At 46.4% G+C, this 71,914-nt stretch overlaps 3 protein-coding genes across 3 annotated transcripts; all 3 read right to left on the bottom strand.

The window, feature by feature from the left end:
- Positions 1–40,690: 40,690 nt before the first annotated feature.
- LOC100284649 (zinc finger, C3HC4 type family protein) lies at positions 40,691–41,466 on the bottom strand. The gene has a single exon (NM_001157544.2). The coding sequence runs from the start codon at positions 41,386–41,388 to the stop codon at positions 40,843–40,845; it is 546 nt and encodes a 181-aa protein (NP_001151016.2). The 5' UTR covers positions 41,389–41,466; the 3' UTR covers positions 40,691–40,842.
- A 2,496-nt stretch (positions 41,467–43,962) lies between these two features.
- LOC100501142 (uncharacterized) lies at positions 43,963–46,222 on the bottom strand. Its single transcript, NM_001365475.1, has 4 exons — positions 45,925–46,222; positions 45,571–45,818; positions 44,796–45,117; positions 43,963–44,687 (listed from the first exon to the last, which is right to left on the bottom strand). Exons 1-4 carry the CDS (start codon positions 46,150–46,152, stop codon positions 44,430–44,432), a joined length of 1,056 nt encoding a protein of 351 aa, NP_001352404.1. The 5' UTR covers positions 46,153–46,222; the 3' UTR covers positions 43,963–44,429.
- A 3,199-nt stretch (positions 46,223–49,421) lies between these two features.
- On the bottom strand, positions 49,422–50,590 carry LOC100276647 (uncharacterized). Its single transcript, NM_001150384.2, has 3 exons — positions 50,271–50,590; positions 50,052–50,098; positions 49,422–49,764 (listed from the first exon to the last, which is right to left on the bottom strand). The coding sequence occupies exons 1-3, from the start codon at positions 50,494–50,496 to the stop codon at positions 49,738–49,740; spliced, it is 300 nt and encodes a 99-aa protein (NP_001143856.2). The 5' UTR covers positions 50,497–50,590; the 3' UTR covers positions 49,422–49,737.
- Between the last annotated feature and the right edge of the window lie 21,324 nt (positions 50,591–71,914).

The following is a 71,914-nucleotide window of genomic DNA, read 5'->3' as shown; positions in this document are numbered from 1 at the left end:
AATTTGGCCATTGCTTGTAACTTTATATTAAAATGTGAATATGTGATCTGTTCTTCTGCAATTATGACTTGGCATGCCTTCTGTAACCAGTGTACAAGAATTACTAATATTTTTCATTATGCTTTTAAGATCTTGGACTAATACTTGTCATCACATACTAAAAAGAATTGAATGTTCGCTGTATGATTTCCTATTTAACTAATTTCATACTGACTCATATATGAAATATGTACATATATCATATTTTACTGGCTGAGCGAATTTCATCTATTGAACTATTTGCTAGCCTCAACTTGATTTTATAAGACATCAGTATATAAGTATTGATCTATATAGATCTACCAAGTGATTATCCCTCAAACAAGCCAATTTGGAATTTAAGCACTGCAGGATATTGTTTACTCTACGCTTTCCAAACTATATTTGAACATTATTAAGTCGCTCATACTTGAATTGTGCTGCACTTTATATATATATATATATATATATATATATATATATATATATATATATATATATATATATATATATATTTGTGACTGTCATGTATCCTCAAGATGCCTCTGTGTCCACACTTGACTCCGTTTAACACAAACTTTGATGAAAAATAATAGTTACTCAACCATGCAAACATTGTTTTGATATATTTATGTGTATCTCTTGGTCAAAAAATAAAGTGCATCTTTCAGCTAAAAACCTTGCAATATGACGTGTAAAGGATAACTGGAAAGTTAGTTTTTCTCTACCTAGGTTTTGACAGGCTGTAGTGTAGCTTGACCTTAGATGCATACTATCTGACCTTAAATGCAGCTATCTAACCTTAGATACATTTAAAATTTCTCTATACACTGATAGGCTACTTATGATAATCCAATGTTGTAAGTGTAGGAGCATGCGAACATCAGCTACCCTATATGGTGTTGCAAAGAATTTGAATCTCAAGTTCTTTAAGGTAAAGTGTTAAGACCTTGGTTTGCAAGAATTTTGAATACCAAATAAATCTTACATAAAATACATGTTTCAGGTGCTCCAAATTTTAAACTGGTTACTTGTTCCAAATTCTAAATCTCAATATTATGATTTACCTTTTGGGCACTGTCATGTTTTATCTGTCATGTTTTATCGAGAAAGGACCTAATATGTTCTCAGCATACATTTTTTTATTCGATATGTTCTCAATATTATACATTTTTATCTGTCGTTGTTATCCCTATAGATTGGGTAAGGAATCCCCTTCTAAGGGTTGTTCATGTTTCTCTTCCTACTGCGATTCATCCGTTCTTCCCCTACGATTCATCCGTTCTTCATGCTGCACTCTAAATTAGCATCCATGTTGCTCTCCCCCGATGGTTTGTCTCCTCGCCATCTCGTCGGCATAGCCCGAGTGCCGGTCCACGCCCCCGCAAATCCGGCACACATTGCTCAACTTCTGATTGCAATGCCTCATTGTCTTGGTGAAGAAGTAAAATTTCGATATCCTTGCAAGAACATTGTTCAATCAGTCTTGTGATTATCTTCTCCAGTTCTCCTTCCACCACTTTAGCACCTTTAGTTGCAACCTGAAAGAAATATTGCTACTCCACAGAGTTCCTGGGTCTTTTCTTGCAATAGTTGAACTTTCTCTTCTGCTTCCATTAGCTCACCATCCTTCTGCACCAGATGTGTCATGCAATTCTCAAGTTTAACAACCAACTCCTGGCAGACACTTTGATTGGTGTCCAAATCAATCTTTGAAAGGACTAATCGAGTTCTGAGAATCTCTACCATGCTCGCCCGCCTCCAATCCAGCCGCGAACAACCTTATCGTCCACAGATTCTGTCGCTGGTTCCATCGCCGGAGCAAAGTCTCCACCTGCAACCAGTCATTCCTCACTCGCGAGGGGGAAGCAAACGACGGCTCGCCCAATATCGAGGTCATCGAGGACCCAGATCTTCTCGGCCTCCACGCGATCCGCGTGCCCAAGCACAAGATGTCGCTGCCCATCGAGAGCCACAAGAAGGTGAGCGACTGACTGGACTCTGCCTTCAATTACTGTAGTAGTAGTACGGTGTTCTCGTCTTGCGTTGGTGATACCTTTATTCTGATTTCTCAGCTTATGAAATAATCGTATATATATGATCCTACTTACAGTAGTAGTAGTAGTACGATGCTCTCGTCTTGCGTTGTCAAACTTCAGTTACTAGCTGTATAATATTGGTAATTGCTGGCAATCGTGCGTGTTATACTGATCCTAGGGAACTCTTCTCTAAGTTGTCAACTTGTGTTTTTGATTATCTGACCAGCTGACCAGGGCACCGGCTGCGATAGGCTTCAGACTTGATCTGCACCTGTACCTCCAGTTTCTCTTTGCATGTTATTGTTAATGGAACAAACTAGCTCAATGAGAAAAGGTATTGCCCTTGCGTGCGTTCCTATTGAATTTAGCTGACCGTGTCTTTAGTGAAAAGGTCAATTTTTAGTTGGTTGGTCATGTCCCAGGGAGAAGATCCTAGCTTTATAAACTTGTAGTTGTAGATGCACTTCTCAAAGTTTACCATTGTCGGCTCAATAGATCGCACTTTGCATTCGTCTGGAATCACCACCTCATCGGCTTCAACCTCCTCCTGTGGAACTGCTTCCTCTTTTATTTTGTTTCAGTTTGGACTTATTGAATATGATCTCTTAGTTGCCTTGTGTTTCAATACGCTGCAATTCATCGATTCACAACATTCTTTCTTTTTCTGACGCATATCATACTGATTTGCATACTGTAGAGTGTACTGTAAAAGTTTGAATTTCGTTATGGGGAGATGTTCTTCTTACTAGATCTCATGGTTTCATGCCACATTCTGTTTCAATGTTAACTATTATGAATACATATTGTACAATGCACAAACTGTTAAACCATAGCAGCTTGATTATATGCTGTCATAGGGTATCTCATTTCTCGTATTGTGGAAAAGACAATTTATAGTCATATAAACTACTACCCGGAATCTCATTTCTCGTATTGTACACCGGATTAAATGGGAAGAAAAGGGGGCAGTGCACTACATATTGTTCAACTCATTATACATCAGGAGCGGCCTGTTGAACTGCTGCGCCTGGAAATTTTTCGCCTGCAAGAAAACTAGGGAATGCAACATTAGTCCCCTACAAAGGTTGGCCAGTCGGTATGCCGCCAAAGTTGTTGTCATTCCCACCGCATATCAACGGTGCAGCAGCTGGTTGGACTATGCCACCAGGAGACATTGGTGACATTGAAGATGTATCAGCCAATAATTGTTGAGCTGTGAGAGCAGGAATAGGTGGTGCTGCTGGTCCAGGTACGAGCACAGGTGCAGGTCCAGCACCTCCAGTTGCAGGAGGCTGCACATCAAAACCAGATCTTGCCCGAGGCCTGCGCTCTGGTGCTGCACCATTGTCACGACTCTTGCGTCTGCTGCGACTCCAACTACTGCTTCGGCTCTGATTACAGCTCCAGCTCCTGTTGCGGCTTCTGCTGCGTGACCACCATAACATGGTTGGGCTTTCTCGGACACCAAATCCACCTGAGCCCTCACGACCACCAAAACCTCTAGGACCCTCCCTAACACCACCATAACCAACAGAGCCACCAGCACCAGGTTCAAAACGACTACCACCAGGCCCATCCCAACGACGCATCCCAACAGCCTGGTTTCTTGGACCTCTAGAAGCACTGCGTGCAGCCATGTCACACAGCTGTGGAGGGACATGCTGATTGGCACCCTGCAAGAGTTTCACCAAATCACCAACATGTTTCCAATCTTGTTCAGAGAAAAAGGTGTACGAGACTCTAGTAGTGCTAGCTCTTCCTGTACGCCCTATGCGATGCACATAGTCCTCTATCCCAGTTGGGAAGTCATAATTAATTACCACTCTGAAATAACACATTGTGCAGTACAAATGAGCAACATAAATTTGGTAGTGTTCAGTAAGGTAATATTGGACAGTTGGACACTAAAATACTTTAAGGATTTAATATCTCACAATCAAATAAGCCTCATCTGATATCTTTGATATCAAGTCCACGAGCAGCAACATCTGTGGCTACTAATATTGGAGCCCTGCCAGTTCGAAACTGATTGAGAACATTATCTCTTTCGGCCTATGATTTATCACCATGGATGCTTAAAGCATTAAAATTGCGACCAATGCCACAAGCAAGCTGGTCGCACATTTTCTTAGTTGAGCAAAATATGATGATTTTTTAGCCCCTTTCTTGATTTCTAAGGGTGTGTTTGGTTGCCTCCATATGGTCTGGCCAGGCTCACGAGATGCAGCTTTCTTCTGTTTGGTTGCCTGATCGGCCTCTTTAGCCTGGCTCGCGGGATGCAAAGATTCCTCTTGAGCCTGGCTCCCGAGATACATAGGAATTGGCCGTTTCTCCGGAGCCAGGCTCTGCCGGTGCAACCATTAGTCTTTCCTAACGACAAATTAACATGTAATTAGTGTCTATTAAATAAATTTAATTTATTTAAAAGTGGATTAAGGCTTTGTATGACATATTATAGACTATTGCAACATCATTACATGAAAATATAATAAAACTTTATAGCATTTAAGCTCATGTATCAAGCATTTATGCAAGCAACCAAACATCATCTCGCATGGGCCAAACTAAGCTCATACAGTCAACCAAACGTAGGGATATTGTATGCTCTTAGCCAGGCTACCAAGAGCCAGACTACCAAGATACGAGCCAGGCCCACCCATCCAGACAACCAAACAGGCCTTAAGAATCTGCTCTAGACGTTGCTGCTTGTCCATAGGCAGAACCACCTCTACATACTGCATACATACAGGAGCACAAGGGTAACACATGCTCAGGTATTAACATGTTTGGCTTCCGAGTAAACTTTCTCCAGACCCCTAAGGAAATATAAGATTCGATCAGATATGTGTCAATGCTCATCCCAGCGTACTCCCGTTGCAACGCACGGGCACACACCTAGTAGTAATTATGTTATTAATGTACTCCCCCCATTTTTTTATTTATCGCATTTTAGTTTAAAAATAAACCAGCGAACGATAAATATTTGATAACGGTTGTAGTACATATCTATAGTTGTTCATAGAAGCACGGGTGTTAGCGAGCGGGCTTAGGCTAGTTCGACCGGAAAGGCAGGGCTATGCTTAGTAGGAGTAACAAATGGGCTTTAAATTTTACATTATAAAATTTAAAAATCAGAATGAATTATGATTGAGTCTAATTGATAGTCGCCTAGAGGGGGAGTGAATAGGGCGAAACTGAAATTTACAAATATAAACACAACTACAAGCCGGGTTAGCGTTAGAAATAATAACGAGTCCGAGAGAGAGGGTGCAAAACAAATCGCAAGCAAGTGAAGAGTGTGACAAGCAGATTTGTTTTACCGAGGTTCGGTTCTCGCAAACCTACTCCCCATTGAGGAGGCCACAAAGGCCGGGTCTCTTTCAACCCTTACCCTCTCTCAAACGGTCCCTCGGACCGAGTGAGCTTCTCTTCCCAAATCAAAACCGGGAACAAAACTTCCCCGCAAGGGCCACCACACAATTGGTGCCTCTTGCCTTGATTACAATGGAGTTTTGATCACAAGAACAAGTGAGAAAGAAAAGAAGCGATCCAAGCGCAAGAGCTCAAAAGAACACGACAAATCTCTCTCGCTAATCACTAAAGTCTTATGTGGAATTGGAGAGGATTTGATCTCTTTGGTGTGTCTAGAATTGAATGCCTAGCTCTTGTAAGCGGTTGAGAAGTGGAAAACTTGGATGCAATGAATGGTGGGTGGTTGGGGGTATTTATAGCCCCAACCACCAAACTAGCCGTTTGGTGGGGCTGTCTGTCGCATGGTGCACCGGACAGTCCGGTGCACACCGGACATGTCCGGTGCGCCAGCCACGTCACCAATGCCGTTGGGTTCTGACCGTTGGAGCTCTGACTTCTGGGCCCGCCTGGATGTCCGGTGGCGCACCGGACATGTACTGTAGAGTGTTCGGTGCGCCAGTATGGGCGTGCCTGACTTCTGCGCGCGCTGGCGCGCATTCAATGCGCTGCAGGTAGCCGTTGGCGCGGAAATATCCGTTGCACCGTTGTCACACCGGACAGTCCGGTGCACACCGGACATGTCCGGTGAATTATAGTGGACTAGCCGTTGGAGATTCCCGAAGCTGGCGAGTTCCTGAGGCCGCCCTTCCTTGGAGCACCGGACAGTGTCTGGTGCACAACGGACAGTCCGGTGAATTATAGCGGAGCGCCTCTGGATTTTCCCGAAGGTGGCGAGTTTGAGTTGGAGTCCTCTGGTGCACCGGACACTGTCCGGTGCGCCAGACCAGAGGTGCCTTCGGTTGTCCCTTTACTCTTTTGTTGAGCCCAATACTTGGTCTTTTTATTGGCTAAGTGTGAACCTTTGGCACCTGTATAACTTATACACTAGAGCAAACTAGTTAGTCCAATTATTTGTGTTGGGCAATTCAACCACCAAAATTATTTAGGAAATAGGTGTAAGCCTAATTCCCTTTCAATCTCCCCCTTTTTGGTGATTGATGCCAACACAAACCAAAGCAAATATGGAGGTACATAATTGAACTAGCTTGCATAATGTAAGTGCAAAGGTTGCTTGGAAATGAGCCAATATAAATACTTACAAGATATGCATGGATTGTTTCTTTGTTTTTAACATTTTGGACCACGCTTGCACCACATGTTTTGTTTTTGCAAATTCTTTTGTAAATCCTTTTCAAGGTTATTTTGCAAATAGTCAAAGGTAAATGAATAAGATTTTGCAAAGCATTTTCAAGATTTGAAATTTTCTCCCCCTGTTTCAAATGCTTTTCCTTTGACTAAACAAAACTCCCCCTAAATGAGATCCTCCTCTTAGTGTTCAAGAGGGTTTTGATATATCATTTTTGAAATACTACTTTCTCCCTCTTTTGAACACAATAAGATACCAATTTAAAATTTACCAATTGAAAATCTCTCCAATTTTAAAATTTAAAACTAGGTGGTGGTGCGGTCCTTTTGCTTTGGGCTAATATTTTCTCCCCCTTTGGCATGAATCGCCAAAAACGGATACTTTGAGTGAAATAAAAGCCCTTTTGTAGTACTCTCTCCCTCTTTGGTCATAAATAAATGAGTGAGGATTATACCAAAGACGAAGTCCTTTTGCTTTGAGCTCTCCCCTAAAAGATGGAGAGATGCGCGGAGCGACGTCGAATGATGAGTTACGGAGTGGAAGCCTTTGTCTTTGCCGAAGACTCCAATTCCCTTTCAATATACTTATGACTTGGTTTGAAATGGACTTGAAAACACATTAGTCATAGCACATGAAAGAGACATGATCAAAGGTATATAAACTAGCTATGTGGGCAAATTAGCAAAAGAAGTTCCTAGAATCAAGAATATTTAGCTCATGCCTAAGTTTGTTAAAAGTTTGTTCATCAAGAGGCTTGGTAAAGATATCGGCTAATTGATCTTTAGTGTTAATATAAGAAATCTCAATATCTCCCTTTTGTTGGTGATCCCTTAAAAAGTGATACCGAATGGCTATGTGTTTAGTGCGGCTATGCTCGACGGGATTATCCGCCATCTTGATTGCACTCTCATTATCACATAGCAAAGAGACTTTGGTTAATTTGTAACCGTAGTCCCGCAGGGTTTGCCTCATCCAAAGCAGTTGCGCGCAACAATGGCCTGCGGCAATGTACTCGGCTTCGGCGGTAGAAAGAGCTACGGAATTTTGCTTCTTTGAAGCCCAAGACACCAAGGATCTTCCCAAGAACTGGCAAGTCCCCGATGTGCTCTTTCTATTAATTTTACACCCCGCCCAATCGACATTCGAATAACCAATCAAATCAAATGTGGATCCCCTAGGATACCAAAGCCCAAACTTAGGAGTATAAACTAAATATCTCAAGATTCATTTTACGGCCGTAAGGTGAGCTTCCTTAGGGTCGGCTTGGAATCTTGCACACATGCATACGGAAAGCATAATATCCGGTCGAGATGCACATAAGTATAGCAAAGAACCTATCATCGACCGGTATACCTTTTGATCGACGGATTTACCTCCCGTGTCGAGGTCGAGATGCCAATTTGTTCCCATGGGTGTCTTGATGGGCTTGGCATCCTTCATTCCAAACTTAGTTAGAATGTCTTGAGTATACTTTGTTTGGCTAATGAAGGTGCCCTCTTGGAGTTGCTTGACTTGGAATCCTAGAAAATACTTCAACTCCCCCATCATAGACATCTCGAATTTTTGTGTCATGATCCTACTAAATTCTTCACAAGTAGATTCGTTAGTAGACCCAAATATAATATCATCAACATAAATTTGGCATACAAACAAATCATTGTCAAGAGTTTTAGTGAATAAAGTAGGATCGGCCTTTCCGACTTTGAATCCATTAGTGATAAGGAAATCCCTAAGGCATTCATACCATGCTCTTGGGGCTTGCTTGAGCCCATAAAGCGCCTTAGAGAGTTTATAGACATGGTTAGGGTACTCACTATCTTCAAAGCCGGGAGGTTGCTCAACATAGACCTCTTCCTTAATTGGTCCGTTGAGGAAGGCACTTTTCACGTCCATTTGATAAAGCTTAAAGCCATGGTAAGTAGCATAGGCTAATAATATACGAATTGACTCAAGTTTAGCTACGGGTGCATAGGTTTCACCAAAATCCAAACCTTCGACTTGGGAGTATCCCTTGGCCACAAGTCGAGCTTTGTTCCTTGTCACCACACCATGCTCATCTTGCTTGTTGCGGAAGACCCATTTGGTTCCTACAACATTTTGATTAGGACGTCAAACTAAATGCCATACCTCATTCCTAGTGAAGTTGTTGAGCTCCTCTTGCATCGCCACCACCCAATCCGAATCTTGGAGTGCTTCCTCTACCCTGTGTGGCTCAATAGAGGAAACAAAAGAGTAATGCTCACAAAAATGTGCAACACGAGATCTAGTGGTTACCCCCTTATGAATGTCGCCGAGGATGGTGTCGACGGGGTGATCTCGTTGGATTGCTTGGTGGACTCTTGGGTGTGGCGGCCTTTGTTCTTCATCCTCCTTATCTTGATCATTTGCATCTCCCCCTTGATCATTGCCGTCATCTTGAGGTGGCTCATTTGCTTGATCTTCTACTTCATCAACTTGAGCTTCATCCTCATTTTGAGTTGGTGGAGATGCTTGCGTGGAGGAAGATGGTTGATCTTGTGCATTTGGAGGCCCTTCGGTTTCCTTAGGACATACATCCCCAATGGACATGTTCCTTAGCGCGATGCATGGAGCCTCTTCATTACCTATCTCATCAAGATCAACTTGCTCTACTTGAGAGCCATTAGTCTCATCAAACACAACGTCACAAGAAACTTCAACTAGTCCTGAGGATTTGTTAAAGACTCTATATGCCCTTGTGTTTGAATCATATCCTAGTAAAAAGCCTTCTACAGTCTTAGGAGCAAATTTGAATTTTCTACCTCTTTTAACAAGAATAAAGCATTTGCTACCAAAGACTCTAAAATATGAAATGTTGGGCTTTTTACCGGTTAGGAGTTCATAGGATGTCTTCTTGAGGATTCGGTGTAAATACAACCGGTTGATGGCGTAGCAAGCGGTGTTGACCGCCTCCGCCCAAAACCGATCCGAGGTCTTGTACTCATCAAGCATGGTTCTAGCCATGTCCAATAGAGTTCGATTCTTCCTCTCCACTACACCATTTTGTTGAGGGGTGTAGGGAGAAGAGAACTCATGCTTGATGCCCTCCTCCTCAAGGAAGCCTTCTATTTGAGAGTTCTTGAACTTCGTCCCGTTGTCGCTTCTAATTTTCTTGATCCTTAAGCCGAACTCATTTTGAGCCCGTCTCAAGAATCCCTTTAAGGTTTCTTGGGTTTGAGATTTTTCCTGTAAAAAGAACACTCAAGTGAAGCGAGAATAATCATCCACAATTACTAGACAGTACTTACTCCCGCCGATGCTTATGTAAGCGATCGGGCCGAATAGATCCATGTGGAGTAGCTCAAGCGGCCTGTCGGTCGTCATGATGTTTTTGTGTGGATGATGGGCACCAACTTGCTTTCCTGCTTGGCATGCGCTACAAATCCTGTCTTTCTCAAAATGAACATTTGTTAATCCTAAAATGTGCTCTCCCTTTAGAAGCTTGTGATGATTCTTCATCCCAACATGTGCTAGTCGGCGGTGCCAGAGGCAGCCCATGTTAGTATTAGCAATTAAGCAAGTGTCGAGTTCAGCTCTATCAAAATCTACCAAGTATAGCTGACCCTCCAACACTCCCTTAAATGCTATTGAATCATTACTTCTTCTAAAGACAGTGACACCTACATCAGTGAAAAGACAGTTGTAGCCCATTTTGCATAATTGAGATACGGAAAGCAAATTGTAATCTAATGAATCTACAAGAAAAACATTGGAAATAGAATGATCAGGAAATATAGCAATTTTACCCAATTCTTTGACCAAACCTTGGTTTCCATCCCCGAATGTGATTGCTCGTTGGGGATCTTGGTTTTTCTCGTAGGAGGAGAACATTTTCTTCTCCCCAGTCATGTGGTTTGTGCACCCGCTATCGATGATCCAACTTGAGCCCCCGGATGCATAAACCTACAAAACAAGTTTAGTTCTTGACTTTAGGTACCCAAACGGTTTTGGGTCCTTTGGCATTAGAAACAAGAACTTTGGGTACCCAAACACAAGTCTTGGAGCCCTTGTGTTTGCCCCCAACAAACTTGGCAACTACCTTGCCGGATTTGTTAGTTAAAACATATGATGCATCAAAAGTTTTGAATGAAATGTCATGATCATTTGATGCATTAGGAGTTCTCCTTTTAGGCAACTTAGCACGGGTTGGTTGCCTAGAACTAGATGTCTCACCCTTATATATAAAAGCATGATTTGGGCCAGAGTGAGACTTCCTAGAGTGAATCCTCCTAATTTTGCTCTCGGGATAACCGGCAGGGTATAAAATGTAACCCTCGTTATCCTGAGGCATGGGAGCCTTGCCCTTAACAAAGTTTGACAATCTTTTAGGAGGGGCACTAAGTTTGACATTGTCTCCCCTTTGGAAGCCAATGCCATCCTTGATGCCAGGGCGTCTCCCATTATAGAGCATACTTCTAGCAAATTTAAACTTTTCATTTTCTAAGTTATGCTCGGCGATTTTAGCATCTAATTTTGCTATATGATCATTTTGTTGTTTAATTAAAGCCATGTGATCATGAATAGCATTAACATCAACATCTCTACATCTAGTACAAATGGAAGTGTGCTCAATGGTAGATGTAGAGGTTTTGCAAGATTTTAATTCTACAACCTTAGCATGCAATATATCATTTTTAGTTTTAAGGTCGGAAATAATAGCATTGCAAACATCAAAATCTTTAGCCTTAGCAAGCAATTTTTCATTCTCAGTTCTAAGGCTAGTAAGAGAAACATTCAACTCATCAATCCTAGCAAGTAAATCAACATTATCATCTCTAGGATTGGAAGTTGAAACATTGCAAATATGAGAATCAACCTTAGCAATTAATTTGGCATTTTCATTTCTAAGGTTGGTAATAGTGTCATGGCATGTGCTTAGCTCACTAGATAATTTCTCACATTTTTCTATCTCTAGAGCATAAGCATTTTTAACCTTAACATGTTTCTTATTTTCCTTAATTAGGAAGTCCTCTTGGGAATCCAAAAGGTCATCCTTTTCATGAATAGCGCTAATTAATTCATTTAATTTTTCCTTTTGTTCCATGTTAAGGTTGGCAAAAAGGGTACGCAAGTTATCCTCCTCATCACTAGCATTATCATCACTAGAAGACTCATATCTAGTGGAGGATTTAGATTTAACCTTCTTCTTCTTGCCGTCCTTTGCCATGAGGCACTTGTGGCCGACGTTGGGGAAGAGGAGTCCTTTGGTGACGGTGATGTTGGCGGCGTCCTCGTCGTCAGAGGAGTCGATGGAGCTCTCGTCGGAGTCCCATTCGCGGCACACGTGGGCATCGCCGCCATTCTTCTTGTGGCACCTCTTCTTTTCTCTCCTCTTGCCCTTCTTGTCGTTGTCCCTGTCACTGTCACTTGATAATGGACATTTAGCAATAAAGTGACCGGGCTTACCACACTTGTAGCAAACCTTCTTGGAACGGGATTTGTAATCCTTCCCCTTCCGTTGCTTGAGGATTTGGCGAAAGCTTTTGATGATTAAAGTCATCTCCTCGTTGTCGAGCTTTGAAGCGTCGATTGGTTGTCTACTTGGTGTAGACTCCTCCTTCTTCTCCTCCGTCGCCTTGAAAGCCACCGGTTGTGCTTCTGATGTGGAGGGATCATCAAGCTCGTTGATCTTCTTTGAGCCCTTGATCATACATTCAAAGCTCACAAAATTCCCGATAACTTCCTCGGGAGTCATTAGTGTATATCTTGGATTGCCACGAATTAATTGTACTTGATTAGGGTTAAGGAAAATAAGAGATCTTAGAATAACCTTAACCACCTCGTGGTCATCCCACTTTTTGCTCCCGAGGTTGCGCACTTGGTTCACCAAGGTTTTGAGCCGGTTGTACATGTCTTGTGGCTCCTCCCCTTGGCGTAGACGGAAGCGACCGAGCTCCCCCTCGATCGTTTCCCGCTTGGTAATCTTGGTGAGTTCATCACCCTCGTGCGCGGTCTTGAGTAGATCCCAAATCTCCTTCGCATTCTTCAACCCTTGCACCTTGTTGTATTCCTCTCTACTTAGAGAGGCAAGGAGTATGGTTGTGGCTTGGGAGTTGAAGTGCTCGATTTGGGCTACTTCATCCTCATCATAGTTTTCATCCCCTACGGATGGTACCTGTGCACCAAACTCAACAACATCCCATATACTTTTGTGGAGCGAGGTTAGATGAAATCGCATTAAATCACTCCACCTAGCTTAATCTACACCATCAAAAGTTGGTGGTTTGCCTAATGGGACGGAAAGTAAAGGTGTATGTTTAGAAATGCGAGGGTAGCGTAGAGGAATCTTACTATACTTCTTACGCTCTTGGCGCTTAGAAGTGACGGACGCCGCGTCGGAGCCGGAGGTGGATGCCGATGAAGAATCGGTCTCGTAGTAGACCACCTTCCTCATCCTCTTTTTCTTGTCCCCACTCCGATGCGGCTTGTGGGAAGAGGATTTCTCCTTCTTCTCTTTGTGGTGTGAAGAAGATCTCTTCTCCTTCCCTTTGGAGGAGTCCTTCTTCTTCTCCTTCCTCTTGGTGCGGGACTCTTCCGATGAAGTGCTCCCGTGGCTTGTAGTGGGCTTTTCGCCGGTCTCCATCTCCTTCTTGGCGTGATCTCCCGACATCACTTCGAGCGGTTAGGCTCTAATGAAGCACCGGGCTCTGATACCAATTGATAGTCGCCTAGAGGGGGGGGGGGGTGAATAGGGCGAAACTGAAATTTACAAATATAAACACAACTACAAGCCAGGTTAGCGTTAGAAATAATAACAAGTCCGAGAGAGAGGGTGCAAAACAAATCGCAAGCAAGTGAAGAGTGTGACACGCGGATTTGTTTTACCGAGGTTCGGTTCTCGCAAACCTACTCCCCGTTGAGGAAGCCACAAAGGCCGGGTCTCTTTCAACCCTTACCCTCTCTCAAACGGTCCCTCGGACCGAGTGAGCTTCTCTTCCCAAATCAAAACCGGGAACAAAACTTCCCCGCAAGGGCCACCACACAATTGGTGCCTCTTACCTTGATTACAATGGAGTTTTGATCACAAGAACAAGTGAGAAAGAAAAGAAGCGATCCAAGCACAAGAGCTCAAAAGAACACGACAAATCTCTCTCACTAATCACTAAAGTCTTATGTGGAATTGGAGAGGATTTGATCTATTTGGTGTGTCTAGAATTGAATGCCTAGCTCTTGTAAGTGGTTGAGAAGTGGAAAACTTGGATGCAATGAATGGTGGGTGGTTGGGGGTATTTATAGCCCCAACCACTGAAAGGGAATTAGGCTTACACCTAGTTCCTATATAATTTTGGTGGTTGAATTGCCCAACACAAATCTTTGGACTAACTAGTTTGTTCTAGTGTATAAGTTTGACAGGTGCAAAAGGTTCACACTTAGCCAATAAAAAGACCAAATGTTGGGTTCGACAAAAGAGCAAAGGAGCTACCGAAGGCTCCTCTGGTCTGGCGCACCGGACTGTCCGGTGTGCCACCGGACAGTGTCCGGTGCACCACCGGACAGTGTCCGGTGCACCAGAGGAATCCAACTTCAACTCGTCACCTTCGGGAAAATCCAGAGTCGGCGCGCTATAATTCACCGGACTGTCCGGTGTACACCGGACAGTGTCCGGTGCTCCAACGGGACGCGGCTCTGGAACTCGCCAGCCTCGGGATTTTACGAAGGCTGCTCCGCTATAATTCCCGGACATGTCCGGTGTGCACCGGACTGTCCGGTGCATCCTCGGAGCAACGGCTACTTCGCGCCAACGGCTACCTGCAACGCATTAAATGCGCGCGCAGCGCGCGCAGAAGGCAGGCGCGCCCATACCGGCGCACCGGACACTGAACAGTTCATGTCCGGTGCGCCACCGGACATCGAGGCGGGCCCAGAAGTCAGAACTCCAACGGTCAGATTCCAACGGCACTGGTGACGTGGCTGGGGCACCGGACATGTCCGGTGTGCACCGGACTGTCCGGTGCGCCATCGAACAGACAGCCGCCACCAACGGTCATGTTTGGTGGTTGGGGCTATAAATACCCCAACCACCCCACCATTCATTGCATCCAAGTTTTCCACTTCCCAACTACTTACAAGAGCTCTAGCATTCAATTCTAGACACACCAAAGAGATCAAATCCTCTCCAAATTCCACACAACGCCTTAGTGATTAGAGAGAGAGATTTGCTTGTGTTCTTTCGAGCTCTTGCGCTTGGATTGCTTTCTTCTTTCTTGATTCTTTCATTGCGATCAAACTCACTTGTAATTGAGGCAAGAGACACCAAACTTGTGGTGGTCCTTGTGGGAACTTTGTGTTCCAAGTGATTAAGAAGAGAAAGCTCACTCGATCCGTGGGATCGTTTGAGAGAGGGAAGGGTTGAAAGAGACCCGACCTTTGTGGCCTCCTCAACGGGGAGTAGGTTTGCGAGAACCGAACCTCGGTAAAACAAATCCGGTGTCACACTCTCCATTTGGTTGCGATTTGTTTTTCACCCTCTCTCGTGGACTCGTTTATATTTCTAACGCTAACCCGGCTTGTAGTTGTGTTTATATTTGTAAATTTCAGTTTCGCCCTATTCACCCCCCCCCCCTCTAGGCGACTTTCAATTGGTATCAAAGCCCGGTGCTTCATTAGAGCCTAACCGCTCGAAGTGATGTCGGGAGATCACGCCAAGAAGGAGATGGAGACCGGCGAAAAGCCCACTACAAGCCACGGGAGCACTTCATCGGAAGAGTCCCGCACCAAGAGGAAGGAGAAGAAGAAGAGCTCCTCCAACAAAGGGAAGGAGAAGAAATCTTCTTCTCACCACAAAGAGAAGAAGGAGAGATCTTCCTCTCACAAGCCACATCGGAGTGGGGACAAGCACAAGAGGATGAGGAAAGTGGTCTACTACGAGACCGCCACTTCATCAACATCGACCTCCGGCTCCGATGCGCCCTCCGTAACTTCTAAACGCCAAGAGCGTAAGAAGTTTAGTAAGATCCCCTTACACTATCCTCGTACATCTAGACATACTCCATTACTTTCCGTTCCATTAGGCAAACTGCCAACCTTTGACGGTGAAGATTATGCTAGGTGGAGTGATTTAATGAAATTTCATCTAACCTCACTCCACAAAAGTATATGGAATGTTGTTGAGTTTGGAGCACAGGTACCCTCCGTAGGGGATGAGGATTATGATGAGGACGAGGTGGCCCAAATCGAGCACTTCAACTCCCAAGCCACAACCATACTCTTGGCCTCTCTAAATAGAGAGGAATACAACAAGGTGCAAGGGTTGAAGAATGCAAAGGAAATTTGGGACCTCCTCAAGACCGCGCACGAGGGTGATGAACTAACAAAGATCACCAAGCGGGAAACGATCGAGGGGGAGCTCGGTCGCTTTCGACTTCGCCAAGGGGAAGAGCCACAAGACATGTACAACTGGCTCAAGACTTTGGTGAACCAAGTGCGCAACCTCGGGAGCAAGAAGTGGGATGACCACGAGGTGGTTAAGGTTATTCTTAGATCACTCATTTTCCTTAACCCCACTCAAGTTCAATTAATTCGTGGTAATCCTAGATATACTCAAATGACCCCCGAGGAAGTTATCGGGAATTTTGTGAGCTTTGAATGTATGATCAAGGGCTCCAAGAAGATCAACGAGCTTGATGAACCCTCCACGTCCGAAGCACAACCGGTGGCATTTAAGGCGACGGAGGAGAAGAAGGAGGAGTCTACACCGAGTAGACAACCAATTGACGCCTCCAAGCTCGACAATGAGGAGATGGCTTTAATCATCAAAAGCTTTCGCCAAATCCTCAAGCAACGGAAGGGGAAGGATTACAAATCCCGTTCCAAGAAGGTTTGTTACAAGTGTGGTAAGCCCGGTCACTTTATCGCTAAATGTCCATTATCAAGTGACAGTGACAGGGATAACGACAAGAAGGGAAAGAGGAAAGAAAAGAAGAGGTACCACAAGAAGAGGGGCGGCGATGCCCACGTGTGCCGCGAGTGGGACTCCGACGAGAGCTCCACCGACTCCTCCTCCGACGAGGACGCCGCCAACATCGCCGTCACCAAGGGACTCCTCTTCCCAAACGTCGGCCACAAATGCCTCATGGCAAAGGACGGCAAAAGGAAGAAGGTAAAATCAAGATCCTCCACTAAATATGAAACCTCTAGTGATGAGGATGATGCTAGCAATGAGGAGGATAACTTGCGCGTTCTTTTTGCCAACCTTAACATGGAACAAAAGGAAAAACTAAATGAGCTAATTAGTGCCATCCATGAAAAGGATGACCTCTTGGACTCCCAAGAGGACTTCCTAATCAAGGAAAATAAAAAGCATGTTAAGGTTAAAAATGCTTATGCTCTAGAGGTAGAAAAATGTGAGAAATTATCTAGTGAGCTAAGTACTTGCCATGATACTATTACCAACCTTAGAAATAAAAATGCTAGTTTAAATGCTAAGGTTGACTCACATGTTTGTAATGTTTCAATTCCCAATCTTAGAAATGATAATGATGATTTGCTTGCTAAGATTGAAGAATTAAACATTTCTCTTGCTAGCCTTAGAGTAGAAAATGAAAATTTAATTGCTAAGGCTAAAGAACTTGATGTTTGCAATACTTCTATTTCCCACCTTAGAACTAAGAATGATATGTTGCATGCTAAGGTTGTAGAACTAAAATCTTGCAAACCCTCTACATCTACCGTTGAGCACACTTCTATTTGTACTAGATGTAGAGATGTTGATATCAATGCTATTCATGATCACATGGCTTTAATTAAACAACAAAATGATCATATAGCATTATTAGATGCTAAAATTGCCGAGCATAACTTAGAAAATGAAAAGTTTAAATTTGCTAGAAGTATGCTCTATAATGGGAGACGCCCTGGCATCAAGGATGGCATTGGCTTCCAAAGGGGAGACAATGTCAAACTTAATGCCCCTCCTAAGAACTTGTCTAACTTTGTTAAGGGCAAGGCTCCCATGCCTCAGGATAACGAGGGTTACATTTTGTACCCTGCCAGCTATCCTGAAAACAAAATTAGGAGAGTTCATTCTAGGAAGTCTCACTCTGGCCCTAACCATGCTTTTATGTATAAGGGTGAGACATCTAGCTCTAGGCAACCAACCCGTGCTAAGTTGTCTAGAAAGAAAACTCCTAGTGCATCAAATGAACATAGCATTTCATTTAAGACTTTTGATGCATCTTATGTGCTTACTAACAAATCCGGCAAGGTAGTTGCCAAGTTTGTTGGGGGCAAACACAAGGGCTCCAAGACTTGTGTTTGGGTACCCAAAGTTCTTGTTTCTAATGCCAAAGGACCCAAAACCGTTTGGGTACCTAAAGTCAAGAACTAAAATTGTTTTGTAGGTTTATGCATCCGGGGGCTCAAGTTGGATACTCGACAGCGGGTGCACAAACCACATGACAGGGGAGAAGAAGATGTTCTCCTCATATGAGAAAAACCAAGATCCCCAACGGGCTATCACATTCGGGGATGGAAATCAAGGTTTGGTCAAAGGATTGGGTAAAATTGCTATATCACCTGACCATACTATTTCCAATGTTTTTCTTGTAGATTCTTTAGATTACAATTTGCTTTCCATATCCCAATTATGTCAAATGGGCTACAACTGTCTATTTACTGATGTAGGTGTCACGGTCTTTAGAAGAAGTGATGATTCAATAGCATTTAAGGGAGTGTTAGAGGGTCAGCTATACTTGGTTGATTTTGATAGAGCTGAACTCGACACTTGCTTAATTGCTAAGACTAACTTGGGTTGGCTCTGGCACCGCCGACTAGCCCATGTTGGAATGAAGAATCTTCATAAGCTTCTAAAGGGAGAGCACATTTTAGGACTAACAAATGTTCATTTTGAGAAAGACAGGATTTGTAGCGCATGCCAAGCCGGGAAGCAAGTTGGCACTCATCATCCACACAAGAACATCATGACTAGTGACAGGCCACTAGAGCTCCTACACATGGATTTATTCGGCCCGATCGCTTACATAAGCATCGGCGGGAGTAAGTATTGTCTAGTTATTGTGGATGATTATTCTCGCTTCACTTGGGTGTTCTTTTTGCAGGAAAAATCTCATACCCAAGAGACCTTAAAGGGATTCTTGAGACGGGCTCAAAATGAGTTCGGCTTAAGGATCAAGAAAATTAGAAGCGACAACGGGACGGAGTTCAAGAACTCTCAAATTGAAGGCTTCCTTGAGGAGGAGGGCATCAAGCATGAGTTCTCTTCTCCCTACACTCCACAACAAAATGGTGTAGTGGAGAGGAAGAATCGAACTCTATTGGACATGGCAAGAACCATGCTTGATGAGTACAAGACACCGGATCGATTTTGGGCCGAGGCGGTCAACACCGCCTGCTACACCATCAACCGGTTATATCTTCACCGAATCCTCAAGAAGACATCATATGAACTCCTAACCGGTAAAAAGCCCAATATTTCATATTTTAGAGTCTTTGGTAGCAAATGCTTTATTCTTGTTAAAAGAGGTAGAAAATCTAAATTTGCTCCTAAGACTGTAGAAGGCTTTTTACTAGGATATGACTCAAACACAAGGGCATATAGAGTCTTTAACAAGTCCTCAGGACTTGTTGAAGTTTCTTGTGACGTTGTGTTTGATGAGACTAACGGCTCTCAAGTAGAGCAAGTTGATCTTGATGAGATAGGTATTGAAGAGGCTCCGTGCATCGCGCTAAGGAACATGACCATTGGGGATGTGTGTCCTAAAGAATCCGAAGAGCCTCCAAATGCACAAGATCAACCATCCTCCTCCACGCAAGCTTCTCCACCAACTCAAAATGAGGATGAAGCTCAAGTTGATGAAGTAGAAGATCAAGCAAATGAGCCACCTCAAGATGACGGCAATGATCAAGGGGGAGATGCAAATGATCAAGACAAGGAGGATGAAGAACCAAGGCCGCCACACCCAAGAGTCCACCAAGCAATACAACGAGATCACCCCGTCGACACCATCCTCGGCGACATTCATAAGGGGGTAACTACTAGATCTCGTGTTGCACATTTTTGTGAACATTACTCGTTTGTTTCCTCTATTGAGCCACATAGGGTAGAGGAAGCACTACAAGATTCGGATTGGGTGGTGGCGATGCAAGAGGAGCTCAACAACTTCACTAGAAATGAGGTATGGCATTTAGTTCCACGTCCTAATCAAAATGTTGTAGGAACCAAATGGGTTTTCCGCAACAAGCAAGATGAGCATGGTGTGGTGACAAGGAACAAAGCACGACTTGTGGCCAAAGGATACTCCCAAGTCGAAGGTTTGGATTTCGGTGAAACCTATGCACCTGTAGCTAGGCTTGAGTCAATTCGCATATTATTGGCCTATGCTACTTACCATGGCTTTAAGCTTTATCAAATGGACGTGAAAAGTGCCTTCCTCAATGGACCAATCAAGGAAGAGGTCTATGTTGAACAACCTCCCGGCTTTGAAGATAGTGAGTACCCTAACCATGTCTATAAGCTCTCTAAGGCGCTTTATGGGCTCAAGCAAGCCCCAAGAGCATGGTATGAATGTCTTAGAGATTTCCTTATTGCTAATGGCTTCAAAGTCGGAAAAGCCGATCCTACGCTATTTACCAAAACACTTGAGAATGATTTGTTTGTATGCCAAATTTATGTTGATGATATTATATTTGGGTCTACTAACGAATCTACATGTGAAGAGTTTAGTAGGATCATGACACAAAAGTTCGAGATGTCTATGATGGGGGAGTTGAAGTACTTCTTAGGATTTCAAGTGAAGCAACTCCAAGAGGGCTCCTTCATTAGCCAAACAAAGTATACTCAAGACATTCTAAACAAGTTTGGAATGAAGGATGCCAAGCCCATCAAGACACCCATGGGAACAAATGGGCATCTCGACCTCGACACGGGAGGTAAGTCCGTGGATCAAAAGGTATACCGGTCGATGATTGGTTCATTGCTCTATTTATGTGCATCTCGACCGGACATTATGCTTTCCGTATGCATGCGTGCAAGATTTCAATCCGACCCTAAGGAATCCCACCTTACGGCCGTAAAATGAATCTTGAGATATTTGGCTTACACACCTAAGTTTGGGCTTTGGTACCCTCGGGGATCCACATTTGATTTGACTGGTTATTCGGATGCCGATTGGGCGGGGTGTAAGATTAATAGAAAGAGCACATCGGGGACTTGCCAGTTCTTGGGAAGATCCTTGGTGTCTTGGGCTTCAAAGAAGCAAAATTCGGTCGCCCTTTCAACCGCCGAAGCCGAGTACATTGCCGCAGGTCATTGTTGCGCGCAATTGCTCTGGATGAGGCAAACCCTGCGGGACTACGGTTACAAATTAACCAAAGTCCCTTTGCTATGTGATAATGAGAGTGCAATCAAAATGGCCGACAATCCCGTCGAGCATAGCCGCACTAAGCACATAGCCATTCGGTATCATTTTCTTAGGGATCACCAACAAAAGGGAGATATCGAGATTGCATACATTAATACTAAAGATCAATTAGCCGATATCTTTACCAAGCCACTTGATGAACAATCTTTTACCAAACTTAGGCATGAGCTCAATATTCTTGACTCTAGGAATTTCTTTTGCTAATTTACACACATAGCTCATAAATATACCTTTGATCATGTCTCTTTGATATATGCTATGACTAATGTGTTCTCAAGTATATTTCCAATCAAGTCATAGGTATATTGAAAGGGAATTGGAGTCTTCGGCGAAAACAAAGGCTTCCACTCCACTCTACTACTCATTCTTCGCCGTCGCTCCGCTTCACTCTCCGTCTTTGGTATAATCTTCACTCATTTATTTATGACCAAAGGGGAAGAAAGTACTTCTAAGGGCTCTAATGATTCCGTTTTTGGCGATTCATGCCAAAGGGGGAGAAAGTATGAGCTCAAAGCAAATGGACCGCACCACCACCAATTTCAAAACTTCGTGTTTCCAAGAATATTATCAATTGGTATTCTATTGTGTTCAAAAGGGGGAGAACGTAGTATTTCAAAAATGATATATCAAAACCCTCTTGAACACTAAGAGGAGGATTTTATTTAGGGGGAGTTTTGTTTAGTCAAAGGAAAAGCATTTGAAACAGGGGGAGAAAATTTCAAATCTTGAAAATGCTTTGCAAACTCTTATTCATTTGCCTTTGACTATTTGCAAAAGAACTTTGAAAAGATTTACAAAAGATTTTGCAAAAACAAAACATGTGGTGCAAGCGTGGTCCAAAATGTTAAAAATGAAGAAACAATCCATGCATATCTTGTAAGTAGTTATATTGGCTCAATTCCAAGCAACCTTTGCACCTATATTATGCAAACTAGTTCAATTATGCACTTCTATATTTGCTTTGGTTTGTGTTGGCATCAATCACCAAAAAGGGGGAGATTGAAAGGGAATTAGGCTTACACCTAGTTCCTATATAATTTTGGTGGTTGAATTGCCCAACACAAATCTTTGGACTAACTAGTTTGTTCTAGTGTATAAGTTTGACAGGTGCAAAAGGTTCACACTTAGCCAATAAAAAGACCAAATGTTGGGTTCGACAAAAGAGCAAAGGAGCTACCGAAGGCTCCTCTGGTCTGGCGCACCGGACTGTCCGGTGTGCCACCGGACAGTGTCTGGTGCACCACCGGACAGTGTCCGGTGCACCAGAGGAATCCAACTTCAACTCGTCACCTTCGGGAAAATCCAGAGTCGGCGCGCTATAATTCACCGGACTGTCCGGTGTACACCGGACAGTGTCCGGTGCTCCAACGGGACGCGGCTCTGGAACTCGCCAGCCTCGAGATTTTACGAAGGCTGCTCCGCTATAATTCACCGGACTGTCCGGTGCATCCTCGGAGCAACGGCTACCTGCAACGCATTAAATGCGCGCGCAGCGCGCGCAGAAGGCAGGCGCGCCCATACCGGCGCACCGGACACTGAACAGTTCATGTCCGGTGCGCCACCGGACATCGAGGCGGGCCCAGAAGTCAGAACTCCAACGGTCAGATTCCAACGGCACTGGTGACGTGGCTGGGGCACCGGACATGTCCGGTGTGCACCGGACTGTCCGGTGCGCCATCGAACAGACAGCCTCCACCAACGGTCATGTTTGGTGGTTGGGGCTATAAATACCCCAACCACCCCACCATTCATTGCATCCAAGTTTTCCACTTCCCAACTACTTACAAGAGCTCTAGCATTCAATTCTAGACACACCAAAGAGATCAAATCCTCTCCAAATTCCACACAACGCCTTAGTGATTAGAGAGAGAGATTTGCTTGTGTTCTTTCGAGCTCTTGCGCTTGGATTGCTTTCTTCTTTCTTGATTCTTTCATTGCGATCAAACTCACTTGTAATTGAGGCAAGAGACACCAAACTTGTGGTGGTCCTTGTGGGAACTTTGTGTTCCAAGTGATTAAGAAGAGAAAGCTCACTCGATCCGTGGGATCGTTTGAGAGAGGGAAGGGTTGAAAGAGACCCAGCCTTTGTGGCCTCCTCAACGGGGAGTAGGTTTGCGAGAACCGAACCTCGGTAAAACAAATCCGGTGTCACACTCTCCATTTGGTTGCGATTTGTTTTTCACCCTCTCTCGTGGACTCGTTTATATTTCTAACGCTAACCCGGCTTGTAGTTGTGTTTATATTTGTAAATTTCAGTTTCGCCCTATTCACCCCCCCTCTAGGCGACTTTCAACCACCAAACTAGCCGTTTGGTGGGGCTGTCTGTCGCATGGTGCACCGGACAGTCCGGTGCACACCGGACATGTTCGGTGCGCCAGCCACGTCACCAATGCCGTTGGGTTCTGACCGTTGGAGCTCTGACTTCTGGGCCCGCCTGGATGTCCGGTGGCACACCGGACATGTACTGTAGAGTGTCCGGTGCGCCAGTATGGGCGTGCCTGACTTCTGTGCGCGCTGGCGCGCATTCAATGCGCTGCAGGTAGCCGTTGGCGCGGAAATATACGTTGCACCGTTGTCACACCGGACAGTCCGGTGCACACCGGACATGTCCGGTGAATTATAGTGGACTAGCCGTTGGAGATTCCCGAAGCTGGCGAGTTCCTGAGGCCGCCCTTCCTTGGAGCACCGGACACTGTCTGGTGCACACCGGACAGTCCGGTGAATTATAGCGGAGCGCCTCTGGATTTTCCCGAAGGTGGCGAGTTTGAGTTGGAGTCCTCTGGTGCACCGGACACTGTCCGGTGGTGCACCGGACAGTCCGGTGCGCCAGACCAGAGGTGCCTTCGGTTGTCCCTTTACTCTTTTGTTGAGCCCAATACTTGGTCTTTTTATTGGCTAAGTGTGAACCTTTGGCACCTGTATAACTTATACACTAGAGCAAACTAGTTAGTCCAATTATTTGTGTTGGGCAATTCAACCACCAAAATTATTTAGGAAATAGGTGTAAGCCTAATTCCCTTTCACTAATTTTATTTATTTTTGATCTAAGATATATTTAGAGCCCTACTTATTTGGAAGAAACACTTGAATCACGATCTATTACCACCCATAAGGCTGAGTCCAGTGCACAGCCTCCCTCTCGCCCCTGCCACGTCAGCTCTCGCCTCCACTCTCGCCCCTGCTGCTCCAGTGCACAGGCTGCAGCAGGCTACAGCCTCAGGCTATAGCCACGTCAGCTTTTCTATTTCAGAATTAAGTAATTCACGTGGATTTATTTCATCACTCTAATCGGACTCCTCGATCTCATCCTCATCTTCCTCCTCTTCACGTTCCGCTTCCGGTTCCTCTTCTTCATCATCTAGCAGACCAAGTTCTTTTTTGACCATCTTTACGGCCCTGCCATGGGTACGTCTTTCAGCCGGGTCCATATCTCTGGTTGATCAGCCCTTTAGGATGTTCCATTGCTTCAAAAGCTTGGCCTTCACTAATCCACCCCACAAGTTCTTCATTTTGAATGCTTCACTTGTTGATTCGCTGCTCGTGGCTTCCTTCCCTTTCCCCTTCGTCTTTGTCTTTCGCGCAGTCGCCTTTGCCCTATCACGCCCCACTGGTCGGGGCACTTCCTCCTCGGTGTCTTCAGTGCCTCCAGAACTATATTCACCAGAGACTCCGAGTCGGGTTCTCTTATTCGCAGTCGAATCAGATTCACTACCAAGACCATGCTTTGCTGACCACTTGGGCTCGTGGCGAACAACTTGCCACCAATGATGGCGCTTAAATGGATGCCCCATTTTACCCTTGAACATCGCCATTACTGCATCCATGACCATTGCATCGTCAGCTCCGCTCTGACGCAACCTTTCTTCTTGGAGGTAGAATCCATTGAACTTGGTCACCTCCCGGTTGTAGGTGACCCAATGATCTTTAAGTTGCTTGGCGGTTCGATGACGGATAGGGTCGGAGGTGGAGTTATATGTTGCCGCTATTTGGCCCCAGAAACTTGATCCGCTCTTATTGTTGCCGGAGATGGGATCATTAGAATGCATAAACCAAGCATTAACCTACAATAAAACCTATAATATAAGTAAACTAAAAAATCAAGATTAAATAAATGAGAAACGATTCACTCAACAGCTTTTCCTCGTCTTCCTTCGTCCACTCTAGCCTCTTTGGACGCTTTTCCTTCGGCCCGGGATTTTCCTCAGCTTGGTTTTCAGATCCAACAGATAAAGGTGCAACTGGAGGAGGTGCTCCATACGTAGGTGGAGCATATGGATGAGGTGCTCCATACGGAGGTGGAGCATATGGAGCATAAGGAGGTACTCCATACGGAGGTGGAGCATATGGAGGAGGGGCGTATGGAGGTATCTGGAAAGAAGCTTGACTTCCGTCCGCAGCAGGTGGGGGAGGGGCATACGGACGTACCGGGAATGAAGCTTGAATTCCGGCTTGGGAAGTTGGAGGTTGACCATATGAAGACGGTGGATATTGATACAAATGATAGGGATAAGGGTATGGTGGTGGACGCGCAGCCGGAAATAGTGCACGGGGGAGTGAGGCTGAAACATCGGAGCGACGATGTAGTGAAGAAGACTCATCTAACGGAAGGGTTGTAGGTGACCCATCGGACTGCAAGAGATTCGTGAAGGTGTTTAAATCTGGGGACCAACCCGACATTGTGTGAAGAAAGGGCAGTTTGGAAGAGAAAATGAGATGGAATGGTGTGTGGAATGAGCTCCACCCGGGTAGGGGTATATATAGAGGGATTGGGGATGAAATTTGTGATTTTTTGCAATTTTTCGAATTTTTTGGACTCCAAACGGTCAAAAACGGCTAGTTGCAACGGCTAACACACGTGGACCAATCAGATCGCGACACGTAGACCAATCAGATCGCGCCACGTCGCTCTCGCCCGCGCTCTCGCCCCCGCCAGTGCCTCGCCTCCCTCTCGCCCGCCTCTCGACCGTGCGGGCGCTCCAGCGCGGGCGAGAGCGAGGCGATACCGCCCGCTCTCGCCGGGCACGAGTGCCCATCGCCCGGCGCCGGCCTCTCGCCCGCGCGCGGGCGGCAGCGGCCTCTTCTCGCCCGCGCTGCCGCCCGCACTGCCACCAGCCTAATGCTTAGACACACCACAAACGACATGGCCATGGTCTGTTAAATAGTCTCGGTCTCCGCAAGCTCGTTAATAGCAAACTATCGTCCTATCGACCCACCACCATACATCCTAAGAGTATCTCAAATAACTCCAAAAAAATATTTCTCATAATACATGGGAACGGAAATTTCCCTAAAACGTTAAAACCTGAAAAAATGCTACTACTCCAACAACTTCTAATATTTTATATGAACTACAGAGACACCCATGTTTGCAGCTGCAACACTTCAAAATCATTCAAGTGAGACAGCATAAACACAAAAGAAGGCGAGGGAGCATCTGTCACACCCGGTTTTAGAAGGCAAACCGAATGCGAACCATGTACGTGCCAGGATCAGTTATTCACGTACACAGCAGTTACATAACATGGACATCATCACATAGTGCTCAAAATAGTATTAATAAGGGAAATAGTCGATTACATCATACGTCTGAGACGCCCATATAGTCCTTACAATAAATCAAAGTGCAGAAAAGAAACGTAGATAAACCGCGGCCTTCACAGGCAGCCGACTGGGGGTTGCCGCTAACCCACACCTAGAACTCGTCGTAGTCTTGGAACTCCTGGAAGTCTCCTTCCACAGCTTCATCTTCGCCTGAGCAGTGGTTGCAATGCTGACAACCTGGGGGGTTTGGTGTGTAGGGCAAGGGTGAGTACACATCAACATACTCAGCAAGTATCATGTTTGGCTGTAGTGGACTAGCTTTATGTGGGGATAAGTCAAGCAGTTGCTTTTAGTTGGTCAGATTATTACTTACTAGTAGAAAGCCAAGTTTTAGCATTAACCCAAGTTATTAACCCGATGTACCCTTTCCAAACGGAAAGAATACCACTTACCAGCACCATAGTCATAACCAGAACCATCGATCTCAAAACCACCTGTAAACCAAAAGGTCTCTTATCAAGTACCACTAATCACTGGAGCTCCCTTGGCCGCTCATAACCGCGAGCACGGCTGATATATCAATTTTCAAACACTCTGCAGAGGTTGTGCACTTTACCCACAAGCCGTGATTCCCTCTTGCCTCGGGCCGATCAAACCCTTAAACACTACCAAGGTGAATAGGCAGGGTTTGACTACGTAGCCTTTACAAAGATTCCCCGGGGCTGTAGCCACCCGTTAGGTTTCCTAAATGCACCGCACTCCTCCCCAAGGGGCGAACCCAAACTTGGCAGAGCGAGCCGCATACACCGAGCCCTATTGACGGCACGACGGCTAAGCGAACTACACCCCGGATCCTCTAATTATTCAGCTAAGGGCACCCCATTCCACCCTCATGGTTGCACTGTTTTCCCGAGCGGTCATCCATAGAACAGGTCCTTACGGAGAGGCACTCGAGAAACCGCTCGAGCCCCCTTGAAGACCACAAGTATAACATCATAAATAAGAGAAGGGAAAACAGCGTATCATAGATAATCTCATCATGTTCATTGATTAGAGTTAAGCAATAGCATAAAGCTAAACAATAATAATCCAACCCAAATAGGTAAGCAAGGATAGGGATAACAAAAGCTAGTCAATCCTTAGGTATAAAGGTGTAATGCGGGAGGTGAATTAAGTAATGAATAGGACAAAGTTAGGTCAAAGGACACTTGCCTCCACCAACTGACTGCTGCTCAGGGGCTTCTCCTGCGGGTTCCTCGGGCTCTTCGACCGGATAATTCTCTATGCGAGCGCAAACGTACATACATCCACACATTTAATACAAAAGAACAGTACACCATACAATAGAATGCAATAAGTAAACAGACGTTCCACGCGGGCTCGCGAGTACGGTTAAGAGAGAAAGAGGAAAAGACAGTCGAGAAACGATCACGTTACATGATTATAAATTAACCACTCGCTTAATGGAAGGAAATTTAATGTAGACACTATGTTTAGCGTAAAGTAAAGTCATGTTTCATGTCTAATTATTATAAGCAGGTGGAGATAAATGAAAGGATGGTCGCGCGGCGAGACGCGCGACAAAGCTCTCTAAAATTAAAGCTAACGACTCGTCGCACGACCGAGCACGCAACGAGACACTTCGCTTTAGTTACGAGGAGACGCTAAGCGTCGCGCGACGAAGCGCCCGACGGCAGACGTCGACTAAACTGAGTCCAAAGTGGAACGTCGCGTGAATACACACGCGGCGTTACACCTTAAACAACCTGAAACAAAATGGATCGTCGCGCGACGAAGCGCACGACGCAACACAGGATAGAATCTGAATTTAGACAAATCCGTCGCGCGGCGAAGCGCGCGACGCAACACGCTAATTAACAAATAATCACCGCGAGCGCTGGCGAGCGAAGATACGATCGGGCGAGGCCGGGACGGGGGAACGGGCGACCGGGCTGGGGCCAGGGCGGTTGAACCGGCCGGGGGCGGCCGAGCCGGGGGCGGGGGCGCGCGGGCGAGCGGGGAGGGCCGAGCGGGGAGGCCGAGCGCCGCCGGGGAGGGAGGCCGGGGCGGGGGGGGGGGGGGGGCGAGGGCGGGCGCCGAGCGCCGCCGCGGGGAGGGCCGAGCGGGGGCCGAGCGCCGCCGCGGGAGGGGCCGAGCGGGGAGGCCGAGCGCCGCCGGGGTGGGAGGCCGGGCGGGCGAGCCGGGGGCGGGCGCCGAGCGCCGCCGTGGGGAGGGCCGAGCGAGGGCCGAGCGCCGCCGGGGTGGGGTCGGGGTCGGGGTCGGGGTCGGGCGCGGGCAGGGGAGAGGGAGGGCACGCGCGGGGGGGAAGAAGAGGAGGGAGAGGGAGAGAGAGAGAAGGGGAGGGGAGCTCACCTCGGGGTCCAAAATCCGGTGATCGCCGTCTCCAAACCCTAGGGCACCACGGGGAGAGAGAGGTGGAAGAGGGAGAGGAGAGGTTGTTGCGCGGGAGATCCAAATGAGAGAGAGAGAGAGGAGGGGGGCGCATGGGGGGGTTTGGGCGCCGGGGGCGCGCAGGCCGGGGTGGGCCGGGCCGGTTGGGCTGGGCTGGACTAGGTTGGGCTAGGCCGGGCCACTTCGCGGATCGAAAACCCACGACGAGCGCGACCACTAAACGGAATTAAATCGCGAACCGAAATCCGGAACGGAACGAGACAAACACTCATCATCAGACAGAGAAATGTGCTTCGGCATGATGCAACACCCATGACACTTAGGTTTTGGTTTATACATGACACGGACACCTGCCGCTATACTGGTTTGAAATTGGGAAGAAGGAGCAAACGGGGAAAGAGAAAAGAGAGTAACGCCCGAATTTGGTGAGAGAAAAGAAGAAAAATTCTACCCCCAAATTCAGGGCGTTACAAACCTATCCCCCTTAAAAGAATCTCGCCCTCGAGATTCAGGGTTGGCTAGCAAAGAGCTCAGGGTATTTAGCCATCAGGTCATCTTCACGCTCCCAGGTTGCTTCTTCCTCAGAGTGATGATTCCATCTGACTTTGCACATTCTGATGGTCTTCCTTCGGGTGACTCTGTCTGCAACCTCAAGGATTTGCACTGGCTTCTCAACGTAGGTCAAGTCCTCCTGGACTTCAAGACCTTCCACTGGCAACTGCTCTTCTGGTACACGCAAGCACTTCTTCAACTGAGACACATGAAAGACATCATGCACAGCTGACAAATTCCCGGGTAAACTGAGCTGATAGGCCACTTCTCCACGTCTTGCAAGAATATGATACGGACCGATGTAGCGGGGTGCTAGCTTGCCTTTGACTCCGAATCTTCTGACTCCTCTGATCGGTGACACTTTCAGATAGACGAAGTCTCCGACTTCGAAACTCAGCTCTCTTCTTCTTGTGTCTGCATAGCTTCGCTGCCTCGATTGCGCTATCTTCAGATTCTCTCGGACCATCTTGATGTTCTCTTCGGCTTCAAGCAAAATGTCTGGCCCAAACACTTGCTTCTCTCCAGGCTGATCCCATTGCAACGGAGTTCTACAACTCCTTCCATAAAGCGCCTGAAATGGTGACATCTTCAAACTGGCCTGGTAACTGTTGTTATAGGAAAACTCTGCATAAGGCAATCTCTTATCCCATCCGGACTGATCTTGCAACGCACAGGCTCTCAACATGTCTTCAAGAATTTGATTGGTCCTTTCGGTCTGGCCATCCGTCTGCGGATGATAAGCTGAACTGAAATTCAGATGCGTGCCCAAAGCTTCATGCAACTGCTGCCAGAAATGAGAGGTGAACTGCGTTCCTCTATCTGACACTATCTTCTTTGGCACACCATGAAGACAAACGATCCGAGACATATACAATTCTGCCAATACGGCACTGCTATAGTTGGTCTTGACAGGTATGAAGTGGGCTGACTTGGTCAGACGGTCCACTACTACCCAAATGGAATCGTAGCCGGCTCGAGTGCGAGGCAATCCGACTATGAAATCCATACCGATTTCATCCCATTTCCACTGAGGGATCTGCAACGGTTGCAACAATCCAGCAGGTCTCTGGTGCTCTGCCTTAATTCTTCGGCAACTATCACACATAGCCACATGCTCTGCGATTTCTCTCTTCATTCCGTACCACCAGAATTTCTTCTTCAGATCCTGATACATCTTCTCACTGCCAGGGTGAATCGAATAGGCTGTCTCATGAGCTTCCTTAAGAATCAACTCCCGAATGGACTGGACATTGGGAACACACAAGCGGTCTTTGAACCATATCACGCCTTCTGCATCTTCTCGAAAATCTTTGACTCTGCCATCTAGAATCAGTCGCCGGATCTCACTGATTTTCTCATCATTCTTCTGTGCTTCTTTGATTTCGCGTTCCAAGGTAGGTTCCAACTCAACTGTGACTCCTCGCGAATTGTTCAGAAATCCGAGACTCAACCTGTCAAACTCCTTGGCCAACTCATAAGGCATCAGACGAGCAACCATCAGATTGACTTGACTCTTTCTGCTTAAAGCATCTGCCACTACGTTTGCTTTGCCTGGATGGTAATGAATCTCCAACTCATAGTCTTTGATCAACTCTAACCATCTTCGTTGCCTCATGTTCAACCCTGACTGAGTGAATATGTACTTTAGACTCTTGTGGTCTGTGTAAACATCACATTTCTGTCCATACAAATAGTGCCTCCATGACTTCAGTGCGTGAACCACTGCTGCCAACTCTAGATCATGGATTGGGTAGTTCTTCTCATGAACCTTCAGCTGACGGGACGAGTAAGCCACAACTCTTCCCTCTTGCATCAACACACATCCCAAACCTGTGTAACAAGCATCACAATACACCGAGAAGGGCTTGTGCACATCAGGCAAGACTAGGACAGGCGCTGTAGTCAACTTCTCTTTCAGCGCTTCAAAGGCCTCTTGACATTTCTGGGTCCACTTGAACTCAACTTTGTTGCCTAGCAACGCTGTCATTGGTTTCGCAATCTTCGAAAACCCTTCAATGAATCGCCGATAATATCCGGCCATTCCAATGAAGCTCTTGATTCCTCTAGCATCTGTTGGCGCTTTCCAGTTCAAAATGTCTGCCACTTTCTTCGGATCCACAGCCAATCCTTCCTTGTTGATTATGTGACCCAAGAACAGGACTTCACTGATCCAGAACTCACACTTGCTCAACTTTGCATACAACTGGTGCTCTCGCAATCTCTGCAATACCATCTTCAAATGACCTGCGTGCTCTTCTTCGCTTTGAGAATAAACCAGAATGTCATCAATGAATACCACCACAAACTTATCAAGGTAATCCATGAATACACTGTTCATCAAGTTCATGAAGAACGCCGGTGCATTGGTCAAACCAAAAGACATCACTGTGAACTCATACAACCCATACTTGGAAATGAATGCCGTCTTCGGAATGTCCGAAGGTCGGATCCTGAGCTGATGATAACCTGACCTTAGATCAATCTTGGAGAACACACTGGCTCCTCTCAACTGGTCGAACAGATCTTCTATTCTGGGCAAGGGATACTTGTTCTTGATCGTGACCTCATTCAAAGCTCGATAATCGATACACATCCTTTTGGTGCCATCTTTCTTCTCCACAAATAGGACAGGGGCGGCCCAAGGCGAGGTGCTTGGCCGAATGTAACCTTTCTCTGACAGCTCATCAATTTGCTTCTTAAGCTCATCCAATTCTGGCCCAGATATTCTGTAAGCTCTCTTGAAGATAGGGGCGGTTCCAGGAAGAAGCTCTATGGCAAACTCAACTTTCCGCTCTGGTGGCATACCCGGTAAGTCCTTTGGGAACACATCTGGGAACTCGGACACAACATTAATCCTCTCAATTGGGTCTGCTTCACTGCTATCAACAGCTATTTGATAACAATTTCCTTTCTTTGGCTCAGGCGGGACTAACTCGGTCACCACTTCCTCTCCTAGTGGGGACACCAACTTGATGGTCCTTTTATCGCAACTGATAACTGCCTGATACTTATCTAGCCAATTCATCCCTAGGATGACATCTATTCCCTGAGTACCCATTACTATAAGGTTGGCGGGAAACGCTATCCCCCTTATTTCCACACTTATATTCAAACAAATGCTGTCGGCTCGAATTCTACCACCGGCTGAGTCAATTTGAATGGGGGTTGACATGGTAGTAATTGGAAGATTATGTGCTTCTACCCATGATGCAGTAATGAAAGAATGTGTTGCTCCAGTATCAAATAACACTTCTGCAATATGGGAGTCGACTGGGAACATACCTACTATCATGCCGGGGGTCTCCTGAACTGCTTCCGCCTCCAAGTGATTCAGCCTTCCATGATTATAGCGCGGCTGAGGGCGATTGCCTGCTCCAGGCTGAGGCACATTCTGCTTTGCTGGGGCATTGGGGCCTAACTGCTGCTGGGCTGCCTTCTTCGGACATTGCATCACCCAGTGGCCTTGCTCTCCACAGTGGAAACATGCTCTGTTTCCAACCTGAGCTGGTGCTGCCTGACTGTTCTGCTGGGTTGCTGGGGCAGGAAGACGAGGTGCCTGCTGATTCTGCCTTTGAAACTGACCTCCTGACTGATTGCTCTGACGGTTCTAATACTGATGCTGAGGATACTGCCTTTGGAACTGCTGATGCTGCTGAGGTGGACGTTGGTTCTGCCTGAACTGCTGAGGTTGATTGCCTGAGAAACGAGGATGACTGCTGCTTCCAGGCTGGGGTCCACTGATCTTGCGCTTACGATCCTCCATCTCCTTACGCTTCCTCTCTGTCATGATTGCTCTGTCAATCAGGCGCTGGAATGTCGGGAAGGTGTGATTCATCAGCTGATATTGCAGAGGGTCAACCAAGCCTCTCAGGAAACGGTACTGTCGCTTGGCGTCGGTGTTGACATCTTCAGGAGCATAACGAGACAATTGCAGAAACCTGTCCCGGTACTCACTGACAGACGATGGCCCTTGCTTGAGAGCTAGGAAATCCTCCTTCTTCACTGTCATCAGACCTGCAGGAACATGGTACTGACGGAAGCTACCTCTGAACTCTTCCCAGGTGATGGCGTCAGGGTGGGCATGGGTGGCGAGGTAAGACTCCCACCATGATTGGGCTGCTCCTCTCAACAGACGGGGACCATACAGAACCTTCTCCCTGTCATCGCACTGAGCGGTATGCAACTCCCGCTCCACAGTGCGCAGCCAGTCTTCAGCATCCATGGGGTCAGAAGAATGAGCAAACGTCGGTGGATGACCTCTCATGAATTCAGCACGCTTGTCTCTGGGCACCTGAGGCATCTGAGGCTGAGGTGGGGCCTGCTGCTGCTGCTGCTGTTGCTGCTGAATGGCGGCCAAAGTCTGACCGATGGCTTGAACTGCCTGAGTCTGCATCAGAAACATCTGCTCGATAGACATCAGGGGCGGGGGCGGCAGGTGCTGCTGCTGGGGCACCTCATCCTGTTGAGCGGCTCGCTCCTGCTGAGCACGCCTTCCTCCTCTGCGCCTGTTCTCTGACATCTGCAGAATGCGACCACACATCAGAACTGATCTAGCAAATCTTGCAGCATAAGAAAAGAGAATAGAATCCTTCAACAGCACTGAACAGATGAGCATCTTCACTGATCTCCAACACAGACCACACAGCTTCTCAGATAAAGAGGAGAGTGGAATAAAAGGTTTCCCAACTATATAACTAACTCCATTAATATAATAGGTAAACCAAAATGCAGGGGATACCCACACTCTGGTGACAGTCATTACAAAGATCCAAACCAAACATAGTTCATCATGACAAACATAGATGCACAGGATATAGCAAACTACCCTGTCTAACTAAGACTAACTAAGACTGAGACTAACGCTAAGACTGAAGCTTCTATGTATATATTTTGTATTAATTACAAGATCCAACTCTAACGATTTATGGTTCTAGAGTTATCTTGGTCTTGCAGGCGGGATTGCCATAAGACTGGTGTCCACGCTGAGGTGAGCGGTACGGGTGCTGAGTCCCGACGGGAGTGGGGGAACCACCATCCAGGTGACGACGTTCCGCGCGCTCAGCCCGCAACAGGGCAATCTCAGCACGAGCCCTACTCAGCTCGTCTAATGCATGGTCCAGCTCCGTGTTTAGCACGGCGGCTAGGTTGACTGTGCTGCTCAACCTAGGATTGCCCTCACCGACAGGTGAGAGAATCACGCATCCTGTGCTGCCGGATGGACGGCGGGGGTAATACCTCAGGTCAAGACCGTCAGCTGCCCCACCGAAAACCGAGCAGTAGTGCGAAAGCGCACGCCGTGCAGCATCTTGCATGGCTGCCTCAGCTGAGTCCCGCTCAGAGATAGAATAGTGCTCTGAACAGGCCTCCGCACCCTGGAGACTGTTCTCCGGGCAGCGCACCAAACAGGTTGCCTCCCAGCGGTCCGGGTAGACCCCGCGACTATGCTGGTAGACCACACAGCGATACTCGACGGACCAAGTATGCCGGTTAAATGCCCGACGTAGCAGGGTGTCGAGCGCATCGTGGAAGTGACACCCGCGAGCAGCGTCGCGAGTGATGGGTCGAGCAACCCATCCTTCCGGCTCAGAGTTAGCAGAGAAGTCGGTGTCGTGGCTCGAGCTGTCGTCGCCACCTCCGTCGTCTGGGTCTCCTCCAGCAGCTACTCCAGAAGCTGGGGCGCCCAGTGGTGGTGCAGGGGGCGGCTCCAGAGGAAGCACAGGGGAGCAGCTCCTCACAGACTCTATCTCCTGCTGGAGCGAGAAAGAAGAGCCCTGCTGCTCCTGTCGTCGACGCTCCTGCTCCTCACGCAGGCGGTGGTGTAGTCTCTCCAAGTGGCTGGACTGTCCGGCCACGGGACGGCGAAGCGGACGCTCAGCAAGGCGGGAGGGTAAGAAGGGGATGACAGACTTTCGTGCAGTGTGTCTAAGTCGAGCCATCTACAGAAGACATCGCAAGCAAAAGGGTGAGAACAGAATCAATATGACCAGCAAATAATGAATCATGAGTAAATGAAGGATTGGAATAAAACATGATTTTCAGCAAGGTATACTATATAGTAGAACATAGGTTTGGTCGGTATGACCAACTTTTGAAGGGATATCAAAGTCAAGGCAGAGACAGAGGTCTATAGTCCTTAGAACGACCATTCTATTCTAGGTTAGCGGTCCTACAGTCAGCACGGCTTTGATACCACTTATGTCACACCCAGTTTTAGAAGGCAAACCGAATGTGAACCATGTACGTGCCAGGATCAGTTATTCACGTACACAGCAGTTACATAACATGGACATCATCACACAGTGCTCAAAATAGTATTAATAAGGGAAATAGTCGATTACATCATACGTCTGAGACGCCCATATAGTCCTTACAATAAATCAAAGTGCAGAAAAGAAACGTAGATAAACCGCGGCCTTCACAGGCAGCCGACTGGGGGTTGCCGCTAACCCACACCTAGAACTCGTCGTAGTCTTGGAACTCCTGGAAGTCTCCTTCCACAGCTTCATCTTCGCATGAGCAGTGGTTGCAATGCTGACAACCTGGGGGGGTTTGGTGTGTAAGGTAAGGGTGAGTACACATCAACATACTCAGCAAGTATCCTGTTTGGCTGTAGTGGACTAGCTTTATGTGGGGATAAGTCAAGCAGTTGCTTTTAGTTGGTCAGATTATTACTTACTAGTAGAAAGCCAAGTTTTAGCATTAACCCAAGTTATTAACCCGATGTACCCTTTCCAAACGGAAAGAATACCACTTACCAGCACCATAGTCATAACCAGAACCATCGATCTCATAACCACCTGTAAACCAAAAGGTCTCTTATCAAGTACCACTAATCACTGGAGCTCCCTTGGCCACTCATAACCGCGAGCACGGCTGATATATCATTTTCAAACACTCTGCAGAGGTTGTGCACTTTACACACAAGCCGTGATTCCCTCTTGCCTCGGGCCGATCAAACCCTTAAACACTACCAAGGTGAATAGGCAGGGTTTCACTACGTAGCCTTTACAAAGATTCCCCGGGGCTGTAGCCACCCGTTAGGTTTCCTAAATGCACCGCACTCCTCCCCAAGGGGCGAACCCAAACTTGGCAGAGCGAGCCGCATACACCGAGCCCCATTGACGGCACGACGGCTAAGCGAACTACACTCCGGATCCTCTAATTATTCAGCTAAGGGCACCCCATTCCACCCTCATGGTTGCACTGTTTTCCCGGGCGGTCATCCATAGAACAGGTCCTTACGGAGAGGCACTCGAGAAACCGCTCGAGCCCCCTTGAAGACCACAAGTATAACATCATAAATAAGAGAAGGGAAAACAGCGTATCATAGATAATCTCATCATGTTCATTGATTAGAGTTAAGCAATAGCATAAAGCTAAACAATAATAATCCAACCCAAATAGGTAAGCAAGGATAGGGATAACAAAAGCTAGTCAATCCTTAGGTATAAAGGTGTAATGCGGGAGGTGAATTAAGTAATGAATAGGACAGAGTTAGGTCAAAGGACACTTGCCTCCACCAACTGACTGCTGCTCAGGGGCTTCTCCTGCGGGTTCCTCGGGCTCTTCGACCGGATCGTTCTCTATGCGAGCGCAAACATACATACATCCACACATTTAATACAAAAGAACAGTACACCATACAATAGAATGCAATAAGTAAACAGACGTTCCACGCGGGCTCGCGAGTACAGTTAAGAGAGAAAGAGGAAAAGACAGTCGAGAAACGATCACGTTACATGATTATAAATTAACCACTCGCTTAATGGAAGGAAATTTAATGTAGACACTATGTTTAGCGTAAAGTAAAGTCATGTTTCATGTCTAATTTTTATAAGCAGGTGGAGATAAATGAAAGGATGGTCGCGCGGCGAGACGCGCGACAAAGCTCTCTAAAATTAAAGCTAACGACTCGTCGCACGACCGAGCACGCAACGAGACACTTCGCCTTAGTTACGAGGAGACGCTAAGCGTCGCGCGACGAAGCGCACGACGGCAGACGTCGACTAAACTGAGTCCAAAGTGGAACGTCGCGCGAATACACACGCGGCGTTACACCTTAAACAACCTGAAACAAAATGGATCGTCGCGCGACGAAGCGCACGACGCAACACAGGATAGAATCTGAATTTAGACAAATCCGTCGCGCGGCGAAGCGCGCGACGCAACACGCTAATTAACAAATAATCACCGCGAGCGCTGGCGAGCGAAGATACGGTCGGGCGAGGCCGGGACGGGGGAACGGGCGACCGGGCTGGGGCCAGGGCGGTTGAACCGGCCGGGGGCGGCCGAGCCGGGGGCGGGGGCGCGCGGGCGAGCGGGGAGGGCCGAGCGCCGCCGGGGAGGGAGGCCGGGGCGGGGGGGCCGAGGGCGGGCGCCGAGCGCCGCCGCGGGGAGGGCCGAGCGGGGGCCGAGCGCCGCCGCGGGAGGGGCCGAGCGGGGAGGCCGAGCGCCGCCGGGGAGGGAGGCCGGGCGGGCGAGCCGGGGGCGGGCGCCGAGCGCCGCCGCGGGAGGGAGGCCGGGGCGGGGGGGCCGAGGGCGGGCGCCGAGCGCCGCCGCGGGGAGGTCCGAGCGCCGCCGGGGTGGGGTCGGGGTCGGGGTCGGGGTCGGGCGCGGGCAGGGGAGAGGGAGGGCGCGCGCGCGGGGGGGGGGGGGGGGGGGAAGAAGAGGAGGGAGAGGGAGAGAGAGAAGGGGAGGGGAGGGGAGCTCACCTCGGGGTCCAAAATCCGGTGATCGTCGTCTCCAAACCCTAGGGCACCACGGGGAGAGAGAGGTGGAAGAGGGAGAGGAGAGGTTGTTGCGCGGGAGATCCAAATGAGAGAGAGAGAGAGGAGGGGGGCGCATGGGGGGGTTTGGGCGCCGGGGGCGCGCAGGCCGGGGCGGGCCGGGCCGGTTGGGCTAGGCTGGACTAGGTTGGGCTGGGCCGGGCCACTTTGCGGATCGAAAACCCACGACGAGCGCGACCACTAAACGGAATTAAATCGCGAACCGAAATCCGGAACGAGACAAACACTCATCATCAGACAGAGAAATGTGCTTCGGCATGATGCAACACCCATGACACTTAGGTTTTGGTTTATACATGACACGGACACCTGCCGCTATACTGGTTTGAAATTGGGAAGAAGGAGCAAACGGGGAAAGAGAAAAGAGAGTAACGCCCGAATTTGGTGAGAGAAAAGAAGAAAAATTCTACCCCAAATTCAGGACGTTACAGCATCGTTGCTCTCCAATCGCTTCCACTACCTTTGGCTGTGTTGCGGCTGCGTGTTCCAAACCCGGAGAATACTCTTTTGCTGTTGCAACAAGCTGAAAAAACGAGCAGGCACAACATCTGCCAGAGCCGCTGCGCCGGGTCAGTGCTGGGGATGAAGGGCAGCGGCCTCCGCCTCTTCTTCTTCAGCACCGCTAGCGCGCCACTAGGCTTCTGCTTCCGCTTCTTCGGCTCTGTGCCGCCGATGCCAGCGCCAGCGTTGGGATCCGCTGGATCTTGAAGAAATCCTATTCGCCGAAGGATGGGGCGGCAGCTGCCGTGGCGGGCGCGAGAGGAGAGGTGAGCGGGCCGAGGCGAGAATGGAGGAAAATGGCGCGGACTGGGAACAACAGAGTGGATTGAGAGCTTGGCGAGCGGCAAAAATTTGCGCAGCGCATGGCATGGTATTCGACCTCGAGAAAATAAGGAGGTTAGATCTTAGACTGTTGGACATATTTTTTTCTCTCTTTTTCTCTAAAATAAGAATAGAGACCATGGTTTTAAGGAACTGTTGAGGCTATCCCAGAAGTTCCCCTATCACATTTCTTAGACTGTCCGCAGCGGTTCCCTCTAAATTTTTCTCCTATATTACTTTTTTGCGTCACATCAACATTTCATTCCCTACTTTTTTATCTCCCACAGCGGTTCTCCCTATATTCTCCCCCTATACTTCACTACAACTATAAAATATCATTATCCAACTCTATTCATCATCTATTACTATTTTTTCTTCACCTATTAAAAAACAGTCGTACAAATGAATAGTTGAAGGGGGACAGCGAATTCGCACTAGCTGCAGCGTGTTGCTGTTCACATCTGCTGTGTGGGGGGCTTCGTAGAGGATGCCGTTGCGGCCGTAGAGAGCTTCTGTAGCCGCTAGACGTAGGGGAGAGGGCGGCCTCGCGGACATGGCTGCAGACAGCCTTAGGCTATCCGCAAGCGTTCCCCCTAAATTTTCCCCCCTATATCACTTTTTTGCGTCACATCATCAACATTTCACCCCCTAAATTTTCATCTCCTGCAACGGTTTCCCCTATATTATCCCCCTATACTCCACTACAACTATAAAATATTATTATCTACCCCTATTCATCTTTTATTTCTATTTTTGTTCAACTATTAAATAGGGGAGCACTGTGCAAGGGGGCGCTACAGTGCTCCCCTTGATCTGGGGGACGTGCGCGTCCTCCCCTACGCCTGTAGCACGTAGGGAGCCGTTTAGGGCGCGCCGCTGCAGCGTGAGCGTCGCTCTAAATCGCTACAGGGAAAGGGGAGCGCGGGTGTAGCGGATGGCGCTGCAGCTAGCCTTAGACTGCCCGCAGCGCCGCACGCTACCGCGCGCGCTCCCTTGCATGGCGGCTACAGCGCGCGCGCTAAAGCCCGCAGCGCAGCACGCTATCGCGCACTCCACCGCGCGGTACTCTTCTCTCTCCCCTCAGCTGCAGCGCGCGCGCTCTCCCCTACCACTGTTCCTGTGGGCCCGCCTTTAATTAATAGTAGAAGAAAAATTGATAGTAGATGAAAAGTAGGTATAGAAAATTATATTTTATATTGTAGTGGGATATAGGGGGAATATTTAGGGGAAACCACTGCGGGAGATGAAAAAGTAGGGGATACACTATTGATGATGTGACCCAAAAAAGTGATATAGGGGAAAAATTTAGAGGAACCCGCTGCGGATAGCCTTATTCCCAAACCTAAATCGAGGTCCCAGCCACACAACACCGCCTCCCAATCCCCAATCCCTAGGCGAGCATGGAGTCATGGACGCCCCCTTCTGTTCCCTCGCATCGAGCAAGGCGAGCACGGACGCAGATAAGAGCATCAATCTTTTTGTAAGCCGAAAAGAGCAAGAATCTTAGTTCAGAGGGAAACGATCGATCCGCGCGAATACATGCATACACATTATTGCATCTTTCCGCTATAGACGATGGCGCATGTTTATCTATCTATCTGTCTGTCTGTCGAGACGTGCTAGCGCAGCAATTACTATACGGGAGGGAGACAGAAACCTCAGTCACCCCGGCGAGCGCCGAACGAACTCTGCACGTCGTCCCACGCCGTGGGCAACATGGGCGCGCGGCACAGCGGGCAGGTGGCCGCACCGTCGCCACTGCGGACCCAAGCATCGATGCAGGCGGCGTGAAACGCGTGCGAGCAGCCGCACAGCTCCACGACCGCCTGGAAATCTCCCTGTTCCAGACCCGCCAAGCAAATCGCGCAGACGGCCGCGCCCTCGGCGTCGCCTTCTGCGTCCAGCTGGACGTCCGCCGGCTGCGCAACCCGCCGCCGCCTGTACCGTGGAGCCGTGAGCGACCGCGTCACGGTCTCCCACAGCATCGCCTCCAGGAGGCGTTCCAAGTCAACATCGTTGACATGCTCGCCGACGCCGCCTAAAGCCTGTCCTGGCAGATGCACCTCGCCCTGGCACGGCGCGACGCCGAGGCGGTCCAGGATCACCCCGGCGATGAAGCGGAGGAGGTCGAGGAGGTCGCGCAGAAGCAGGAGGTTTCGCCGCAGAGGGAGCTCGTAGCTGTGGTCGAAGCTGGGGTTGCTCATCGGCGATACATACGCGGTAGGCTGTGGTAGCACATCACTGATGCCTGATCGAGCGCAGCCGCGTGCTGCTGCCTGCGTGGAATTCTTGCTTGCAACAGGCGCTTCTTTATAAGCTGCAACAACAGGCACATCAATAGCGGAGGTTGCGCGTTGCAGTCGCCAGTCGGTTGGGCTTAGAGATGGCAATGGGGACCCGATCCCCGATTCCCCGCGGGGAATTCCTCTATTAGGGGATGGGGATGGGGAAGTTTCTTCCCCACGGCGATGTAAATGGGGAAAAGTTCTCCCCCGACGGGTAAACGGGGACGGGGATGGGGAAGCATTCCCCATCCCCGTTCCCCGTGGGGACCCGTTAAACTTACATGTGACAATGTTTTGATGTAATAGTTAATGATAAAAGTAAAGAATTACCTTGTCAAGAGATCACCCGTTGTACAAATACATTAATTTTAATGTGCACATAATGAATTTTACATCTAACAATGTGTATAAGTGACAATATTTTACATTAATAACAAATGAAGTATGATTTAATTATAATTTAAGTGGGGATGGGGATCCCCGACGGGGATTTATCCCCGCGGGGAACGGGGATGGGGAAGAAATATCCCCCGCAAGCGTTCGTGGGGATCCCCGCGGGGAAATTTTTTTGTCACGGGGACGGGTTTGGGGAGCTAAAACCCGACGGGGAATTCTCCGTTGCCATCCCTAGTTGGGCTATAAGAGAGGAAGCAGCAATCGAGCGTTGTGGGCTTGTGGCCAAACAGTTGGCTTGGTGGTATTTTTCGAGCCCCAGCGTAATAGCGATTTGCGTGTGGTCGTTGCAGCAGCATCTGGACCACAAATGTCGTGGTAGCGGTACGTGAAGCGTGAACATCAGCGCATTATGGAACTTGATGACTACGTGTTGGTCACAAGTTGGAGGAGTTGGAGGTTGTAAAGAAGTCCATTTTTACCCTTTGTCTGCCTCATCAGCTCATCTAATTCAAAATTTTAGATAGGCTAGAAGCCTGCCCGTACCTTACCGTGGGAATTGCAAATAACTTGAAATAAATTTAGACTACGTATAATTACTTATATGAAGAAATAAACTATTATAAATTAATGTTAGTGGATGGGTGACACGATGACGTGAACAACTAAATACATATTAGTAGATCATGTGCACGCTGATGCGTATTACTACCTCCGTTATTAAATATTTGTGGCTAGCTAGTTTATTTTTAAACTATACCACAACAAATAAAAAAATGAAGGGAGTACATAATTGCAAATGCTAGTCGACTACAACACATTTAATAGTAGACAATTGGGTGGACAACTTGCATATCGACCTAAGCTCATAAAATCATTCAAATTATCAATGTGCCCTTTTCAAAAAGACTTTAATAACAATTTTGTCTTCTTTTAGTTAAAGTAACATAAATACTTGATAAAGCTATTAGCCACACAAACATCTTTAAGATTTTAAAAATTCCAAACAAATCTTGAAGATACATTTGCACATTCTAATCCAAAAAAACACTTAGACCTTATAAAAATATATTTTGAAGCTTCCAAAATTTAGATTCACTCTAAGAAAAAAGTAAAATTATCTTAAATTTTAAAAAGTTCCCAAAACATTCTAATTGATGTATAAACATGTTTTAAAATTTATGCTTGCATCTACGGAGCATGTCTATGACGAGGCATGCGGGCACGGGTGCAATCCAAACTAAATTGAGCAACTTATGCTTGCATCTACGGAGCCGCATCTGATGAGCCACAGGTTGCAGTGAGCCAAGCGCTGGAGAGAACCAATCACGTGGTTTACTGAAACATGCAACACTGATATACATGAACATCCTATGAGCCAAAAGGTGACAGGGGGCAAAGATTTCAATGACATTAAAAAAAATAAATGAAAAGATAAACTAGCTTTGTTTTACTAATGGAAAAAGAGTTCGACTTCAACCTCTTATAATAATGTATCGGTCCACACGAAAGTATAGGCCATGCTATGACAATCGTAACCAGTTGCGCAACAAAAAGTGCGACACCACACAAGAAAAAGTTCCACATTATTGTCAATTCCAGAAATTGACATTCATGGTCCCTATGAAAACAAACCATCCATGACATGTGCAAATTAATTCCCACAGCAAGTATGGGTCAACATTTCCTTTTGTTTCTACCTCATTGCAATGGCGCGCCTCCTTAAGGACTTGTTAGATTGCGTCTATATCGAAGATGGTTGGAGGGGATTAAATCACTCCCTAATAAAAATTGAGCAAAAGGGGATTTAATCTCCCATTCCTTGAATGGTGCTTTTTGCTGATTTTTCATGAAAACCCTATTTAGGACAAGACATACAAGTCATTATAGCATTCCTTAGAATGTCTTGATGATTCTAACATGGCGTTAACCATCCTAGTAGAGTCTGGTTCTTTTTTCCGCAATCCAATTGAATTGTGGCGAATAGAGAGGTGTCTTCTCATGAATGATCTCTTGTTCTTCACAGGATGAGTTGAATTCGTTTGAGAAATACTCTCCACCATGATCGGACCTAAAGATGTTTAATCTGCCTCTCAAATTGATTTTCAACTCCTGTCTTTTTTTCAATAACGTGACATACATTGTTTGTACTTCCATTACTTCTCTAAACAATTGGTGTTTGATACATATCTGAAAAGAGACCATATTTAGGTACATAACAAAAGTTATATACTTTTTATTCTCAGAAAAGTCTAATTAACTTAGAATTTGTAATGGATGGATCAACATCTATCAAAAGCAATGTTTTGTGGAAGCTTACATCTGTACTTTGTAATTAGCACAAGGAAATAGTAATAAGTTGGACAAAATCATCCTTACATCGGAATTTGTCAACCTAAACCTTGTCTGCATCTTCAGGGTGGACCCAACGTAATGTTAGGTGGGACCCGAAGGGAATCCAAGACTCCAGTCCAGAGGAGGATTTCAAAGATCCAGTTATTGGCAGATGCTCAAGAATACAAAAAGGTCTTCATTTTTTTTTCCCTGTCGTGGCCGGCGTAGTTCACTCACTCCAACGATCCTCCGGGCCTAAACCGGTCGAGGCAGCTGGCCGACTGGAGGCCCATGTTCCAGAACGCGTCGTAGTACTCCTGGTAAGTGAAGGGGCGGTAGGCCAGAGGGTGGCCGTCGTCCACCAGCGCGTCGGCCGGCGCGATCACCGCGTCCGGGGACGGGCAGTAGAACGTCGGCACCGAGATCCGCTCGCTCTCGCTGTTGACGATCACGCGGTGGAGCACGCTCTTGTACCGGTCGTTGCTCAGTGCCTGCATCCATGCATGCATCGGATACAATAGGCGACGACTTTGTTCAGCGAGCCCAGATTACGACGACAGCAAGAATCTCAGTTGCGACTGGAAGTGCATGCGCGTTACCTGCATCTGGTCTCCGATGTTGATGACCAGCGCGTTGGGCACGGGGTTGACGGCCACCCAGCGGCCGCCACGCTGCACCTGGAGGCCGGAGACGCCGTCCTGCAGCAGCAGCGTGATGGCATTGGGGTCCTTGTGGCCCGGCAGCCCGTAGGTGAGCTCCGGCTGCGGGCACGGCGGGTAGTAGTTCACCGCCATGTGCTGCGCGTGCCTCCCCATGGCCGCCACCATGTGGCTCCGCTCCAGGCCCAGGCTCTCCGATATGGCCTCCAGCAGCCTCAGCGCCAGCGCCCTGGCCTCCGTCGCGTAGGTGCCCACCACTTGCCTGTCAAAGCAAAGCAGCCACCACGCGTACGACTTGTCAATTTGCGATGCTGCTTGCTGCTGCATGCATGCGTCGAGCACTCGAGCTGAGCTGTATTTCTCGGCGACGGAATAACAGTTACCAGCATGGTCGACTTTCTGTGTGACAGTCGTTCGATCGTTTTTCTTTTTTTTTCATGCTTTTTCAGGAATGGTCAACGTCGAACATGTAAGTCGTTTCAAGTTTCGGTTTGACAAGTCCTTCCTTTTGAAAAGGAAAAAAAGAAAAGAAAAAAAAGCTGAGTTTGACAAAACAACCGTTCGAGTTGATTTGGTACGATCGGAGGACCGGAGACGAGAAAAATCAGAGAGCCGTAAAGTCAGCTTCACCGCAGAGAGAGACGCAGAGAGAGAGAGAGAGAGAGAGAGACGAAAGCAAATTGAGAGACGGATTGAGGGAGGATGGAACGGTCACCTGAAGGACGGCGGGTTTGACGGCCACTGGTCGACGAAGCTCTGGAGGGGGTAGCAATGCAGGCGCAGGAAGTCGCGCCAGTTGCTGACCTTCTCCGTGCGCACGTTGAAGCTGGTGGACAGCCGGATCGCCTTGTTGGGGTCGTCGGAGTAGCACTTGAGCCGCTCCGACTCCGGCAGGTGGAAGAACTCCCGCGCCACGCGCAGCATGCCCTCCACGACCGCCGCCGGGATGCCGTGGTTCGTCACCTGTCCACACGACACGCGCGCATTCACGTGCGCTAACCAGTGTCAGTCTGCTAGCTGGTTGGTTGGTTGTTTGTTCCATAAGGTCGTCGTACGACCCGTTACGTACCATGAAGAAGCCGTCGGATTCGCAGGCCTTGCCGATGGCCTCCACCACCTTACGGCGCTCCGGGCCGTTGAGCTTCTTGAGGTCGATGAGCGGGATCCCGGCGCCGGACTCGTTGTCGACATTGGCGAGGTCCGGGCGGTCTCCGACAGGCCTGATGTGGCTCGATGGGACCTTCCCGATCTGTGCAACGAGATCGGTAAGGAGAGGCTTGGAAATGGCTGGGGCCATGTTATACTATGTTCCTTGGGGCTGTGGACGCTCGATCGATCTTGGGGCTGCAGTGTTAGCTGTAGTTTAGTGCTGGCTGATAGCATGCTTCGTTTTGCCGCTCCTTTTATAGGCACCCAGGGAGGCGTCTTTGCAATATTATAGGAGTACTAGATTGACTGAACGGCCGAACCAAACCACATTGGTTTGTCGGAGTGTCGTAATGGAGCCGTGACCATTCGCTGTTGTATGTAGTACTACAGGAGCCAGGTCCGAGTTGTGGTTTTCGCGAGCGAAAACGACAGGGACAACACGTGATCACCTTCATCCCCAGCTCGTAAAAATGCCGCGTGGTTAATAATCTGGCAGCCTGGAGAACCCAAGCTTTCCAGCAGTCGGCTGCCGACCAGGTTATGTTGATTGCCGCTGGCGGCGCCGCCCGTGTTCTCCGTCTGCTAGAGCACTCGCTGCGCCTAGTACCCATGGCAACTACACGATGGTGGTCCGACACGAGGATGGCTCTACCCGACTAGAAGCGTGCTGGGCCGATCCGACCCGATAGTCATGTCACGCTTGGACCAGTCGTCTGGTCCACGGTGTAGACACGAGCGTAGCCCGTTTAAAGGGTAGATACGATAACAACCTGTTTGATTGACTGGTTTTGTAACAACCAGTCTATTTTTAGCTGATGATTCTATTATTATACGAGAGCATTTTAAATTGTGATATATATATTTATATGTGTATCCAAAATTGATTGTCTAATTATATATCTGAAATTATAAATATAATTAATTAAATCTAAAATAAGTTTAATTATTGCTTTTAAATCCTGAACTTTAGAGTGTTTTATTGGTTTAGGGGCCGGAGTCCAATACGACGAGCCTGTCGTACCTCCGATCCGACACGCCTCGTGTAAGAATAAACGTACCGAATCTAGACCGTGTCAGGCAGCCCATAGGCCAGGTTAACCTAGCACGATACTTAACCGTGCAGGACTCATAAACCTCGTGTCGGCCCCAGCTGTGCCCATGGCTGGTCGGCCCGTTGGACATATATAATGGCAACTGAGAGCCTCCATCCCGGGCGTGACGAGTGCCGACGGTCGCCGTCGTGCCGTGAACGTCATCGTGCAGTTAGCCAGCCCTTCGTCGGTGTAGGATCAGTCCGACACGCATGCAGTGTCGTGACCCGGCCCCCCTCCGAAGGTCCGCCACGCATCGCATCGCATACGAGGATGGAAATCTAGCCACGCCAGACGTTTACACATGCAAGCTCCACGGGTTATCAGCGTCGCCGTCCCGGAGGCACGGCGCCGACACGGCCGCATGTGCCGCGGCGGACGCGCCACCAGACCAGTCCCCCCCCCCCCTCGGTTGCGGCCAGTACCGGACGATAGCCAACAACCATTTTATTTTTCCGGTTCTGTGAATCGGCGCGCGTGCGAATCACATGGTTGTTGAGCGCCGAGAAAAATATCGGCGCCGCCCACGCATCGGCATCGTACGCTACACTACAGCCGCAAAGCGGAGCGGGTAGGGGCGCGCGGCCCGTCGACGTCGTTGCACCCTTGAGGACCTCACGTCGTCCATCGCCTCTCGCCTCTCGGGGTTAGCCTGTCGATTCGGTCGGCCATGGCTTGTCTCGCGATCACGATTCGATCTTTCGCGGCCCCCGCTCGGGGCCGGGGTCAGGGGGGCTATAGCCAAGCCTCGTCTTGATTGGAGCTTGACGCGGCGAGGACCCCGTCAAATCTGCCCTGGAGGTTGCTCTCGGCGGGCGGATCCAGGAGCTGAGTGCTGCGCTGCGCAATTTGGCATCTCGCGCTGGTGACGACCGGGGGAGATTGGCAGATTGCTTACCTGCTGATGACGTCGGAGATGCTGACCTGATGGCGTCAGTCCCAGTGACGTCTGCTCGGTGACCTCATTGGTGACAATTTTTTTTTCCTTCGACGTGGAGGCTAGTAGGCTACGTACGCGTGTGTGCAGAGGTACGCTACCAAATTCCAGGGCGTCCATTGCGGCGGTTTGACAAATTATTACGTACGACGGTAGTGGCGTGGTGCCGTGCGGCCGTGCCGGCGTTGCAAAAGTGAAAAAGGCTTCGAATGGTTCGGTCCATCGATTTGTTTATCGGCTGCGTGGCGGCGTTCTGCGTTCCACGCCGCCAAAAAAAGTAAAAATATTATTCCGTAGGATTATTCGTTGGTTTACTAGCCGGCCCTGTAGTGAATTCTGTACTCGCCGTATTCTCTCAGTTATCGCGTAGGATTTCCAGCTATGCGCTACTATCGATCGTGCTATCCATCGTCATCAACTTTTGCCCATGTTTATTTTAGTTTTTTGGAGCTTCTGGCCACCGAAAACTGATGTGGACTGCCAAACGCTCAGCTTTTCAGTCAGCTTTTATAAAATTCGTTTGGGTAAAAACCATTCAACATAAATATAAACACATAATCGGTTGAGTCGTTACAATAGTAGGAATCTGTCACTTTCTAGATCCTAAGTCCTATGGACACTTTTATCTTCCTCCGCACGTAATCCTAATAATACACAGATTCTCTACACAGTCAGATTCTCAGAAAAGCTGGTCAGAAAAAGCTGAACCAAATAGATCCTTTATCTACCCGAACACCTCCAGTACACAGTACTTAATGTCAATCTATAGTCTACATGCATTTCAGCATCATATCAACTTTCTATACACTTTTAGTGAAAACGAAACATGATATTTTATTTAAATATAAATTCATCTGAGTACATAACTAAGCTAATACAATTTACATAAATCATAAAACAAATAAAAATCTTTTTTAGAAAAAAACAAAAATTACTTAATTCATAAAAAAATTGATATACTAATGCTCCTCTTCGTCATCTTCCTCTTTCAACTTTTATGTTTCTTATTTGTCATCTAGTTTTAATTGCTTTATCAATTTTAATGCCATCTTATGAACTCTTTTCCTCTTTCAACTTTTAGTGAAGTAGCTCACTAGGGTGGTCACTGGCGCCTATAGCAACGACCCATAGAGGCCACGTGACCCGGCCTCCTGGTCTGTCGACCTCGTCACCGATAGAACTAGCGATGAAAACGGACGGAAACGGACGGAAAAACTCTTCTCCCGTTTCCGCTCCCGCAATTCTTCATCGGAAATGGGAGCGGGAGCGGAACAACCACGGGCGGAAACGGGTCCGGGTTATACCGGTTTACGGAAACGAACCAAAACGGCCGAAAATTAACCGAAAACGAACGGAAATTACCTCAACGGAAAAATTAACCGGAAAATAAGTCCACATCACCACATGATTACATGACCAGTTGACCACATAGCCATTGAACAACATGAAAATAAGTCCACAATAGTACATGAGCACATAACACAATTCCAAATCCAAGTATCCAACAAGTAAACTTACACTCACTCTGCCCACATAAATTCAGTCCATACACAATAACAATTAATAGAGTAATAGACTTATAGTCACACTCACACACCGACACACACATATGGACACAATATAAGGTCTTCATTCTTCAATGTCTTCATGACATCAAACACACATTTGTAAGATTTCTTCACAGCTCGCCATCTTCATTCATGAATTAGGAATCACTATCCCGGTCATGTTCCTACATTTTAGAATACATATGTATAAGTATTTGCAAATGATAGGTAGCAGCCTCGCAGGAAGCATCAAGTAGCAAGCAACCTGCAACAAGAAATGTATGTATGGGGCTGCAGCAAGCCAGCAAGCAGGAAGCAAAAGCACTAGCAGCAAGCAAGCATGTATGCTTGTGGGCTGAAAAGCATCAAGCAGCAAAGAAAGTAGGAACATGACATTGACAGTAAGGTAGCAAGCAACAATGTAGCAGCAATCAATAAGTTCTAGGCTTCTAGCAAGGTAGCAACAAATTACCTCATCATCCATCAAGTGGCTCGCATTAGGGGATAGAGGATTTGTCTCTGAGGGTTTTAGTTCAGCCACAATTGAAATAACACTTTTAGAATCTGACTGCAAGAAGCAGCAACGCCAAGCGCTAAATAGCTTGCTGCTAGTACTAGTACGTAGTACCTAGCAAGCAGGAAGCAGGAACCAAATACCTTGCTGCTAGTACTAGTACGTATTAGTAATTACCTGTAGGATGGAGACGCCTGTGCTGCTTCCTGCTTGCTGTCGTACGCCCGACCGACCGCTGATTCTTGCTTGCTGCTTCCTGCTTGCTGTGCCAGGCTGCCGGCGGAAGCACGTGCGAGTTGGCCGTCGACGAGTCGGCCGCTCGGCGGGGCTGAAGCCTGGGGATTGGAGTCGGCCGTCGGCGAGTCGGCCGCTCGGCGCCGGCGGGGCTGAAGCGGTGAAGCATGGGGTCTGGGGATTGGAGGTGTCCAGGCGTCCAGCCAGGCAGCCACCGAGGGAATGGGCTTAGGGTTAGCGTTCACGTGTGTGTGGAGAACTGGACGTGGAGTGGTGGGCTTGGCCGCTTTGGGCCCGACGAGTGAGTGGTGGTGGGCCTTAATCCTCGGGTTAAATCCGGGTTTAATCCGGAAATATCCCGATCAAATACGGGATCCCGATAATCCGAACGGAAAATAGCCTTTCCCGTTTCCGTCCCGATCCCGCTGACTCCTAACCCGTAACCCGTCCCGAACCCGCATTTTTCCGGAAATCTAGAAATGGGCGGATTGAATGTAGAAAATGGGTCGGGTCGGGACGGGATTTTTTCCGTCCATTTACAACCCTAGATAGAAGAAGAGCCGGGGTGGAAGGTTACAAGGCGAGTGCACCCGTCACTACAGTTGCAGAGGTGCCAAGGGGGTTTCCATTGGTAGTGGCGAAGATCGAATGGCCATGGCTACACACTATTGGGAAACGTGGGTGTGCGGGGAGGTAAAAAAAGTAGAGGGGAGGGGTGGTGAGCACCGACTCATGCTGCTGCCATGAACGTCTGCGACAAGTGTCATCCCCATAAGCGCACGTACAACCCTATTTAATACCTATCTTTTGAGGGGTATCTAAAGGGCTAAATGAAAAATAATACAAGAGACAAGTTCTTCACGAATAGTCTCGGTTTCTATACAAATTTTCATATATATCGTCTCTTAACTATATTTATAGTGTGACTCATTTGTAGTATATAATTTTTAAGTTGTCTCTTCTACTTGAAAAAACTATCAGGATGCTATAGATTGAACTTGCCCTAATGGAAGGGCTCGTTTGTTCTACGAATGTTCTATATCTCCACGAATCAACAGTAATGGTCGTCAACTAGCAACATAACTGAAAACAAACTAGAAGTTAAAATATATTTTTATGTCTTTTATTTATTAAAAACCAAAACTGTATGGAGATACCAAAATGTACGGCGGGACCATCCACCTCGCACTATGAACGCACGAAATTCTATGTCGCACTGTCTTTTTCTTTCCCTTTGATGACGTTACACCCACCAAAAGATACTGTAATATTGTGAATGCCTTTCTCGAGGTTTTCATGTTGTCTAAAGAAATATTTATGTAAAACCAATAAACATATAGAAATGACAACTTGAATGGCATGTGCCGCGCGGGCCAAATATTTTTTATCTTTTCAATTTCCTTTTGGTGAAATGGATGTTAATGTTTTGTGCATGTACGGTGCTGAACTTGACAGCTCTGCTTGCCGATCCCAACGCTCCAGAAAACATGATATTCCTTTCGTTAATATTTGAAAGCAAAAAGTATATTCATGCCATATGTGAAGCAAATATATATATATCTTTGGGCTCTCTCAGTATTGAGATGTTGCCATTTTTTTTTTAAAAAAAACTTTCCTTCTAATTTTAAATATTTTATATTTTGTTTGCCTTAACGTTTCCATCCAAAGTACCTCTTTTTCCAGGGAAAAACTATATATGTTGCCTTAAATATCACATGTAGTCTATTAGTGCTTCTTCAAATGCAAATTGCCTTTTATCATGTACAACTTTGACTAATTTAGAGACATGTGAAATAATTTAACAGTAACTTCAAGTGTCCTCACTAATCTCCTCTTAAAACAGCAAAACATAAGAGATTTTATACCTTTCTTGCCATGAGCGTATATATAGTTAATTGTTCCCCTCTCACTGAAACTTTAGAAAGTTAACATTATACTATTAATTCTTAAATTGTTTCATACGCATTATAAATTTAAACTTTGTATACCTAAGGCTTCGTATATTTCTCTAATTAATAAAAACATGCGCGCACTAATGACTGGTTTTATTTTAGGACAGATGGAGTATAATAACATAAACGATATAGATATAGATAGATATACTGAGTAGTAGACGATCAAGAATAAAAAAGAAATACCTCACAGAGCCCGTGCGTGTAGGCCAGCGCGAGGTGGGCCTAGACCATCACCATTGTGTGCGGGATCGGAGTCCATACCGGTAGAGCCTCCCTTTTTTTACTCGAGCCCAAGGTCGCTAGAGGAAGAGGGATATATAAAAGCCCAACCAAGAGAAACGGCAGGTTGACTCCAAGTCTAACGTTCTGTTTGAAACGAAGGAAAATTTCCACGTCTCTCTATATTTTTTTTCTGCAAATCAAACTAATTTGTACGATCCATACATATCCTAAATATTTCTAAAAAATATCAGCGAGTATAATACTAATAAATACAAATTTTAGTGAAGATGTTGAATTGAAGAACAAAACAAAACAAAACAAAACTGGAGGCACCGTACCGCAATTAAGTATCCCGTTCAATCCTGCATATCCACTATTTTTTGCTCGCACGTACATCTTGCTTGTTAAGAAATGAAACTTTTTAGTTTAATTAACCGAACATACAGAATAGTATATCGTTAGATTGGGCGTGTTGAGATATAGTTTCATGATAAAATTATTTATAAATATTACTTTTTTAATGCTTAGTCGATATTTTTTTTAAAAAAACTCATCTCGTTGACGTTGCTATCGGCAAGCTCCAACTGTCGCGCCCATCTGGCCATCTCAGCTCCCGTGTCAAAATTATCTGCTGGTCGGCTGATCCTGACCTGACAGCAACGATTGTCGCCGCTTTTCCCTTCTACGTCTCCTTCAGCCTTCAAGGCATGTTCGGTTACACCAATCCAGAGGGGGATTGGAAGGGATTAAATCCCCTTTTAGTCAAAAATGGCTAGGCGGAGGATTTAAACCCCTCCAATCCCCCTCTGGATTGGTGTAACCGAACAAGCCCTCAGGGGGCAATAGGAGTAGGATCCTGACGCTGCACCTACACTACACACTTGCATCCGCGCATTGTGCAGTTGCACTTAACTCGCTGTTGATCTGTCGACGTTGTTGTTGCTTGATACTGATAGGCGCATGTAGTTGTACTGTACGCACGCATCGCTGGCCACAATTGCATTTGCATCCCCATGGTCCATGCCGGCCCATGGGCCAGCGGGAGCAGTAACAACATCTCTACACGCATGGGAACTAGATAGGCCGGGGCCGGGCGAGATGTGGTGTGAAGAAGCAGCCAGCCAGGCGCCAGCAGCAGATGCGGGGGCGTCAAAAAGGCAGGGCGTCATCGTGGTTGCATTGCCAATGCCAATGAATATTTCCAGGCGCACGGCGGCGTGCTACAGGGAAGCGGAGGCGGAGGCGGAGGCGGACCGCTGGGCAACGCCGCCGACACGGAGCCGCGGCGCCTGGGCTCTGCGCATTCGAATTTCCACGCGCGGGGGCATGCAAAAGCCTGCGGCGTGGCGCCCTTGCGTGGCTGTGGATGGCTATGGCCAGACAGGCAGAGGCGCGCCCAGCTCAAAAGCGAGCGGAAGGCGGAAGCAATAGAGAAAAAGGAGGGGAAGACCGAAGACGCAGCAGCAGCCAGCCAGCCAGCCATGCATGCAGGCAAAGGAGGATCAGAGGAGACGGCTGTTGCTGTTGCTCAGGAAAGCAGCGGCGCATGCTTATGCATGCATGCACATGCATAGTGTGCTGCTGCCTGCCTGCCCGCCCCTGCGCCGGACATCATGTCGATCACCGTTTGTAAACGGAGTGCTGGCTCCGCGCACCGCACTTCTATAAGTGCACTTTAGGTATATACTACTAGATAGATTAATTTTAGTTATTTTTTACTTTTATCTTTTTTCTCTCTCTCTTCTCAACGTACATAAAAACGGTTTATTTTGTTCTATTTTTTGTCATCTTTCTCGTCGTGCATGCCTGGTCGCCTACCCCTGGGCCCTGGCTAATAACACGCCGTCCCTAGCTAACTGGCCTCGCCCACCGCCCCCCGGCAGGCCGCCGCACCCACTCGGCCACACTGACGCCGCCTGTAAGGAAGAACGAATGAGTGGAACAAGTGAGGAAGAAAGAAAGAATGGGAAGAAGATCAAGTTGACGCATGGAATCCAGTTAGGAGATTCAGATTTACTTTTTCACATCGCGCGGTGAATCTTCGCCAAACGTCCAGGCGCCTACGTGTGACGGTGTGCGCAAGTGCTTCGTCGTTGCGCTAGGCGTCTGATGTTGGAAAAGGGTTCCTCATGCGCCCCCTACTTCACCGGACCAATGCGTATGGTCGTTCATGCCTGGTTGTTTTCTTGTTTGATTCTCAACTCTTCCCCCCGCCCTCTGCTGATGAGGATATCGTCGCTGATGTGCTGCCAGACAAGAACCCCCTTCACAACCTCGCCGTCGGCCTTCGTTGTCGCTCTTCCACAGGTCAACTGAAAACGTCGGCTGCACTGCTATATATCTGCAGATTAGTGACTGACAATGTAGGTCAACAATGGGATGATGACATCGTAATCAATTTCGGGCCACTGTTCTACTCCTATATATGCAGGAGTGGTAGGACACACAGACAGACAGGCTGTGCTTGTGCACTAGATACATTTCTTCCGTCTTGCGTGCTCCAATAATTTCCCTGACGAGAGGAAGAGGAGGATGAGGATCGTCGGAGAGGACCACCACTGCAGCCGACTGCTACGGACGACCGGGCCCCCACGTGTCAGGTCCAGGCTAGCCTTTCGATGACGGGCCCACTCCTCCAGCTACGCCCCAAGCCCAAGGGAGGCGGACGTACGTGCCGCTTGGTATGGATCGATCGATGGCATCTTCTATAGCTTAGCTTCGAGCGCTTGTGTCTGCCCGTCTTTCTCATGAGTCATGACCCGTCGCTTTCACAGCTGTATTCGCCAACAGTTTTCGTTTTATTGCTTCGTCGTCTTCTTCAGAACCAGTTCATTGTAGCTAGGAGGAACACACGCTGCCTTGCCTCCGTCGATCGGCGTGGGCAGGGGCAGCCCCTATTACATGCTCTTCCAGCTAGGTCTTAATAAACAAATAAACACACACTCAACAAAGCTAATGAAGAAGTTTGATTTCGTTAGAGACTTTTATTAGCTCCTCCACCAGACGACAATGAGAAGAAGCCGGACGCCAAAGCTCTTGCTTTGCTGGACCACCAGCTACCGCATCCGTTTCCAAGATCAAGTACCCGGTCATATCCTACATTGACAGCCACCCACCTGGGCTAGCTCTTTGCAAACATGCAGTGGTGTTTCTAGCTAGATTATTCACCCGAACCTGGACAAACCTCACAGACAGGGTAGGGTCGCGGACATGATGATCGTGAACCGCCGTCGAAGCTAATCTACACGAGTGGGTTGTTTTGCCATCCACACCGAGGGAGGCATAATTAAGGACATCGTCTCTTTTAGCTGACGCATTAGCCAACCTGGCATTTCATCATGGTTCTATTCTTCATCAGTGGTAGAGAGAACAGTACCAAACCTTGCACTGACACAAGAAATGACACTAATCTGGATAAAATATTATCTGTCTGCAGTAATGCTTGTTAATAGATAACTGTTTGTCTGTTTCTATGCGCTTGTTAGTAGATATAACTGCTACGATGTCGTTCTTGTATACGTATTTTTCTTTTATCATATTATGCTTCTGTGTTCTTCGGTTAATAGGTATGTTTTGATCTTATATATATAACTGTACTATATATTCGATGAAGCCGCGGTAAAGGACGACCGAAAGCTAAGGTGGTGTTTGGTTCAGTGGGTGATCCGGTAATGGCAATGGAATTGGCTGCCGGCGTAATCTGTTACGGCGGAACAATTATTTGACTTTGTTTGTTTACCAGCCGCAGTGAGGTCCGTAAACTGATAATGGCGAGGGAGGACAGTATCGCTGCTGCACTAGGGTCTTGTTCTTTTGTCCAGGAATAGACCAGAAATCAATCCGGCTGATCAAAACTTATATAAATTAGAGAAACAAATCGGTTAGGAATGGTTCCAGGCCTCTATTCCGGAAGAAACGAACAGCCCCTGCCCCCTGCTAGACCGTATCCGATCTCTCCGCTACTGATTACGTTATGGTCCAACCAAACATACTGTAATGAGATTGGATGGCATTGGGAAGCGATCACGGAAGAAAATCAACCAACCAAACAGCTCCTAAGACGAGATTGACTATATATGGTCGGCACTCGGCAGCAGAAAATAGTAAGCTCTGGCGTGGCCGTGAGAAGGCCTGGAGAGTTAGTTTTAGCAACGTTTTTTTTTTCTTCTTCTCACTTTTAACAAATTTGTTCTGAACTTCCTGCTCCGGCCATAGCTTTTCGCCAGTGATCCATCTCGCTGCACCGGCCAGCACTCCGGACACGGCGTGGAACGACGTCGCGTCGACGATGCCGGCGCCATCATATCGAGCGCCGTGCGCATCGATCGATCTCGCTGTCCAGTCTGATCGGGCCAGGCGTGTGCATGCATGCGGCGAGCGTGTTTGCCAGTGCTGGCTTTGGTGCGCCCTCTGACACTGCGGTAGCCGGCAGCGCCATGCCACTTTGTCTGTTCCACTGCCATCCTCCATCGGCGACCGACCGCTTGCTTGCTCCCCTGCCGAGACCTACTGGTGTGGCCTCCAGGCTCCAAGGACCCAAATAGGCGACGATGATAAGTGGCCATGTGGGGAGCCAAAACTTAACCGCTGTTTCAATTTCAACCTTAAAGTGTCATGGATCTCACGAGAAGCTTGCACTAGCTAACCAAACGAGAGCAAATACACTCATTCGAGCCAATATAAAAACAAACGAGAACAAAAACGTTGATCAGGCCAAATAGTTTCTGCAGAACAACGCTGTCCAACAGTCAGGTGAAATTTGACGAACAGTAGTCCAACACGCCCTAATTCCTTTGGTGTCTGCAAAGCACCCCCGCGCATAGTTTGACGACTCCTAAAATAGCCTGACAACAAAGAAAAAAAAGAACAACTCGGTCGAACAAAAACAGAATGACACCAAACTTGAGTTAGGTTTGAGGATCTGGTGTGCACTACCGGAATTTGGCTCTTTGCCGAGTGCCACGCAAAAAATCTTCGGTAAAAGAAAATACTCGGCGAAGAAGCTCTTTGTCGAGTGTTTTATTTTTGACACCCGGCAAAGAGTTTCTTTGCCGAGTGTCTTTTTTTGACACTCGGTAAATGGCTATTTGTCGAGTGTCATAAATACAACACTCGGCAAAGAGCTCTTTGCCGAGTGTTTTTTCTTCAAGGCAAAGGCAATTTAAAAATCACATTTTAAAGTAGCATTTAATTCAAATGAAAAAGTTTTCAACTATAAATTTGTATAACTCATCATGATGTACAATTTATATATTGAACATTTCTTCATATGACAAAATAAAAATAAATTTGTTCATAAAACCTATATCTCTCTCGTAGTTTATGAAACTACGAGAGAGACGTATAGAATTTGTGCATATTGTAAGAACCATCATCTGAGATAAACAAATGACCAAACAACCAAAATAAACTTTGTAGATCTTGAGAAGTTATAGAAGTTTATAGTTGACAACCTTTTCATTTGAAGTCATATTGTCAACGAAAACTATGTCTGAATTTAAAAATTTTAAAATTTGAATTTTGAAAACGACTTCGAAAGAAAAAACCACCAACATGAAAGTTGTAGGTATTGAAGAGTTATGAAACTTTATAGTTGATAATGTTTTTGTTTGAAATCATCTTGTTATGCAAAACTATGTTTGAATTTTGAAATTTGAATTTTTCAAACTGTCTCGGATGGAAAAACCACCAAAATAAAAGTTGTAGGTCTTGAAATGTAATGAAACTTTGTAGTTGCCAATTTTTTGATTTGAAATCATCTTATCATTCAAAATTTCGTGTGAAGTTTTCAAATTTAAAATTCAATTTTTGTAAACGGTCTCGGATGTAGAAACTATTAAAATAAAACTTGTAGATCTCAAAAAGTTATGCAACTTTATAGTTGGTCACATTTTCAAATAAACTCATTTAGTGCCTTAAATAATCAAATTACTCTCGATTTGTTATAGTACACGGGGAATGGAAACGTAATATAGACATAATTGATATAGTAGTGTAGTGGTATAGGAGGGTATGCGCGAGAGAAGGTTGTGAGTTCGAATCTCACCATTTACAAAACATATAAGTTTGATTCAAAATAATAGTGAAAAATGATAGGACAACGGGTAAGGTAATAGGTAGGGTTGGAGAGTTGTTCCTAGAATTTTAAAAAATGTTTTGCTGTTTTTTTTAAATTTTCGATTCTTAATTTGTCGAGTGCTTTTTGACACTCGGCAAAGTCTTTGCAGAGTGTCCGAAAAAAGTACTCCGCAAAAAACCCTTTGCCGATGTAACATTTGCCGAGTATAAAATAGCCTTTGCCGAGTGTCTTAGACACTCGGCAAAGAACGCGGTTCCGGTAGTGGTGATAAAGAGTCCAGCTCATTTGCAAACCAGAGAAATAGAGTTAGGATTTGAAAGGAGAGACTAGATTGAGAGGCACCAAATCCATAAATTAGAGAGAGTGATTTGGGGATCTGGTGTCTCTCCTTGTTGGCTCACACCTCTTGTATTCTTCATCTTTAAAGTCGAGTTCTTGCTTGCCGTCGTCCGTGGGTTTTCTCTACGCAAGGAGTTTCCGACGTAAATCTCTGTCTTCACTTGATTGGGTATTTTACTTGTCATATGTGTTGATCGCTCACATCTTGCTTGCTTCATCCCTTAAGTTTTCTAGTGTATGATCATATTGACATGAGGGCATATAATTTTTCTTTGATATATTGGTGGTTTGTTGATGGGGTTGCTGTTGTGGTGAGTTGATTGTTGCGCATAAAGTGTTGTTGTATTGCTGGACAATGCATGGTTGCTTGATTTGAAACTTAGTTGCGCATAAAGTGTTCGGTGAAATGCTTTTGACAGCTTAGCTCGTTGTTTTGCCAGCTTTCGCTGTGCCCCGGTCTTCACAAGTGGTATCAAAGCCGTGTTATATCAAAGGCACTTGGTTATTGTCTCAAAATGTTACATTTGGAAGTAAGCAAGTTTGATGGAAGTGGTGAATTTTGGTTGTGGCAAGTTAAAATACAATCTGTGTTAGTTGACAATGGTGTGGATGGTGCATTGGAAGATGTTGATCCTGATTTGGTTTCCACATCTAGAGAACAAATGAAGGATATTGATAAGAGGACATTGGCAATGCTCTGTTTGGCTCTTGCAAATAGTGCGTTGAGGAAAGTTTGTGAGGAGAAGACTGCTTTAGCTCTTTGGAAGACACTAGAAACTCTATTTGGACAAGTCACTCTCAACTCGTTTCTACCTCATGATGCGCTTGTTTAGGATGCGTATACAATAAGGCACTCCTATAAAGCAATATATTGATGAGTTCAATAAAGCGGTTCTTGATTATCAAAATATGGGCAGCTCTATGGATAATGATCATTTGGCCATTTTGTTCTTGTGTTCATTCCTAGATTCATATGGTTCCATAAGAGACCAAATCCTTTATGGTACAGATTCTATCTCCATGGATGATATTACTTCTATCCTTATGTCAGGATTTGCTTAAGAAGACATGTTTGGAGAATCATGTGGAAGGTGAAGGTCTTGTTGTGAACCATGGGAGGTCCTAAGACCGTGGTCATGATGTTGGTGGTTCTTCTAACAATGGTAGAAGAAAATCAAAGGGTCGTTCTAAGTCACATTCTGGAAAGAATGAAATACGTTGCCACTATTGCAAGGAATTGGGCCATATTAAGTGTGATTGTCCTAAATTGAAGAAAAAGAAGGACAAACAAAATGATGGTAGCATGGTGGATAATTCTTCTTCAGCTACTATGGCGCGTGCAAATAATGATACTAGAGAGTATGGTGATTTGCTTATTGTCAACGCAAATGGTTCTTCAGTTGGGTAGTGTGCTTCTAGTGTCTCAGATGATTGTGATATGAGCTTCAACACTGGTTGGTACTTAATTCTGCTTGTTCTTTTCATTTAAGGCACTTGATCAGAAAGGCTATAAATTTGTGACTCACGAATATCAGATCAATGTGTTTAGGTGTTCCGTGTGTGTGATGAAAGCCCTTACGACTCCTGATACAGATAATCTATATTTCTTGCAGGGTAGTATGCTTACTTGGACAGTTGTAGTGGCCCCAAGTTCCCAGGTGGATGATGACACCATGACTACATTGTGGCACATGAGATTGGGGCACATGTCATAGCAAAGTATATTTGAGTTGAGTCGTCGTGGCCTATTGGGCAGTCGAAAGACATGCAATTTGCAGTTTTATGAGCACTGTGTTTTTGGGAACCAAACTCATTTGAGAACCAACAGGTCTGTGCACACTACTAGAGGCATCCTTGATTGTGTGCATACTGATTTGTGGGGTGTTGCACCGGTTACTTCGGTTGGAGGTGGAAAATATTTGTAACCTTTGTTGATGATTTCAGTAGAAATGTTTGGATCTACATCCTAAAGTCCAAGGATAAGATATTTTCTCGTTTCCGTTAGTGAAAGGCTATGGTGGAAACACATACATAAAGGAAGGTCAAATATTTGAGATCAAACAATGGCACTAAGTTCCGCTTAGAAGAATTTGAGAAGTTTTGTCGGGGCACCCGTATTACTAGACACTACACCACAATTGGTACTCCACACCAATTTTTCAAGTCGTCTGATTAATTGTGACTAGTCGTGATTAATCGTCCAAGTCGGTTTGGACCAATCACGATTAATCGCCTAAGTTGTCCGACAAATCATGGTTAATCATGATTAATCGCCCAAGTTGGTCAGCTAGAATGCAATAAGTTGGCTGATTTGAAAACATTTCTCCATAGCAAAATGGAGAAGCAGAATGTATGAATAGGACACTGTTGGAGAGGACTCATTGTATGCTTTCCCATGCTGGGTTACCATAGAGTCTTTGGGTAGAGGCAGTTACCACACTATGCTATTTAGTCAACCGCTCGCCATCGATAATCATTGAGTGTAAGACACTAGAGGAGGTGTGGTCTGCAAACCACCTGTAATACCCACTTTGTAAGAAAATCTAAAAGGAGAGATTACATTCCTTTATACAAGTGTGTGTATCTCTATTTATCATCACATGTGCCTGATCATGTATAAAAGTGAATAAAACTCTACTAAGACACAAATAAACCATTGCATAATATTGGATTTTTGTTTGTGCATTTAAAAACTATTGTAAAATGAAAAAAATAAAATAATAATGAGAAGAGGATTTGAGGAAAAAGGAGAAGAAAAGAAAGGATATGAAAATGTAAATAATATATATATAATTATATTTCTAAAATTGGTACATCTAATATCCCAATATTATTTGAAGATAATTTGGCACAACATTTGAATTTAAATCTGAATTGAAAATGGAAATTGGAAATAGAGAAAAGGGAGAAATAAAAGAAAATAAAACAGAGAAAGAGTTATAGCCTAAATGGGCTGCGGCCACCCAATTCGGCCCAGTAACCAAAACCTACCCTGCGGCCCGTCTAGCCACCTGGTGGTGGTGCCGACAGGTGGGCCACCCTTGTCATCCACTTATGCGTGCACTGGTCTGGCCTTGTCCAACGCCGCGTCCCACTGCCGCTGGGGACCCGTTTGTCAGCCGTTTCCTCCTCCGCGTTGCACGCTGGTTTCACTGCAGTTGGACCCCACCTGTCAGATCTATCCCCTCCCAACGCCGTTCCATCCCAACTGAACGCCGAAGCTGTCGGGCGGATTCTCGGGAACCCGTAACCAATACCGCGGACTCCGGTTGTGCCCACCGCCTTCGTGGCCCTACCCGTGTACATTTATGGGACCCTCGTGCCATCCTATGTACTGACCGCACCATGGAGTAGACTCGGGTGAGATTTCGACGCCGCTAGGCTTAGGTGCCGCCGCCGTGGACCATTGCCTGCTGGGGCGACTGCTACGGGGATGATGGCTTTGGGGCATCACCAACCCGTCGCGAACCCTCTGGTGGCAATTGGTGGCATGGAGGAGCACCTGAGCGCCGCCGATTCCTCGCCGTCGCTCCTGCGCCGCCGCGCATCCGCCCCTCGTCGTGGCCAGTGCTCACCACTACTCGATCTAAGGTAATGATCTGCCTATTACCTTCTCCTTCCTACTCTCTTCGCTTTAGCTCCGACCAATTGGACTTCGGCGCTCTGGGGTGGCCGATTGGTGTCTCGCCGGCGTGCTACCACCGCGTGGGCGCAGGGCGCCGCCGTGCCCTGGTGTTGGTAAGGGGGTTGCGGTAGCCGTGGATTAGTAATCGGGCGGCCCAGATCGATTTTAGCTGACCGCTTCGGGGGAAACAAATCAGGAACGTAGATCTCAGATCGGATGGCTATGAGTAGATCTCGGCTTCATTAAATCTGTGCCCTTGATTTTAGATCCAGGGGTCTCTGGTGCATACCGTTTCGATGCTAGGGCAACCTAATCTGGACGGTCTGTTTTTGATCCAACGGCTGTGTTGTGAGCGTACCCCTTCGGCTGGCAGTCTTTTAAAAGAGCCCCTCAAGTTTACTTAAATAAACCCGCCGTCCTATGCGGCTGTACACTGAGTCTTGAAATATTTGCGACGTAGTCCCTGTGTTTTCTGTAAATGGTGCGCTCAGTCCAGAGAACAGAAAATCAAAGGAATTCATTTAGAAAATACATTTTTGTGTGGGAATAATTATAGGAACTTAATTAACTCCTAAAAAAATGCATTTTAACCCCTTTTAATCTATCCCAGTCCCTATAATTTTGTATTAATATTGTTTAATACTTAGTGTCTCTGTTTTAACACGAAAATGGTATTAAAATTCATTTCTTAGCTAATCTTGTATCAAATACATAAAACCTCAAGAAATTTGTATCTCCTCCGTTTTAACTCCGATTTGATCCGTTCAAATTGCGTTAGTCTCGTAGAAACGCGTAGATCATCCTTATTCAGTTTGTTCTTATGTTTGGTGTGATGTTGATTTTAGCTATACCATGTTTGTTTGTATTGCTACGACTAGCGCGGGGCACGTGTCATCTGTAAAGCAAGTTGGTACCTGGAATCTCAAGTGCCAGGCAAGTTGTGCCCTTGATCACTTCTTTTTACCCACTCATGTTCTAATTAATCATAATGATCTGCATAGGTTAATTTTGATGGGTCCTAATAGGATACCCTAGTTTGATTATCTTTATACCTTGTTACCACTGAACTTTTTGGGTAGTACTTGCTAGTGCTTTATGTGGTTTTGGGTATGAAGATACATTACTCATGATTATACTTTTGTTATCCGTTGTTATTTATCGTTCATGATAAGATCATTATGTTAATTGGAACATGGAGAACCACCCGGGAAAACAGTGCTACCACAAGGGTTTAATGGGACGCCCTTGGCTGATTAATTAGGAAAGCTAGTGGAGGACTACCTTACCCGAAAGGGGCAAGGGCAGTAGGGGAGTGGTCAGTGTAGGGAGGCCCTCGGGAGGATTTTGCTGCGATGGCGGTCCTGCAAGGGATTCCTGCATTGGAGCTTCCTATAAACTGTAGCGGGTTTTCTGAAGCTAGTGGAACTTTGTAAAGGCCTCGTAGTGGTACCCTGCCTCGCTTCCTTGGTAGAGGTGTATGGAGTCTGATCAACTCTGTGGCAAATGGGTAACACGACTTGTGGGTAAAGATGCGCAACCTCTGCAGAGTGTAAAACTGGTATACTAGCCGTGCTCACGGTCATGAGCGGCTCGGACACTCACATGATTAAATTATGGAACTTAAACTCAATTTGTCATATGCATTGCATCGCAGGTGAGGTTGTTACTTTTGTTCTACTATTTAATTGGGTTGGTATTTACTTATACTTAGTAATTGCTAATAAAATTTTGACCAACTTTAAAAGCAATGCTCAGCTCTAACCATCCTCTTTGGTAAGCCTTACACTTCACGTGAACTCCCACCTTTGGCGAGTTCATGCACATTATTCCCCACAACTTGTTGAGCGATGAACGTATGTGAGCTCACTCTTGCTGTCTCACACCCCCCCACAGGTCAAGAACAGGTACCACAGGATGAGGCGCGTGGAGGATGCTGTGGCGAGTTCGTGAGAGGTCTAGGTCGTCGTCTCCCAGTCAACTTTGGGTTGCTGGACCGTTGTCTCCTTATAATGTAATTATTTATTTATTTTGTACAGAACTCCTGTTATGTAGTAAAGATGTGACATTCGATCATGTGCCATGATTCATCATATGTGTGAGACTTGGTCCCAGCACACCTGGTGATTATGTTCGCGCCCGGGTCTTGGTGCCCCGAAACCCGGGTGTGACAGAAGTGGTATCAGAGGAATGTTGACTGTAGGACGAAACCTAGATAGAACTGGACAACCATTACCTACTCACTTTTGCTACTCTGATTCCTTTCTAAACTTTTCTTAATCTTTTCTCCTCTATTTCCGCTTTACTCTGATTATTCTTACCTTTTCATTCTAAAGACAAATGTGGATTTCACACTTTGAAATCCTGTGCCTAAAGTGATTTTAGGAATAGGAGACCTACTCTTAGGAACAAAAACAAAACTATTTTTATAGGTATTTATATGCTTGAATGTTTGTTCTTATGATACTTGTTTGATTTGGATCTTTGATTGGGTGTGATGAGTTGTGGAGTAATGTCCACAATTACTTCTGCATATACATATAGACATAAATAGAAATTCATGAGATAACTAAACAACTTAGATTATCCTCCATTAAAGTGTATCTATTTCATAGAGATCCCTCTTGTCAAAAAAAAACTCTCTCTTATCTTAATAGATACATCTCATGTTAAAATATTCTTTCTTACCTTAATGGATCCCTCTTCTCTTAAAAGACTCTCTCTTATCTTGATAGACCCATCTTATCTTAAAAAAAAATACTCTCTTACCTTAATAAATCCATCTCATCTTGAAAGGATTTTCATCTTATCCTAATCAATCTAACTAATCTCAAAAAGATGCTACCATAATCTTAGAAACTCATCTTGAACGAACAAGCATACTTATCCCAACCACTTTGCTTATCTCATAATAGTGTAACAAACATGATCTATTCCAAAAATAAATTAAGTAGATCTTATCCAGTCTAATCTGATTACACCAATTTAATTCAGATCCCATCTAATCAGATCAGATCTAATCTAATGGACAAACATGTTAGATAATACGGGTAAAATAAGATTGGATCCTACCCTTATAAAACATGTTTTAACCTAAACTAGTGTCTTAGACCAACTCGTCCGTGAAACCACGACCTAGCCTATATTATAGGTTTCCCAACCCATTTATCTTACAAGTAAAAAAAAAGAAAAAAAAACTCTGTTCAATCTACCTACCCCTTGTACCCACACATATCTCAACTATGTCCCTGGTTATGGTAACACCAATACCCATTATCCTTAATGATGACACCAAACTTGACCGATATAACAGGTTACATAACTTATCCAACCAATCTAAAAGCAAAACGAGACAGACTTTGCTTAAACTTATTTAACTCATAACCACCTATTAACCTATTTTGTTTACCTAAGAATCTGCCTTCACTACATGTCCCAAATTCGGATAACAACTTCGAGAATGAAGATTGAAGGTGATCGACCTCATCAAATCAAGGAAAGATATAACAGTCAAAGCGACTCTCGAGATGAATTAGGACTTAACATTATGGATAAAGTCTTTTCCTTGCCATAATCTTTCTTACCTCAACCTATTCAGTTTATATCCCACATAAATAGCAGCTGGATACCTATGCTCTTCTAATCTTCCACAACCTCCACCACCACCAGCCCCACCAAGCTACATAAACATATATATAAATTACTACTATTTGTAAGATCTAGATGTTACTTTAGTTAGTAGATGGTATGATACTATTTTAGGAGGAATAATAAGGTCTATTTGACCCCATGTGCTGCTAATAAAGTATGCATCATGCTGAGATTTTGTTTGTGCAGATGTATTGAGACAATATGAGTATACACCCTTTCCTTACAAATCTCGAGGACGAGATTTCTGTTAAGGGGGTAGGATTTGTAATACCCACTTTGTAAGAAAATCTAAAAGGAGAGATTACATTCCTTTATACAAGTGTGTGTATCTCTATTTATCATCACATGTGCCTGATCATGTATAAAAGTGAATAAAACTCTACTAAGACACAAATAAACCATTGCATAATATTGGATTTTTGTTTGTGCATTTAAAAACTATAGTAAAATGAAAAAAATAAAATAATAATGAGAAGAGGATTTGAGGAAAAAGGAGAAGAAAAGAAAGGATATGAAAATGTAAATAATATATATATAATTATATTTCTAAAATTGGTACATCTAATATCCCAATATTATTTGAAGATAATTTGGCACAACATTTGAATTTAAATCTGAATTGAAAATGGAAATTGGAAATAGAGAAAAGGGAGAAATAAAAGAAAATAAAACAGAGAAAGAGTTATAGCCTAAATGGGCTGCGGCCACCCAATTCGGCCCAGTAACCAAAACCTACCCTGCGGCCCGTCCAGCCACCTGGTGGTGGTGCCGACAGGTGGGCCACCCTTGTCATCCACTTATGCGTGCACTGGTCTGGCCTTGTCCAACGCCGTGTCCCACTGCCACTGGGGACCCGTTTGTCAGCCGTTTCCTCCTCCGCGTTGCACGCTGGTTTCACTGCAGTCGGACCCCACCTGTCAGATCTATCCCCTCCCAACGTCGTTCCATCCCAACTGAACGCCGAAGCTGTCGGGCGGATTCTCGGGAACCCGTAACCAATACCGCGGACTCCGGTTGTGCCCACCGCCTTCGTGGCCCTACCCGTGTACATTTATGGGACCCTCGTGCCATCCTATGTACTGACCGCACCATGGAGTAGACTCGGGTGAGATTTCGACGCCGCTAGGCTTAGGTGCCGCCGCCGTGGACCATTGCCTGCTGGGGCGACTGCTACGGGGATGATGGCTTTGGGGCATCACCAACCCGTCGCGAACCCTCTGGTGGCAATTGGTGGCATGGAGGAGCACCTGAGCGCCGCCGATTCCTCGCCGTCGCTCCTGCGCCGCCGCGCATCCGCCCCTCGTCGTGGCCAGTGCTCACCACTACTCGATCTAAGGTAATGATCTGCCTATTACCTTCTCCTTCCTACTCTCTTCGCTTTAGCTCCGACCAATTGGACTTCGGCGCTCTGGGGTGGCCGATTGGTGTCTCGCCGGCGTGCTACCACCGCGTGGGCGCAGGGCGCCGCCGTGCCCTGGTGTTGGTAAGGGGGTTGCGGTAGCCGTGGATTAGTAATCGGGCGGCCCAGATCGATTTTAGCTGACCGCTTCGGGGGAAACAAATCAGGAACGTAGATCTCAGATCGGATGGCTATGAGTAGATCTCGGCTTCATTAAATCTGTGCCCTTGATTTTAGATCCAGGGGTCTCTGGTGCATATCGTTTCGATGCTAGGGCAACCTAATCTGGACGGTCTGTTTTTGATCCAACGGCTGTGTTGTGAGCGTACCCCTTCGGCTGGCAGTCTTTTAAAAGAGCCCCTCAAGTTTACTTAAATAAACCCGCCGTCCTATGCGGCTGTACACTGAGTCTTGAAATATTTGCGACGTAGTCCCTGTGTTTTCTGTAAATGGTGCGCTCGGTCCAGAGAATAGAAAATCAAAGGAATTCATTTAGAAAATACATTTTTGTGTGGGAATAATTATAGGAACTTAATTAACTCCTAAAAAAAATGCATTTTAACCCCTTTTAATCTATCCCAGTCCCTATAATTTTGTATTAATATTGTTTAATACTTAGTGTCTCTGTTTTAACACGAAAATGGTATTAAAATTCATTTCTTAGCTAATCTCGTATCAAATACATAAAACCTCAAGAAATTTGTATCTCCTCCGTTTTAACTCCGATTTGATCCGTTCAAATTGCGTTAGTCTCGTAGAAACGCGTAGATCATCCTTATTCAGTTTGTTCTTATGTTTGGTGTGATGTTGATTTTAGCTATACCATGTTTGTTTGTATTGCTACGACTAGCGCGAGGCACGTGTCATCTGTAAAGCAAGTTGGTACCTGGAATCTCAAGTGCCAGGCAAGTTGTGCCCTTGATCACTTCTTTTTACCCACTCATGTTCTAATTAGTCATAATGATCTGCATAGGTTAATTTTGATGGGTCCTAATAGGATACCCTAGTTTGATTATCTTTATACCTTGTTACCACTGAACTTTTTGGGTAGTACTTGCTAGTGCTTTATGTGGTTTTGGGTATGAAGATACATTACTCATGATTATACTTTTGTTATCCGTTGTTATTTATCGTTCATGATAAGATCATTATGTTAATTGGAACATGGAGAACCACCCGGGAAAACAGTGCTACCACAAGGGTTTAATGGGACGCCCTTGGCTGATTAATTAGGAAAGCTAGTGGAGGACTACCTTACCCGAAAGGGGCAAGGGCAGTAGGGGAGTGGTCAGTGTAGGGAGGCCCTCGGGAGGATTTTGCTGCGATGGCGGTCCTGCAAGGGATTCCTGCATTGGAGCTTCCTATAAACTGTAGCGGGTTTTCTGAAGCTAGTGGAACTTTGTAAAGGCCTCGTAGTGGTACCCTGCCTCGCTTCCTTGGTAGAGGTGTATGGAGTCTGATCAACTCTGTGGCAAATGGGTAACACGACTTGTGGGTAAAGAAGCGCAACCTCTGCAGAGTGTAAAACTGGTATACTAGCCGTGCTCACGGTCATGAGCGGCTCGGACACTCACATGATTAAATTATGGAACTTAAACTCAATTTGTCATATGCATTGCATCGCAGGTGAGGTTGTTACTTTTGTTCTACTATTTAATTGGGTTGGTATTTACTTATACTTAGTAATTGCTAATAAAATTTTGACCAACTTTAAAAGCAATGCTCAGCTCTAACCATCCTCTTTGGTAAGCCTTACACTTCACGTGAACTCCCACCTTTGGCGAGTTCATGCACATTATTCCCCACAACTTGTTGAGCGATGAACGTATGTGAGCTCACTCTTGCTGTCTCACACCCCCCCACAGGTCAAGAACAGGTACCACAGGATGAGGCGCGTGGAGGATGCTGTGGCGAGTTCGTGAGAGGTCTAGGTCGTCGTCTCCCAGTCAACTTTGGGTTGCTGGACCGTTGTCTCCTTATAATGTAATTATTTATTTATTTTGTACAGAACTCCTGTTATGTAGTAAAGATGTGACATTCGATCATGTGCCATGATTCATCATATGTGTGAGACTTGGTCCCAGCACACCTGGTGATTATGTTCGCGCCCGGGTCTTGGTGCCCCGAAACCCGGGTGTGACACCACCTCAATATGATCACTTGAGGGTGTTAGGGTGTCTGATGTATGCTCACATTCGCTAGAACAAGTTGCAACCTCAAGCTTTGAAGTGGGTCTTCCTTGGTTATGGTGATGGAGTTAAGGTATCATTTGTGAAGTAAAAAATATAAACCTCCAAAGATGATTGTCAGAAGAGATGTGACCTTCTATGAGATGGAGATCGTTACTCTAGGGTGTCACAGTTGGGAGAGGCTCCCACTTCAGGTGGAGCTTCTTCAGGTGGTGATTCTATGGCAGATCGGGTAGCACAGAGGGTAACATTTAAGGTGGAGAATTCAGTGACCAAGTCTACTACAACTAACATTCAACAGCAGCACCAGCCATTGTTGACAGAGTCTGCAAGTGGTGTTCATAATGACACAAATGAGGCAGATGATGAGTCAGATACAATTGATGGTCAGTTAGATGATATATTTTCAGGTGGAGTTTCAAAGGGTTCAAACTATCGTATTGTACATCGTATTCAAAGACAGAAATAGCCACCAAATCGATATAGAGAGTGGGTCACCCAGTTGTGAGAGGCAGAGGTACAACTACTTTCGCTCTGACAGTTGCATAGGATATTGAGCATGATGAGCCTAGTACTTATAAATAGGTAGTTAGTAGTCCTGAGGTAGCTTGTTAGGTTTAGGCTCTGACATAGGAGATGGAGTCATTGCATAAGAACCACACTTGGGACTTAATATTGTCGCCCAAAGGGCGCAAAAATGTTAGTTGTAAATGGGTGTTCAGACTCAAAGATTCTTCTCCAGGAGTTGATGCTCCAAGGTATAAAGCCAGATTAGTTGCAAAAAGCTTTACTCAGAAGGAGGGAATTGATTACCATGAGGTATTCTCCCTAGTTGTGAAACATACTTCTATACGAGCTTTATTGGCTTTGTGAAAGCATCTAGGCCTCTGGTTGGTTTTAGTGATTAATGACAACATAATATTATATGTGACTAACGTGTGTTTTGCAGAGACAAATAGTAAGTTTGGTCACATTACAGGTAGATGTACTACAACGGTGAAAACAATCCTAGAGATAAGAACTTGAAGCGACGGCTAAAGCAACGAAACAAAAAGTTAAGGTCTTCGTATTCCGAGTGTCAAGGAGTTGAGGACACTCGTTATATAGTTAGGTCATTTATTTTGTTTTAGCCATACTATAAATAGGGGTTGTCGATGAGTAGTTTGACCAAGAGGGTTCTAGTGTAGTGTCGGTGCATATTCACACTCACATATAGTGCTAGGTGTCGCTCTAGAACATACTCACGAGTTAGAACGAAAACCGATTTGAATAACAGAAGAAAATAGAAACTAGGGTTTCTGGCTTTGGGGCACCGGACTGTCCGGTGCGCACTCTGTCAAGTGGGTCAGGTTGGCCCGGGGAAGGTCCTTCCCCTGTGCGCAGAAACTCGAGAGCGCAGGGTTCGCTAGCTGAATTTTAGTGGCACACCAGACAGCGCACCGGACTGTCCGGTGCGCACCGGATAGTGACTGTTCCCTGTTCGGTGTGCCATATGCCCAACGGCTAGCTGTTAGAACTAGCCGTTGGAGTCGACCGTTGGCGCACCGGTGGCGCACCGGACTGTCCGGTGCGCCCATGCGCAGCAGATTCCTATAACGGCTAATTGGTGGGTGAGGGCTATTTATACCCCCTCCACCCACCATATTGATTGTCTTGCTGCCCACATTTACTCCTACACATTGGTAGAGCATTGCAAGCACCACAAAGCCTAGTGAGATGATTAGAGAATCTTAATCCCACATTTGGACCTCATTAGCGCTAGCGAGAGCCACCTAGAGCACACACCACATGCATTAGGCTTCTCTTGGTCAAGCGAAAGTCTATGGCTTGTTACTCTTGGTGATCGGCATCACCTAGATGGCTTGGTGGTGTTGGGAGCTCGGTGATCACCTTGGAGACCTTGTTGGTGACCGACTCAAGTTTGTAAGCGGTCGTGAGGGATCCACCGCGCCGAAGTGGCAAAGGATCATCTCATAGTGAGCACTTGGTTCTTGCAAGGACCAAGGGGGAGCGATACCCTTGTGCGGGTGCTCCAACGAGGACTAGGGGAGAGTGCCGACTCTTCGATACCTTGGGAAAAATTGGAGGAGTCTTCTAAATCTTGCTTTACATTCCACACTTAATTCAAGCA

Source organism: Zea mays, chromosome 2, assembly GCF_902167145.1.
Source record: "Zea mays cultivar B73 chromosome 2, Zm-B73-REFERENCE-NAM-5.0, whole genome shotgun sequence".
NCBI lineage: Eukaryota > Viridiplantae > Streptophyta > Magnoliopsida > Poales > Poaceae > Zea > Zea mays.
This window is presented reverse-complemented; position numbering and strand designations above follow the sequence as displayed.

What these genes read in the sequence shown, in the direction of transcription:
- LOC100276647 (NM_001150384.2), bottom strand. Translation starts at nt 50,496, where the DNA reads ATGCTTCACCGCTTCAGCCCCGCCGGCGCCGAGCGGCCGACTCGCCGA. An exon ending in CAGGCGTCTCCATCCTACAG is followed by an intron (nt 50,099 to 50,270) that starts GTAATTACTAAT and finishes TAAAACCCTCAG; the next exon opens with AGACAAATCCTCTATCCCCT. An exon ending in GCCACTTGATGGATGATGAG is followed by an intron (nt 49,765 to 50,051) that starts GTAATTTGTTGC and finishes TCTAAAATGTAG; the next exon opens with GAACATGACCGGGATAGTGA.
- LOC100284649 (NM_001157544.2), bottom strand. Translation starts at nt 41,388, where the DNA reads ATGAGCAACCCCAGCTTCGACCACAGCTACGAGCTCCCTCTGCGGCGA.
- LOC100501142 (NM_001365475.1), bottom strand. Translation starts at nt 46,152, where the DNA reads ATGGCCCCAGCCATTTCCAAGCCTCTCCTTACCGATCTCGTTGCACAG. An exon ending in AATCCGACGGCTTCTTCATG is followed by an intron (nt 45,819 to 45,924) that starts GTACGTAACGGG and finishes TCGTGTGGACAG; the next exon opens with GTGACGAACCACGGCATCCC. An exon ending in ACATCGGAGACCAGATGCAG is followed by an intron (nt 44,688 to 44,795) that starts GTAACGCGCATG and finishes GCATGGATGCAG; the next exon opens with GCACTGAGCAACGACCGGTA.